Source organism: Gossypium hirsutum, chromosome A11 (assembly GCF_007990345.1).
Source record: "Gossypium hirsutum isolate 1008001.06 chromosome A11, Gossypium_hirsutum_v2.1, whole genome shotgun sequence".
In the NCBI taxonomy this organism is placed as follows: Eukaryota; Viridiplantae; Streptophyta; class Magnoliopsida; order Malvales; family Malvaceae; genus Gossypium; species Gossypium hirsutum.
The window spans coordinates 51333302-51402883 of NC_053434.1; the positions used below are offsets into that span (position 1 = coordinate 51333302).

Sequence of the window (69582 nt, forward strand, 5' to 3'; positions counted from 1 at the left end):
GTTATGGCTCAAACACGGGATCGAGGAAGCTACTTGGGAGACCGAGAGCTCGATGAAAGAACGATACCCAAACCTATTTACCGGTAAGATTTTCGGGGACGAAAATTTCTTAAGTGGGGGAGAGTTGTGACAGCCCAAAGTTGACCCTAGTCGGGAAGTGGTTTCGGGACCGCTAAACCGAGTCACTGAAATGTTTGAATGTGATACTTATTGTCTAGAATATGTAATTATGAATGTGTGAAAATTTCAAGCTTCAATTTGGTTGATTTCATGTGAATTTAGTCAATAGGACTTATGTGAGAAAATTCTAAAATGTGATAGGTCAATGTGTGAGGACCTATTAGTTCATGTGGACAAAGGGGGGACTTGCATGTCAAATTCCCCCCCTACTAGTAGTGGCCGGCCATGACAAGCATGGTAGACCAAGTTTGATGGCCAAGACATGTCATAGACATGTTTGGTTGGTGCATCATGGGTGGAAAAAAATAAAATAATAGGCATGGAAATTAAATAATGAAAAGGAGTATGATGAATACACAAAAAAAAAAGTGTGTAGTTGATTCTTTCCCCCCCCCATTGCCGTGAGCTAAAGAAAAGAGAGGAGAAGATCTTTGTTCATCCTTTTCTCACCTTCATTTAGCCTAAATTAGAAAGAAAAACAAAGAAAAAATTTTCTCATCCTTTGGTTCATCCTTGGCCAAAAATTTTAAGGAGGAAAGAAGAAGAAAGGTGAAGAGATTCGGCCATGCATGTAGCTAGGCTAAGGTATGTTTGATGATGTTCCATGAGATGCATGCATGTTTTAGTTGTTAGCTTGAGTTCTACCTAGCCCATGGTCTAAATCTTGCTATGTGATGGAAATGGCACTTGACCATGGATGCATCATTCTTGGTTGGTGTTTGATGTTGTGGTGATGAGGCATGAGGATGAGTTAAGATTCGGCCTAGGTGGAGGTTGTGTTAATGCCATTGCATGCAAAATATGAAGCTTGTTAATGATGCATGTGATGATGGCTTGATGATTCTTGAACCTCCTTTTTAGCATTTTTGTGTGAGCACATATGTGCATTGGTTGCTAAATGGAGAAGAATCGGCTAGTAAGATGTGTGCTAAGGCCGAATGTAACTTTGCATGTTAATGAGCAATGCATGTGTTAAATTGATGAAAAGGGGGAGGATGCTTTACTAGTGTGTATATGTGTGTATTAAGTGTTGAAATCGACCCCAAAAATAGACATGCATATTCGGCCAAGGGGAAAGAAATTAGCTAATATGTTGTGTTGATGCATGATTTTTGCATGTATGAGACTTTAATGTCTAATGTATAAATATGGGCTAAGTGCCTTGTGTTCATCTTTTTGATGCCTAAATGATGAAATCAATTTATTTGTTTAATTAAGCTCAAGAGCAAAGGGGAAATAAATCCGATAAAGGGAAGGAAATAGTGGTTGAATAGCTAGCAGAATCGTTCGACAACACCCGAGGTAAGTTCTTGAGTAAGAGAGCTTAAATTACGATGTGATTAAATCATGCTCTATGCGTGGCTATTGAGCCGAATGTGCAAGGACGATATGTGCCTTGTGTTTGAGTTTCGCAAATGAAAATGAAATATGAATGTGCCATGAATTATTGTTAGATGTGCATGATTAATTGAATGCTGTCCGGGCTAAGTCCCGAAGGCTTTGTGCTAAGTGAATATATCCGGACTAAGATCCGAAGGCATTTGTGCGAGATACAAATTCCGGGTTAAGCCCCGAAGGCCTTTGTGCGAGATACTAAATCCGGGTTAAGTCCCGAAGGCATTCGTGCGAGTTATTAAATCCGGGTTAAGTCTCGAAGGCATTGTGTGAGTTACTAAAACTGGGCTATGTCCCGAAGGCATTTGAACGAGGAGCTATATCCGGTTAAATCCCGAAGGTACGTGATTTGGTAATGAATGAGCTTGCTGTAAAATTCCAGCGAATACTCGAAAAACATCCCAATATGGGGATATGTTACGTATGTCTTGAATTTAATCGAGCCCTTACAAATAAATGTTCGCTCAGTTGATAAACGAGCTACCGGCCTTCGGCTAAGTTAGTCTATTGTGTATGTACATAAGGGTTGTTAATGTTGTGAAGCAAGTTTGATATCGGTAAATTGCGTATTATGAAATATTCCGTTTAGCTAAATGTGTGTTATTCTTTGTTTATGCTGGAATTCCTTGCTCAAAACTTACTAAGCATAAATTGCTTACTCGTTACACTGCTCCTTTGTTTTATAGATTTTTGGTTCTCCAGCTATCGGACTCGGGATCTTGAAGTCGAAGTCGCCCACACTATCAAAGGCTCTTTTGGGTACTATTTTGGTTGAATTTTGATATGGCATGTATAGGACTACCCATTGTTGTTTTTCGAGTACTTTATGAAATGTATAAGTGTACAGCCATGCGAAAATGGCTTGTAGAAGTGGAGTATGGCATTAGACCATTCGTGTTTATGAATGTATAGATGGTTTCATGATGTAACTATAGTTGGAATGGAAGTGTTGAGCAAATGATCAGCCATTGGAATGGCTAAGTATGATCATATGTGGGCATATGTATGACAAGGCCCTAGTTGGTCCATGAAACCCCGAAAATAGGTAAGGTTTACTTTGAAAACAGAGGCTGACAGCAGCAGTGGTGTGGATTGGAAAAATCACAAGAATTCGTAGGAGTGGAATTAAATAGTGAATAAATTATGTAATCGAACCTTGATGAATCTACTTTCATATGAAAGTAACGAAACAATCATATGAACAGTACAGTAAGAGATATTCAGGTTCTTGTGGAACAGGGCCAGAACAGTTTCTGGATTCCCTATTCTGACTTTGGAAATTCACTATAAATTGACCAGAGATAATTAGGAGTCATACCATATATGTATGTATTCCTCTCTGAGTCTAGTTTCCATAGAAACAAACGGCATCAGTATTGAAGCTCTGTGCAGAGAGATATCCAAGTCGTAATGGGAAAAGGTCAGTGTAGTCGACCCCTGTAACATGGGAGACTTTGACTAATAAACTGTACTAATTGGCCCGACCAAAAATTCTAGAAAAAAATACATAGGTGGGGACATGAGTCTAGTTTCAGGGAAAAATCACAAAACTGATTTTTGAGTTGTGAAACTCAAGATATGATTTTTGAAGCGACTAGTACTCAGACTGGGCAGTGTCTGGAAAAATTTTTCAAAGTTTGTTAACATCTCGTGTCCGACTCCGGTGTCGGTCTCGGGTTCGGGGTGTTACACAACATGTCCTTACATCAAAATTACAAAAAATATGCTATTTTGCTCGAGAATAATCTCCTTACGTATACCGAGAAATCCAAATTGTTCATATCAAATTATGGCAGATCAAGGACCACACAATACACACCATGACAATAACTGACTTAAAACGGCATTGTCATTTTTCCAACTCGCACAACCAAGCAGGTCATTGTACTTCTACCATGTGGCATTGTGAGACAAGGGGTGACCTACTACATAAGCTTGGATGCATAAGGGTACAAGGATCCTCTCTCCTTCCTCTATCATCGCTTCCTTCTGCTTCTTCTACTTCCTCCATACAAAATCTTTACTCCTCATTTTCTCTAGCTTTCTGTCAAGCTTAGGCGAAATGGTACTCCTCTCTACCACAGTCTTCTTTATGTCGATAACTCATATCAATAATTGGTATGATGAGCGTGGAATGAACCACCATGGCTCACTCTTTCACTGTCATTCATGAAATCATAACCAAGAACTTTATCAAACCCAAACATAACCCCAACAACCTCCCCATGTTACTCATCTACCCACCATTCTTGGTTAGCAACTACAACACAACCAAAATACCGCTCACCTTCATTAAGAACATCATCGTGTATTCCGCGAGATGCCCATGCCTACCAACAGGCCTATCCCACATATAATCAGTGCCTACCACCACCATTGTATTATCCTTACCCCACTAAGGAAATACTAATGGTATTGCCCCGTCGGCTGACCAAACCTCTCAGAACTCATAATATGGCTCCTAGAATTTCATTGAGATGCAAGAGAATATGAAAATACTAGAGGCTCAGCTTTCAAAATTATGAACAACAGGAACACCAATGCTTGTTGGATAAAAAAACAAGAGAAATGAGCGGATCATTGAAGAGCTTAGGGTAGGTAGAGATCCTTTGTGATATTCGAGCCCTTTTATTTTTAGACTATTATTTTATAGAAGTTTTTAGCATCCAAGAAAAATCTTAATTAGCAACATCTATATTTAGCAAGTTCAAATTTGTTGAACCATTTTTAAACTATTTTTAGCTAAGTGAAATCCACTTTTTACTTAACTTACCTTTTGTACCTTTAATCAGTTGACTAAAATACCCAAGTTCACTTTCATAATACACACACTTTAAGAAATTTATCCTCTTCTTGCTTGCCCTCTGTATCCTTTTGAGATTTTTGAGTATTTTATGTTGTATTTTATTGTTGATTCTTGCTACCATTTTATAACGACAGGGCTTGTTTAATCTTAAGGGATATACTATACAATTAAATATCTTTAAAGATAATGTTTAACACAACTCATATTTCTAATTCGTCAACTTGGTGCATATTGGCTTACAAAAATAACTAAACTCAGCATGTTATATGAAGTCATAGTTTAATAGACATCATTTAATTTCATATGATGTATATTATTTTAAATTATTTTTCCATAATGCCATATTCATAGGATCTTTAATCCTTAAGTCTGTACTAGTGCGTTGAATATAAACTTATTGTTTCTTTACATGATCTTTTTTAGTAAGATCCTTTATATTGATAAGATTACTTCATTTTCGTTTTTATCATGCTTCAAAAGAATATTGAATAAGAGTTGTCACAATAAATCTTTAAAGACCTTGTTATGGAATAACAACTATTAGATTAAAGATAAATTATCTCAACCTTAAATTTGTGATGTTACTTTATAGCATAATTCATTTAGGTAGCTTATATATGATTAACTAGAAATACTTAAATATTTTCCCAACAAATATTAAGTGGAACTGCACATTATATTCCTAAGGAGAGAACACATGTTTGAACCTTAGAGACAACATGGTTGGGAGTTAGTATAAATATTAAATCGGGTTTGTAAATATTAAATATAAATATTTAAGGAGTTAGTATAAAAAGTTTTTTAAAGTTTTGTCCTTTAATTTTGTTTATTAATTACTTAATTAAGATATAGGGACTAGATTGTAAAATTCTTATCACATAGATTTTTAAATAGAAAAAAGATCAAATTGGTAATTAAACCATTTTGACCATCAAACAGCGGAGAATGATGTTATTTTCCACTAACTTTGGTTAAATATGATTAAGCTTTAATTAGATTACGATTTAATAAATTAAATTTAGTTTAATTAAGTTAATCTAAGTATATAAAGGTGATGCTTGTCATATTTATTTTCTCTTATTCATCATCGAATATTAAAGAAAAACAAATAGGGAAAAGCTTTTTAAGGTTTCAAACATTCGGTCCCTCAAATTGGTAAGCAATTCAAGTTATTTTTTTTATAATTTTTATATTTTTGAGGTCATGGTAGCTTGATTTAGCTAGCTCATGTACCAATTTGAAAAACTGTTAAAGTTTTTTAAAAAATCATTATTAATTTCTTGAAGAAATTGGTGTTAAATTGATAAATTTTAAGCTTAGATGAGAAAAGTACAAGATTGTAAAGTTTAATTATTAGTTTTGTACAAAATGGCTAGATTATATATATAATCAATATATAGAATATTAAATTACTCCTAATATCTTAGTGAAAGACTGGATTTGTTATCTCACGTTTGCTTTTCGTAAAAACAAACCAATTGGAGTGGAGGGTTTCTTCAAACAACAAGGAGCTGGGTCAACTATTCAATCAAATGATATTGAGCATGTTTCCCATCTCTTCTTGGGAGGCAAATGGGCTATTTCTTTGCAAAATTGTGCTTAATTTCATATGTGGCAATTTCGCCAAGATCTCTTCGTTAGTGGAGGGAAGAATCCACACGAAACAGATTTTTTTAAGAACATATCGACAGAGAATTGGATTCAGTTAGACAATATATTGTTGTTATGCTATATACAAAGATTAGCAACACCTTTAACAAAATCAAATAATGGCACAATGTTGTACAACTCTATAAACCAAATGATGGTTATGACTTCGAAAGCTATATGATTCTGTTGCCTCAATAGAACCATTTTACCAATAACCTGATATTCAAGCTTAAAAAAGGGTTTAAAGTGCAAAATGGCACCTAAACTATACTATTTTTTCCAGGTTGACACCTAAGCTTTTTTTTTTAATTATAAGTGGTACCTAATTATACTATTTACCCAAACTACCCTAGTTGTTACAAGAATTTTGTTAGCTAATCATTTTCTAACATGCAGGACTTTTAAATTAAAATTAAATTAAAAGATAGAATAAATTAGATTTTAAAAAATCAAATTTAATTAAATTAAAACTTTGCAATTTTTTACAGTATCTCTTTCCAACAATTCTTTCTTCTCTTTTAATGCACTTTTTTAACTGTTAGGTAACGTATCTTTTCAATCCTCTTACCTTTTTTTTTCTACTCTAACTTCTTTTCAATATTTGGATTTCATATTATATTTTTTTTTGTTATAAAGGTTCACTTAACATTAACTATTTTATGCAAAGTATATCAAAAAAAAACTAGAGAAAATTCTTTTTAAGGAAAATAACATAGAAGTTTTGAATCGGGGTGAGAGACAAAAGGGCATTAAGGTTTAAAAAGCATTTCTTCTAGCTTTACTCTTCTTACAAAACTATCTTGTTCTATTTTACTATTGTAGCTTTTCTTACAACAATGAAAGGAACAATAATTTGAAATAAGAGCAAATAGAAGGCTTATTCAATATACACAAGTTTATGTCATTCCTATATTGTGAGTGAAAGTAAAATATTTATATAAAAACTTAATTATTAAAAAATTCTCATTGAATGAAATTATAAGTGGAGTGGTAAGGATCTTATCTTAAAATATCGATTCAATCTTTGGACTATTGGTTATTTTAGTAGTTTTTTTTAAAGAAATTATTTGTATAAAAATATCAAAAGATAAAAATATCATTGAATAATATTTATTAATTTTTAGATAATTTTTTAATTGAGTTTGTATCCTAATTAAGTTGGTGTTGGATTAACTTATGAAAAAAAACACAATCAAAAGCATTTTAATAGTATTTGACTAATTAATGTTGAAAATGTTTTGGGATGTGGAAAAAACATATTACTTATCTACAATTTGCTTAGATATAAAATTTTAGTATTTTGATTTTTAATGAAAACTCTAAACAAAACATTGATAATTTTTTTACTTGGTATGTTCTAAGTTCAATATATTTGAGTAAGGATTATGCTAAGGGGAAGTTGTAGTTGTTTTTTTTTATTAGCTTCCTGGTTTGTTTGATTTTGTTCAAAACTTTACCAAAAAGGGAGATTGTTGAGGCAACTTGTGGAACACTACTTTGAGTAGAACTCGGTAATAACCACTACCATTCATCCTTAGGACAATGCAATAAAACTTGCCATTTTTGGTGTTGTCAATTTAATGAAACAAAACCTTTGGGCTATTAACTATGTTGATATTGTGAAGATATGGAAGCTGAACTATGGAAAACCAATCCATTGCCTTGTGAAGATTGGATTGGGTTGAACAATTACAAACTTTTGATTAATGGAGAATCGTTTGGGATTGCATGAGTTTACCTTGAAGACTAAATCTCCATAAAATTATGTTTTTTTGGAGTTTATTAATATATTACTTTTACTATTTTGTGGTTTTTAATTTTAAGTGGTTGCATTGCATTCAATCACTAGTACGTTAGCAAGCCAAAACACTTATATATATTTTCAAGGCTTGTATAAGTTATTGAATAAGAGCATATTGAGAGCACTTTGTTTGTTCATTGAGGAACTTGTTATGTGAGTGCAATTGATGTATAAACCTTTAGTGTTTACAATATAAATTCTCAAGAGGAGCATTTAGAGGTGAGTATTTTAGTCTTTAGATACAAAGGAGAGATATCTATACTTGGGGAGTGACAGAGTGTAGGTCACTTGTATTGTAGGTTAAAGATACTGGAATTACTCACTGAGTTAGGCTCCGTAAATGTAAGGAAACCGAACTGTGTAAACAAACCCTAGTGTTTTTTTTTTTGCTTACATGGATTTTGCAATGTAATAACCTGCCCGACGTAAACCGTATCGATATGTTGTTTGGCATATAATTGATTAAGCTAGGGTAGTGTAACATCCCGAAATTGGGCTTAGTCGGAACAGTGGTTTTGGAACCATAAATTCGAGGTCAATAAATTATTTTAATATTATTTTATGTGTTATAGCATGATTATATAAGTGCATGAAAATTTTGGTGAATTAATTTTGGCGTTTGAGTGCTTAATCGCGAAAAATGACTAAATCGCATAAAGGGCAAAAGTTTTGTTTTAATAGTCAAAGGTGTCAAATTGCTAGAGAACCTTAATTGAGGGTCTTTAAAGTGAAATTAGGCCATTAAATAAGTGATGACCGGCCATGAGAGAGTAAAAGAGTTGAAAAGTCAAAATTTGGTATGGTTGGTATTTGATGACATAAGCAAACACTAATAAAATAAAACAAAAGTAGCCACCCTTCTTCTCCATCTTTCTTCACTGAAAAATACCAGCAAAAATAAGGTTTGGAAGCTTGAAATTTTAGCAAACTCTTCACCCTCACAAATAAGTGATTTAGATGCTTATTTTTTTGGAACCCTTGTAGCTTAATCTAGCTAATGAAGGGACTATTTTGCAAAATGGTTGAAAGTCTCGGGTTTTACCATGACAATATTTATGTTGTTTGCTGCATTTTTACGAAAAAAAATGAATCTTAGTTGTGAAATAAATAATTTTTGTGAAATGTGTTAGCATGAAAACACCTAAAAGTATCATTTTATAAAGTTTGTAAAATAAATAGTAAATGTGTGTAATAAATGAAATCTTGAGTTGCTATAGTTATGAAAATGGTTCGGCTAGGCTTAAAGAGTAAGAAAATTAAATAAAAATCATTTTATGAGCCTAGGGGCAAAAGCATAATTTTGGCAAAGTTTAGGGGAAAAATTGTAAATTTTCCAAAATATGATTTTTGGGTCAATTTGAATAATGTGAGTCCTAAATGGACTATATTTGAAATGATAAATCAAGGAAATCAAGATTCGGGCTTAAATCGAGAAAAATACAAGGTTATGGACTAATGGTAAAATTGTCGTTTTCGTATTCGAGGTAAGTTCGTATGACTAAATAAGCATGTTATCCATGTTATTGTTAATATACTTGAATCTATCTTGCTTTGGTTATATTGAATTATATGTTGATGATATTAAGTATGATGAAAGTGATGCCAAAAGTTAATAACATTCACGTGATGATAGAATACATTAGAAATTCAATGGAATATGATATCCCATAGAAACGAGTAAGTCGTATATAAATAATATAACTACATTGTTATTACACGTATTTGAATAGATATAGCATAAATTGCTTGATTGTGGAAATGATTATGTATGATGAGAATTGACGTAGAGGAACCTCCTAGTTGAACCTTAGGAATAAACGGATATTCATGCCATGACATTTGGGCGATATGTGTATGTGCTAGTGTAAGACATGTTTGGGACATGCATCGGCCACATTATGAAATGCCAGTGTAAGACATGTCTGGGACATGCATCGGCTACGAGATGAGTCAGTATAAGACCATGTCTAGGACATGGCATCGGCACGGATATATGAGAGCTAGTGTAAGACCATGTCTGGGACATGGCGTCAGCCTCAATTTCGATAGTCAGTGTAAGACCATGTTTGGGACATGGCATCGACTTGATGGATGATCCAGTGTAAGACCATGTCTTGGACATGGCATCGGCATTATACCCTATGTTTAAGGCTTAGTGAATATGTAACACCCCGTACCCGAGACCGTTGCCGGAGTCGGACACGAGGGGTTCACAGACTAAATTCGCTTACTATCGCAGTCCATTTTAAAATTTTCCAGGCAGTTGGCTAACTGCGACACTGTCACCTTAAAAATCATATCATGAGTTTCACAACTCGAAAATCAGTTTCGTAATTTTTCCCTGAAACTAGACTCATATTCCCATCTACATATTTTTTTCTAGAATTTTTGGTCAGGCCAATTAGTACAGTTTATTAGTCAAAGTCTCCCATGTTACAGGTATCGACTACACTGACCTTTGCGCATTACGACTTGGATATCTCCCTGCACAGAGCTTCAATACTGATTCCGTTTGTTTCTATAGAAACTAGACTCAGAGAGGAATCTATACATATATGGCATGACTCCTAATTATCTCTGGTTAATTTATAATGAATTTCCAAAGTCAGAATAGGGAATCCAGAAACCGTTCTGGCCCTGTCTCACGAGAACCTGAATATCTCTTAACATACTGTCCATATGATTGTTTCGTTACTTTCCTATGAAAATAGATTCATCAAGGTTCGTTCACATAATTTATTCATTATTTAATTCCAATTCTACTATTTTAGTGATTTTCCAAATCTACATCACTGCTGCTGCCAGCATCTGCCTTTAAGGTAGACTTTACCTATTTCATAGTTTCCATGATTCAACTAGCCCTTTTAGCATAAATAGCACAAATTATGATGGTGATTAACCATTCCATACCAAATGATTATAACATTATGCTCAAACATATATAAGCCATTTTCGCATGGCTACATACATTAACCAAAATATTCTTCCGCCACTAGTCTATTTTATACATGCCATAAGATAATCCAAAACATAGCAGTACCAAACAGTGGATAGTGATAGTGTGGCTAGTTGCTGACGATCCCCGAGCCTGTAGCTTCGCAATGAGATCTATAAAACAGAGGAAACAAAGTAAATGGAGTAAGCATTACAATGCTTAGTAAGTTTTAAGCAGTGTCAACAGATAACAATCAAATTATAACATAGTTGTTCGTATTTTATTTCACTCTTCCTTCGGGCACACCATCCCTTTACCGAATATGCACATCTCATCATATACAATAGGCAGATAAACTTTCACATAAAAGTGAGCTCAGTGACATAGATATATCGTATGATTTCACATCACCTCTCACACTGATCCGATGTCACATAATCATAGGAATAGTCTCATAGATTGCTCTCGTATGCATTACATAACTACCTTATGATTTAGTGCAAATCAAGCTCACATATAACTTGGAGTACATACCTGTTTAACCTTTCGCATTGAATATATTTATAAGCAATTCTTATTACGAAGTCTTACCCGGACATAATCTCCACACGAAGTTATCGGGTCTTACCCGGACAAAATTCCCACACGTAGTCATCGGGTCTTTAGAGCTCGGATATAGTATGAGCACGAAGCTTACGGACATTAATCAGTGATAATATTCTCGCATAAAGCTTGCGGGGTTTTAACCCGGATATAGTACTGACACAAATGCCCTTCGGGACTTATCACATTTATGCACTTTCACATCCATCACGTTGGCCACTCGGCCCTGTCACATATATACACTTTCACATTCATCACATCGGCCATTAGGCCTTATCACATATATACACTTTCACATTCATCACATCGGCCATTAGGCCTTATTACATATATACACTTTCACATTCATCACATCGGCTATTAGGCCTTATCACATATATACACTTTCACATTCATCACATCGGCTATTAGGCCTTATCACATATATACACTTTCACATTCATCACATCGGCAATTAGGCCTTATCACACATATACACTTTCACATTCGTCACATCGGCCATTAGGCCTTATCACACATATACACTTTCACATTCGTCACATCGGCGATTAGGCCTTATCACACATATACACTTTCACATTCGTCACATCGGCTATTAGGCCTTATCACACATATACACTTTCACATTCATCACATCGGCCATTAGGCCTTATCACACATATACACTTTCACATTCGTCACATCGGCGATTAGGCCTTATCACACATATACACTTTCACATTCATCACATCGGCTATTAGGCCTTATCACACATATACACTTTCACATTCATCACATCGGCTATTAGGCCTTATCACACATATACACTTTCACATTCATCACATCGGCCATTAGGCCTTATCACACATATACACTTTCACATTCATCACATCGGCCATTAGGCCTTATCACATATATACACTTTCACATTCATCACATCGGCTATTAGGCCTTATCACATATATACACTTTCACATTCATCACATCGGCCATTAGGCCTTATCACATATATACACTGTCTTGGCTGAATCTACATCTATCATTTTCCAATATCACAATTTAGAATTCACGCATGGGTTTAATCAATAGCTTATGAGCAACTAGAACAAGTTTATCAAGGTTTACAACACAATCTCAAATTCAGCACAAGCTGTTTTTCCTGAGCAATAGTCACTAAATCATTTATAACTGGAGCTACAAAACTCCAAATCACTTTCCGTTAATTTTTCCTGAATATAGACTAGTATATCTTCCATCCATAAAATTTCCAGAATTTTAGGTTTGGCCAATCAATACCAGATTTTTCTTAAAGTTTCCCCTGTTTCACTGTTTGACTAATCTGACCACTCTTCACTACGAATCAGATTTCTCATTTTACAGAATTCAAAATGTGTTGTATTTGATTTCATTTGAAACTAGACTCATTAAGGAGTCTAAGCATATAAATTTTATCTTATAACCATTTTTGTACAATTTATAATGATTTTCTAAAAACAGAACAGGGGATTTCGGAGTCATTCTGACACCGTCTCACACAACTTTAAATATCTCATTATCGGAAATTCCTTTGCTTACACGATTTCTTTTATAAGAAACTAGACTCATTAAGCTTTAATTTCATGTCTCATTCAGCCTCTAATTCAAGGCCATAAATTTATGGTGATTTTCTAAAGTCACGTTACTGCTGCTGTCCGAAGCAGACTATTTCAAATTACCCTTAAATTCCCAAGCTCAAACACTTAAGAACTTACCATTTGAGCTTAGAACATATCATGGCCACATCATATCTTATTAAATCAACTTATCATGTCCTATTATAATTGAATTTACTCAACGTTTAAACACTTAAAACTTACAAAGGAATCAAACTCAAATACTTAAGAACTTACCTTGAATTTGATCGACTTAGTACAAATCGGCTATTCAACTACTTTCTCTTTTCCCCTATCCGAAGTTGGTGTCCTTTGTTCTTGAGCTAGATTTAAACAAATTCAAATCATTACTAATCCATAATTCATGCACCTTATTTTGGGTATATCAAAAATCATTCAACCAAGTATTCAAATATAGCTTAACACCAAATTCACATTCGGCACTCTATTAACGCAACATAACCATTTTCACCTTGTTAACACATAATCGGCAAGGTTAAATCCCATATACACAACTTAAGTCCATCCTTTAACAATCATAATTCACTATAAGGCCGAAAGCTACCTAAACATCACTCTCAAGTCTCTTTTTACCATTTAACAACCTTAAAGCTTACTTAATAGTCAATTTAAAATTAAAAAAAACAACATCCAAAATTTAACACAATGCCACATAGCCGAATACCACTTTTAGTAATGAAATTCATCTTTAACACAAAATTACTAAGCCTCACTTAATAATTAACTATTTAGAACTCTCAAACATCAAATACTTCAAATTTTATGCAATCCACACCATAGCCGAAATGCTTAATATAAGAAATTGAGTTAAATTTGAGCTAAATTTAAGCTCCCAATCATAAACTAAACTTATAACTTTACACACTCAATAATTTTAACATTATCAAGTCCATCCAACACTTATCCAGCAACTTTTAACTTTAAAAACAAATCCCTAGCTCAAAAACACATGAACCGAACTTAATACGCCACTTAGACCAAAATTAGCAAATGGGTTTCGGCTAGATAAAGAAGTGAAGCTCGTATTCATCAAAATTTAACAAAATTACAATGAAATTACCTTAGAAATTGGCCTCCAAAAGACCGAACATTCCCAAAACACTTTCCCCTTTTTCTTTCTTTAGTTTCGGCTAGAACCCAAAAACAATGAAGTCTCCCCTCCTTCCCTAGCTCACGGCACTTCAAGAAAAGAAAGAAGATGAAGACTTTCTCTTGCTTTCTTATTTTATTCCCCCTTTCTTTTAATTATTCTTTCTTCCATAATATAAAGCCATTAACTATTATCATGCTAAAATAAAATGCATATAATATCTATCAACTATCATTATGGCCGGCCACTAATTAAAAGTGGTCCATTTGACATGCAAGTCCCTCATGTCAATAACTCATGCATTATTTGGCCACTTTAAATTTCACCTATCACATTTTCAAGTCTTATCACATGGGTCCTTTCTTATAAATTAACACCGCCTTGATAAAAATCAAGGCACGAAATATTCGCACATACAAATTCCACATTCAATAAGCACAGAATATAACATCTGATTATTTTTGTGACTCGGTTTTGGGGTTCCAAAACCACTTTCGACTAGGGTCAAATTAGGGGTGTCACAGAATATCCGACAGCTTTCCCAATGGTTCAACGGTGAGAGTTACGGTTTAAGCTAAATGAGAAAGGTTATGACCATATTGTGAGTGGTATAGGTACTTACATGAAATTGATGAGATGTGAATTCAATTCATGTTAGATGATTAGTAAGGAATGAATATAAGCATGTTGAGTAACACAGGTATGTATGCCAAGCTCATGAGAAATGATTTCAATTTATGATGCACATTTAGTAAAGATGTAAATAGGTAATTCATGCTTATGAGAATGATTTTGTGATTACCTTGTGATTATAGGTCTATACTTATGATATATGAATATGTAACCTTACCAATGTGGTGAAAATGAATTAATATGGTGTGATAAACGTAGTATCGTTAATTTACACTAAAACAGTTTTGGACAACAGCCATATTCCGACTTTAAAAATCCATAAAAAATTTTGGAAATTGAGTTAGGTGCTGAATAAAATATGAAATTAAAGCCCAATGACTCTAGTTTCACATAGAAGAAATGTTGTGAGCAAAAGAGTTTCATATTATGAAATATTTTAATTGTTGTGAGACAAAGTCAGAATGACTTTGAAATCCCCTATTCTAATTTGAGAAAATCATTGAATATTGTAAAAAAATATTTATGAGTTATAGGAACATCATCCAGGACTCATACTATGAGATAATTAATTTTTAGTGAAGAGGGGTCAAAACTATCAGACAGCAAAACATGGTAACTTTAAGGAATAAACTGTACTAATTGGCTGTACCAAAAATTCTGAAAATTTTATGGTAAGAAGATATATGAGTCTAGTTTCAGGGAAAAATTAGCAGAACTTAATTTGGAGTTCTGTAGCCCCAGATATAAATTATTTAGTGACTGTGACTTGAGAAAATAGCTTGACTGGAACATGAGTGAAAATGCAAATAGGGTTGTATTACCATGAGAAGCGAGTTGATAAATTGCTTATTATTTTCATACGGTCTTACTAAGCTATAAAGCTTACTCCCTTCCTTTCCTTTCCTTTAGTTTTTTCAGGTTAGCTCGGGGTTGGAGATCATCGGAGGCAGCATCACACTATCAAGTCGCTATCTTTGGAATAATGAAGCATGTATTAGAAATTTCAAGTGAGTGGCATGTATAGGGATCTAGTTGATTGACATGTATTATTTTGCTTTGGCCAAATGTGTTGGCTTATATTGAGTTATATGTATATGGCCATGAGATGTGGCTCATATTGATTATGACTTGTAAGCCTAGCTATTCGTGTCATGTCTAATGTTTATAATGTGATTATGTTTGTTTTCCATGCATGGTTAGTAATATGACATGTGTGTTGGACGTATGCTCTATGACCAACTGAGGTGGTCTTAGCCATATAGTAATTGCACGTTATAAACACAACGTGATAATGATTGAACATGAGTGCTTGATGAATAAGTTGGTAACCATAGTATAATGATAAAAGTGGTAATCAAAATGACAAGTCTTATGAATGTGAAATAAGGAGTCAAGACTTGGTATTGCATGAGTAGATGCATTACTTGTAAGAGGACATGTTAATGTTAAGGATGTGTCTTAATAAAGAGTGTTTAATCACTAAAATGATGCCATGATTTGTGATTTTGATGTGCATAAGGTTGTAAAAGATTATAGGTAACATGAAGGCTTGGAAAATAGTCTAAGTGTTAGTCTAAGTGTTGGCCACACGAGCTGAGACACGGCCGTGTGTCTCAACCTTGCAAGGGACACGGCCTGGAGACACGGGTGTGTGGCTCGGCCGTGTAGTTCGATGTACATGCTGAAGTCATAAACAGAGAGTTACACGGCCTAAGGACACGAGCATGCCAAAAGCACACGGACGTGTCCCTATGTCCACACGGGCGTGTGACCCTATTTCATGGGAAAATTTTTTAAGTTTTCCTAAAACTTCTTAAAGCTCTCAGTTTAGTCCTAAATCGATTCCGATGAATGTTTTGGGCTTCGTAGACACAAATAAGGGACCACATGCATGTGTTTGAAAGGTTTTGAATTAAAAGAGATTTTATGGCCCGATTTTTGCATGAATGTGTATGTTTACGTTCGGTAATGCCTCGTACCCTGTTCTGGCGTCGAACATGGGTAAGGGGTGTTACAGGTAGAGAAAGGTTGAGATTGGAGAATCATCCATTAAGTGTCTAGGTGGCATATTGCGTGGATTCGATAGTACACCCTTTTTGCAGAACACCTTGCTAATTTTCCATTTGGCGAACTCTAGAGTTTGGCGGACTATTTTGTGAGACAACTCACCAACCCTAAATATTCTAAGCAAACTTGTTAGTTCATAAAGTGATAGAATTGTTTCCTTATTTTAGCAAGAAAATGATGACTTGGTAGAGTTTATTTGGGACCTAGTTCTAATTGAACTAGAATACTATTGATGATAGCTTGATCTGTTTAGCTAACTGAATGACTTGTTTAGTTGACTTATTTTAGTGTACAAGTAACGTTTTACTACTCACTAAACTGATTAGTGGTAATAGTTATGTTTGGTAGATGATTAGGCAAGTATATTCTCGGCATATAAGGCTATAGTGGGATTTTTTTACTCTCCCCCTAAGATTTGTCCTTACTGTCTCTACTATATAAGGATGTCGATAACCGACATGTTTCACCTTTATTTTTCTCTGAGTTCTTGTAACACCCCCTAACCCTTATCCATCCCCAGAATAGGGTTACAGGGCATTATCAGTCAATACAGTTCAAATACAGACATTATTTAATATAATTCTTCACACTTATCCTAAATTTAATGTATCGTCCCTTTAACGAGCGCTCGAAGTCCAATATGAATAGTAAAATCAATTCGGGACTAATTTAAAATCACTAAGAATTTTTCTCAAAATTTCAAATTTTTATTATCAAACAGTACCCACACGCCTGTGTGGTCTAGAGGACATGCCTATGTCCTTTACCCATATAACTCTCTGACTTATTACTTATGAACAAATTAGTTTTACAAGGCCAAGACACACGCCCGTGTGCCAGGCCGTGTAGACTCAAAATGAATCTTACAATTCAAGTTTACCAACCTTGCAAATCATAAACCACAAACAACATAATTTCTAATCTTTTAACTTACCCAAATTACGATCAAACACATCTAAAACATATTAAATCGACCATCTTAAGTGTCTAGCCAATGTACCTTCATTGGTACCACAATTTTTATCAACAAAACTTAGCGATAATTTACTAATCAAACCTATTTATAATTATTCCCAAATTTGCATCTTTATACCAAACTTAATTAAGTTGTGTACTCAACCATTATCATTTATAACAACATTTACAATAACTTTCCAAAATAACCACTTTTGACATCCTAGGTACATGCCATTACCAATAATGAACATACTTCTCCACTTACAGTTTGTGATTGGCCTGGGATGCTGATTCAACGATCTGACTTTAACTTATCTTGCGCACAGAAACAAATCGTACGCTGAGTATGAACTCAGTGGTATTTCTATAATCTGAACACTTAATAACATAACATACACTTAAAATCATATAATGATCATAAATATTCAATTACTCATTTCATGGATAAATTCTTTATAACTCATTCAATCTTTATCATCTATTAACCCAATTAGCTTTTCAAAATAAATTCACAAATCATTTAAAAACAATAATATTTTCCATTCATATGTCTCACTTACACTTCTGTTCACTATTCAATTTCAGTAAATAATATTCAACTATTACATTTTATTCAGTAACCCGTATAATCCAAGCTCAATATCAGTCCATATTTTTCAGTGTCACTCAATTTATCAGTTTCATTTAGTAACATTCAATTATTCAGTAGCAATTAGTTATTTAGTAACAATCATTTGTTCAGTAGCAATCAGTCATTCAGTAACGATCAATTATTCAGTAACAGCCAGTCATTCAGTACTTTTATTTACCCCTTATTAACATGACTCGGACACTAACGGATACACGAATCCAACCATCACACCAATACAGTACTGCACATAGTGCCTCATCGGCCAAGTCGAAGTAAACAGTAGCAGTAATAGTACGGTACAGAGTATCTCATCGAAATAATCCGAAGTAACAGTAATAGTACGACACACAATGTGCCTCATCAACTTAAAGTCGAAGTAACAGTACGATACTTATAGTGCCTCATCGACTCAAGGTCGAAGCATCCCTGAACACTTCCAATCCTATGGCATGCCAACTATATCCGACTTAGCTCGAATACTGTTAATAGGGTTTTCAATTTAACTTTCAATTTTTTTTCAACCAATACACATTTCAATTAATCACATATATTCTCAAATCAATACAATTCACTTTACTTTTCAATAACAAATATTTAAATTTCACAATAATCACATATTCATAATTAATTTCATCACATTCCCAATCAATATATTTTTCAAGTATAACATACATCCAATATTCAATTTTCATATCAACAACATATATCCATATAAATTCAATTCAATAACAATTACTAATACTTACCTTAATTTCTTACAATAACATATAAACCAGAATATAACAGCTAATAATTAAAATTCAGATTAATTACCAACTCAATTTAAATTCAATACCAATTCTCAAATATCATATAAATTATAATTTCACAAATACTCAATTCAATATCAAATATACTAAGCTTACCTTAATTTTCTTACCATAAACATTTAAATTAAAAAATAACAATTAATAATTAAATTCGGATTATAGAAATACAAACCGTAATTTCTCAAATTATTCGTCGTCCACCTTTTCTTTTCCTTTCTTTGTAGATTCTTCGGGTGCGATGTTAGCTACGAAAAGTTAAGATAATTTTCATAATCATTAATACAATACTAATTTACATTTAATATTTAAATTTGTTACTCAATTTCTATTCAATTTCTACTTTAATTTCAATTTTAATCTTAACTAAATTCACTTACTTTTTCTATCTCAATTCATACTTTGTTTCTACTCAATTTTCAATCAAACTTAGACATAACTATCTAAATTTCATCATAAAACCCTAATTTCAAAATTCTTTCAATTTAGTCCCTACTTTGTAAAACTAATATCTTCTTTTACAATTTAATCCTTCAATCAATTCTAACTAAAAATTCTATCAATTTAATCCCTAATTCAATCATTTATTCAACATGAACTTTACTCAAAAACCTAAGAACTTTCAAAATCTCAACTTAATTTCTACAAAACTTTGTTCTAAAACTTCTAAAACATCAAAATTAAAAGAAAATGACTTAATTGACTTACCTATTAAAGCTTAAAATAACAAATCCCCAATTTTCCCTTTTTTTTTCTTTCTTTTCTTTCTTTCCTTCTTTCCTTCTCTATCTCGTTTCATGCTATTCTACTTCTTTCCTTATTTTCATTTCTTTTTCTTTTATTTCATTTACTTTATATATATTATAATGATATAATTTAATAATATACTTATATAATAAGTAAACATACATGTATTTCACAATTGTATGTATATTAGTATTACGCATGTCATTATATGCACCATACATTTGTCAACTTTTAATTAATTAATTAATTAATTTACTTTATTTAATTAATATAAAATAATATTAATACAATAATATTTACTTAAATAATAAGTAAATACATACGTGTATTACAAATGTATGTATAATATTTATTACACATGTATTTTATTTTTACCATACACTTGGTACTCATTTTGGCTTATTTGCTTATTTAGTCCCTTCAATTTTCTTTATTCTATAATTAAACTTTCACACTTTATTCAATTTAATCCTTTTATATAATTATCCTTAATTTAAGCTAATTCACTTCATTAAACTCCAATTAACTACCCACTTAACTTCGTAAATATTTTAAATAAATATTTACAAATCCATTTTTAGAAACTGAGACCCGAAAATACACTTTTTCGATAACCATAAAATTCGGGTCGTTACATTTCTTCCCTAATTCTCTAGAAATTCTTTAGTTATCTTCACTAGAGAAGACGAGAAGGTTTTCAATAGCCAGTAAAATGCCATTGATAAGTACAAGTTTACTGGTAATTCTTAGAAAACCCTTAGGATGATGTCAATGGAATTTTCGTTTTCGCATTAGTACATGCATGATTAAATTCTAGTAGGAAAATAGTCTAATGATTATATTTTTTTTCTTATTTAGCTCAAGAAGCTACTAAAGGTTTGAGTAATCGAGGCAAAGGACCAGTAGAGTAGATTATGTTTTGAAGTTTGCTGGTGAGTTCCTTCTTACTTCCTTTGAGTTATGAAAATTGTATAATATGTAAGTTGTGTATGGTAAGTTATCTCTTCTGTAAATGGGTTGATGCGTTGTGTCTGGTTGTGTGTGTAGTCAACCAGTGTGTATGAGTAAGTATGGCCATTTTTTACATAAATTACCCTCCTTGTTACACGAGCCCAGTACTAGTCAACTTGTGATGTATGAAAACATAGAAAGAAAATTTGTTTGTGATGCCTCTAGTAGGGCAGCTATATTGTAAACCGGACAGGCAAATCACAACTTAACCTTACAGGAGAACACATGTTCAATTTAACAAGGAAATTATGGTGAATACGAATATGAAAATGATGGATATTGAAGATGACGAATCACTCTTTGCAGAATTGATTGTTCAACCTATTTTTCTCACTCAAATTTTTGAAGAACATTTAAAATATGCGAAGTGTGATAAGTACAATAATCAGATGGTGACTAACGATACTACAAACTTCAACTTGGAAAAAAATGGCGAACTTTGTTTTATGGGTTGAATGTATGTGCCAGCAGGAAATGATTTGAGGCAAGTATTGTTAAAAGAGGCTCACAATGACCCTTTTTGCTTTATCCAAGAAGCATTAAGATGTATCGTGATTTAAGAAGTTTGTATTGGTGGCCTGGAATAAAAAAAGGAGATATCAGAATATGTCTCGAGTTGTTTGACATGCTAGCAAGTGAAGGCAGGACATCAAGTACCCTTATGAAAGTTGTATCCTCTAGAAATTCCTAATTGGAAGTGGGGTAAGATTACCATGGATTTCTCAGGTTTTCCTTTCATTCCTACTGAAAAGAATGCTATTTGGGTAATTGTAGATGATATTACTAAGTCAACCCATTTCTTGCTTATACACACAAACTATTCGTTATAAAAATTGGTGAAACTCTACTTATTTGAAATTTTTCGCCTCTATGATATACCAATGTCCATAGTGTCAAATCGAGATCCAAGGTTCACTTCGAGGTTTTGGAAATAGTTACAATAATCCATAAGAACCAAGCTATGATTCAATACTGCCTTCTATCCCAGATTGATGAGCAATCAAAAAGGGTAATTCAAGTTTTTAAAGACTTACTTAGAAGTTGTGTAATAGATTTTGGAATAAATTAGGAAAAACAAAGATTTTTGAAAGAGTTTGGATACAACAACAATTATCATACCAGCCTAAGAATGTCATCTTTTGAAACACTATATGAAAAAGGTGCAGATCACCTACATGTTGGTTGGAGCTCAGTGAGAGAAGGATAATTGGACCTGACTTAGTGTGGGAAACGTAAAAGAAAGTTTCGATCATTCAAACTCATTTAAAAGTTACTCAAGATCGACATAAGGCTTATGTTGATAAGAAAAGGAAGGATATTTCGGTTAAAGTATGAGACAAGGTATTTTTAAAGGATTTTCCCTGAAAAAAAGTTATAAGATTTGGACAAAAAGGGAAGTTAAACATGCGTTTCATAAGACCATATGAAGTATTGGAGTGAGTTGGTCCTGTGGCGTATAGACTGCACTATCACTGAAATCGTCAAAGATTCATAATATGTTCCACGTATTCATTTGAGGAGATATCAATTGAATCCAGACCATATAGTACAAGTAGAAAACTCTAGAGGTGGAGCCCAACTTATCTTATGAAGAAGAGCCTATTCTTATTTTGGAAAAAGAAGTGAAAGAATTGAGAAATAAAAGAATTTCACTAGTAAAAGTGTTGTGGAGGAACCACAGTACGGAGAAAGCCACTTGGGAGAGGGAGAGCTTAATGAAAGAGCAATATCCTTATCATTCACAAGTAAGAATTCTAAGAACAAAATTTTCTAAGTGGGGGAGGGGGAGAGTTGTAACAGCCCGCTTGGTGTAAGCCATATTGATATGTTGTTTGGTGTATAATTGATTAAGTTAAAGTAGAGAAAGGATAAGATTAGTGAATCATCCGTTAACTGTCTGAGTGGCGTATTGCATGGATTCGACCATATGCTCTTTTTGCAGAATGCCTCACTGGAATTCGCCATTTGGCAAATTCTAGGGTGTGACAGACTTTTTAATGAAACAACCCACCAACCCCAAATACTTTGAGCGAACTTGTTTGTTCGTGGAGAAATAGAAATATTTTTCATATTTTAGCAAGAAAATGACAGCTCGGTAAAATTTAGTTGAGATCTAGTTGAAACTGAACTAGAATACTATTGATGACAACTTGATGTGTTTAGGTAACTAAGTGACTTGTTTAGTTGACTTGTTTTAGGGCTACTTTACCAAAATGACCCAAAAAATTAAATATTTACAAAAATGACTAGGTTCAAAAACATTGATAGAAATAACCTGAAAGGAACAGTGCATGAGGGTGCTGGCAACCCCATGGCCAGCACCCATGTCAGAAATTTCCCATTGATTACCTAATGATTGGAACTGGGATATAAAAAAATATTTTTTAGTTCCGACAGTGCAATAGTCGACACCCTTGTGTATTTTTTCTCTCGTATTTTGTACAATACATCTTGTATCGAGTTTTGAAAAAAAATACCTTTTTAGGTTGTTGTGTAGCAGGTGGCCAGATCCATTTTCATTTTTTTAATTTTTTTGTGTGCCAGCACTAAGGTGGTTAGCACCCTTTTTTAGTAAAAAAAATATTTTTTTCTTGATATCGTGAACCCATTATCGGTATTCCATGATTAATAAATAAAAAGAAAAATATTATTTTAATAGGTTTCAGTGTTGAAGTGGCCGATGCCTATTCAAAATTAAAAAAGATATAGATTGAGGAGGAAAAGAACTACACTCTGGTGCTGTCAGTTGGCCCAAGGGACGTCAACAATGTCTAACTTCATAGTAGAGTGAAGGCGAGGGTTGGGAAAATGGAGAAGAAAGAAGAAGAGTAAAGAGACTAGGGCAAATAGAGAAGAAAGACGAGGAGTAAAGAGTGAAAAATAAAAAAAAATAAAAATGGTATACCTACTTGAAATTAGAAAAATGAGAAAAAATAAAAACAAGAAAAAAAAAGTTGAAAGGAAGGGGAGGGTTGGATTTGGAAGGAGCGGTAAATGGAAAAAATTAAGATCATGAGAAACTTGGGTTTCCTTTTAGAAAGATTTAATTCTAAATTGATTAAAGGTGTTACATAGAAAATGACAAATTTATTAACATATGGACCCTAATAATTGTTTTGCTTTATATTTGAATGAAAATCAAAAACAACAACTAACCCTGCAATTTCTCATTGTATAATGCGTGAAGTGATTTTAATTTTACTGTAACACCCCCTACCCGTATCCGTCGCCGGAATAGAGTATGAGGCATTACCGAGGAGTACAAAAACACTTACAGATAATTTAAATATATTTTCATAACATCTTGTCTCGATTTCATACTATTTCATATTTAAGCTTTACTCACCAAAGTATTTGAAATATCATCTTTATGCAAATAGCACACATGAGGTACATAATTCCATAATTAAGAATGAACACATTTATCAAACATATTCCACATTCATATATCAATGTCTCACATTTCCATATATCAATAACCGTCATTTTTCTTGTTTTTCAGATAATTATGTGTAACCATTGATAAGCATGCAATTCACTGTTTCTTCATGTCAATCACAATTTCAAATGACAAATTCGTGTGAATGAGCTCAACCTCATTAGGTGTTTAAATTCTGTCACTTTGATTCACATACTCATAATTTACTAACATATCCTGTCAAACACAATCTCTGAATGACAAAATCACATAACTGAGCTCAATAATAATAATGATAACATTACTTACATTTCTTTTTCCACATGTTACATTTACGACTTACCAACTTGTCCATTCAAGGAACAGCTTACGGATTTGAGTACATCGTGATCTGAAGCCCGAAGTCTAACTAAAGCACATAAGTGCTAAACGGAAGCCCGAAGGCTAACTGAAGCACATAAGTGATAAACGGAAGCCCGAAGGCTAACTGAAGCTCACCAGAGCTGAACTGAAACCCCAAAAGGGTTAACTGAAACTCATATGAGTTAACGGAAGCTCGTAAGAGCTAAACAGAAAGCAAACACGAGAATTCGCAGCAAATGCTGAATCTCGGTTTACTTGGGTAATTTACCGTCAATTCATCTTTTTCACTGAAAGATTGTACTTATTTCCTGCGTTCTGTTCCTCCGAAATTCTCAGTTCAATTTCATAACTTTTGTACATAATTTATTTATTTTAAACAATTAACATACATAAATATTAATCACCATTCATAAAATAATATTGAAATTTAATAATATTAACAAATGGTCACTAAATTTAGTTATATAAACTCACAAGTTCGATTTTTGTATTATAGCGATAATCATAATTTCATAATAAATATTCCAAATAAAACATTATATCGTTTCTAATTCAACACTTATCGATTATAATCGGGCATGTGATCAATTTATACACGAGTCATTCATATATTTTTGTATATTTTCCTCCTCCTCCTCTCCATCCACATCCTTAGTATAAACAACACAATTGTAGGTAACATTATCCATAATTTTCACTATCTACTTACGTGAATATTCAAGCTATCCATCTATGTCAAAATCACTAAATTATTTTTATCTTGAGCTAAAGAACTCCAAATTAAGATCCATAAATTTTCCCAGAAACTATGCTCATATGTCTTCTGACCATAAAAATTTCATAATTTTTAGTTGGGCCAATTAATACAGTTTATTCATTGAAGTCTCCCCTGTTCTGTTGTCTGACAGTTCTGACCCTTCTTCACTAAAAATTAATTATCTCCTCGTACAGGATTCGAATGATGTTCTCGTTTATTTCTCTTGAAAATAGACTCATTCATAATCCTAAACATATAAATTTAAGCCCCAAATTATTTTTATCCAATTTTTTATGATTTTACAAAGTCAAAACAGAGGAACCCGAAATCATTCTGACCTTGTCTCACAAAATTTATCATATCTCATGATTTACAATTCCATTGCTTACATTGTTTCTTCTATAGAAACTAGACTCAATAAGATTTAATTTCATATTTTATTCATCCTCTAATTCCATTTCTACAATTTTTGGTGATTTTTCAAAGTTAGACTACTGTTGCTGTCCAAAACAGTTTTAGTGCAAAATGTTGATTTCCATTTTGCCCCAAATTTCACAATTCATACAATATAGTCCTTGCTCAATTAACCCCTCAATTAATATAATTTTCTCAATTAATACTTTTCATAAACATCATAAGTTATTTCATAACTATTGAAATTCAGAATTTCCACATAAAACTCTAACTTCAAACTCTTTTACAATTAGGTCCCAAACATTCACTTTCTATTCAATTCTTAGAATAAAATCAACATATAAACAATTTAAAACTTTAATTACATGCCAAATCATCATATAATTCTAGCACATATGTATAGAAACTTTCAATTTCTTTCATAGAATCAAAAACTAATGAATTCAACAAGTGGACCTAGTTGTAAAAGTCACAAAAACACAAAAATTTCAAGAAATAATCAAAAATTGAACTTACTTGGAGTAAAAATATGAAAAACCAGCTTAATAGAACTCCTCCATGGCGTTTTTCTGATGAGAATGCAGAAAAATAAAGAGAAATCTAGATAATTCCACTTTAGTCCTAGCTTTATTAAGTAAATTTTGCAATTTTGCAATTTTTCCTTTAATTCTCCTTATTTTCTTTCTGATTTCATACCCTTGCCGTCCAGCCAAAATAGACCTTGGGTCTATTTTCCTTTTAAACCCTCTTTCTTTTATCAATTAAGCTATTTAATCATTTTCCACAATTTTGCATTTGATACAATTTAGTCCTTTTTGTTCAATTAACTATCAGAACTTTAAAATTTCTTGACGAAACTTTAATACTAACATATTAACACTCCATAAATATTTATAAAAATATTTATGGCTCAATTTAAAATTCCCGAGGTCTCGATACCTCATTTTCGATTCTAATTATTTTAATATTTATTTTTAGTACACTATTCACTATTTCAAAATTTATCCTAACTTCACATTTAATTTATACTCACTAAATTAATAATATTTCCTACTCATTTGTCGGATTTAGTGATCTCGAATCACTATTCTGACGCCACTGAAAATTAGGTTGTTACATTTACAACTGTATATTTAGTCTAATCAACAAAAAAGTAAATAAATAACTAAATAAATAAAACTAAAAGCAAAAAGAAAAAAGAAAAAAATGAGTTGTATCCTTCATTGAAAACTCAACCGTTGCTAGCATTTCATTACTCATGAGCATTCTAGAACATCTATTTCCAAGGCCTTCACTTTCATTTTCCATATCCCAATTTATTTCTTTTCTCCTCCTCCCTTTTTCTTAAATCTTTTTCATTTTCTCAAATGTTTTTGGCTTTTCATTTTCTGAAAGAGGTAAACCATCATAAGTCTTTTTTTTTTCTTTGTTATTTTTTTTAGTTTCTGAAATAAGAGATGATGAAAAGGAAGGAAGGAGTTTGGGAAGAAATAGTGAAGGAGAACCAGTTGCGGAAGATGAGTTTGCAAATAAGATGAAGGCTTACAACATCGTACCTTGATCTCATTCAATCTATTGTTTCAAATTGTTTCCTTGGTTTTTCAAATGAGATGGAATTTTCATTGCTGTACTTCTAAAATAAGCACATAGGATAACCTATTAATTGGCATGGAACTGTAACATGGCAGAAACAATTGCTTACCTTCAAAGATAAGCTTTTATTGTATTTGCGAAAATGTTGGGTGGTTTTCTTTTCCTTTTATCTATTCATGATGCATTGTTTTTTTCCCAAAATTTTGAAAAATGGTGCCGATACTAAGCCAACCACCTCAGTACCAGCACTAAATAAATTAAAAAATTTTGAATATAGGTGTCGGCCATCTGCTACATAGCACCCTAAAAAAATATATTTTAAAAACCCAGTACAATATGTGTTGTAAAAAATACGGGTGAAAAAAATACACATGGGTGTCAGCCATTACACTGTTCGCAGCAATTTTCTTTTTAATCCCAATTTCAATCATCAAGTAATCAATGGGAAATTTCTGACATGGGTGCCAACCATGGGGTTGCCGACACCCCCATGCACTGTTTCCTTTCAAGTAATTTTTGTTAATGTTTTTGAACTTAAGTCATTATTGTAAATATTTAAGTTTTTTGGGTTATTTTGGAAAAAAATAACCTTTGTTTTAGTGTACAAGTAATGTTTTACTACTCACTAAATTGATTAGTGGTAGTAGTTATGTTTGGTAGATGATTAGGCAAGCCTATTCTCAGGTTACAGGGCTATAGTGGGATTTTCTGATCCTCCCACCAAGCTTTGTCTCTGCTGTCTGTGCTATATAAGGATGTCGATAACCAACATTTTTCACCTTTATTTTTCTTTGAGTTCTTCCAAAAGTCTCTAGAAATTCTTAAGTTATCTTCACTAGAGAAGACAAGAAAAGTTTCTAGTAGCTACTAAAACGCCATTGATAAGTACCAGTTTACTGGTAATTCTTGGAAAACCCTTAGGATGACGTCAAGGAATTTACATTTTTGCATTAGTTCATGCATGATTAAATTCTAGTAGGAAAATAGTTTAATGATTATAATTGATTCTTATTTAGCTTAAGAAGCTAGTGAAGGTCCAAGTAATCGAGGCAAAGGACCAGTAGAGTAGATTTTGTTCTGAAATTTGCTAGTGAGCTCCTTCTTACTTCCTTTGAGTTATGAAAATTGTATAATATGTGGGTTGTGTACGGTAAGTTGTCTCTTCTGTAAATGGGTTGATGCATTGTGTCTGGTTGTGTGTGTAGCCAACCAGTGTGTATGAGTAAGTATAGCCATTGTTAATGTAAAGTACCCGCCTTGTTGCACGAGCTCAGTACCAGTCAACTTGTGATATGTGAAAACATAGAAAGAAAATCTATTTGTAATGCCTCCGATAGAACAGCTACATTGCAAATCGAATTGGCAAATCATGACCTAACCTTACAAGAGAAAGCGTGCTCATTATAATAAGGACATTATGGTGAATACGAATATAAAAACAATAGATATGTAATTCTGATTCTAAAATGTGGGTCCGAGGCTGGCACAAGGATGGGTCACAGGTAAACCAACATGATTGTGAGAGGTAAGATTAAGTGGCGGTATGTGTCGCCTGGGTACTATAGATGTTATGTTGGTGAAGTGTTACCGTCAGAGACTGTGGTTGATGAATCAACGTATTGTGTCTCTATGACTGAGTCTGTTGAAAATATGACAGCCCGATTTAGGGCCTAAATGGAATAGTGATTTTGAAACCACAAATTTGAGATATAACTATTTATTTTATAATTATTTTGAGGTCTATGATGTGGTTGCATGATTGTGTGAAAATTTCGTAAACAAATTTTATGCCTAAAGTGTCCAATTCGAAATTAGGGACTAAATTGAATAAGTTGCAAAACTTGCATTCTAGAAGCATTTAGCATGAAATTGCTTTAGAGTATTAATTATAAGTCCTTAAATAGAAATTCAACCAATTTCTATGATTTTGGACAAAAATGAGCTTACATGGATAAAAATTGAAAGTTTAGTAAAAAAGGCATTTTGGTCATTTAGTTAATAAATGAATTAAAAAGGGAAAAATCAAGCAAAAATTTGGTCATCTTCTTCATTAGGCTGAAATTTCAAGGGTTCTCCATAGCTAGGGTTTGTTTCAAGCTTCCAAGCTCCATAATCAAGAAAGACGTGGAATCGACCTTGATCAGGGAAAAGAAAAGATTTTGGACTAAATTGCAACATTTCTATATTTTGCACCGAGGTAAGTTTGTACGTAAATAATTTATCGATTCTTTTTATTTTATTATATTTTGTTATCATATGAAATGTGGCTGCCTATAGAATGATTATTTGTTGTAAATTGCAAATTGAAAAAGGACTATGAATAAATTGTAACATGTTGGAAAGTGAGGAATTTCCCGGTTAAGCCTTCGAAATAGAAACGATACGAATGATCTATTATGAGGTCACATGTGTAGTACTAAATGCAGGCTACTATGTGTACCGGATTATTGGTCGCATGTGTAGTACTAAGTGCAGGCTACTATGCGTACCCGATAACTTCGATCACGTGTGTAGTACTAAGTGCAGGCTACTACGTGTATTAGATGGTTAGGTCACGTGTGTAGTACTAAGTGCAGGCTACTACGTGTACTAGATAATTGGTCGCATGTGTAGTACTAAGTGCAGGCTGCTATGTGTACCAGATAGCTTTGGCTACAAGTGTGAAAATATGTGCAGGCAACTGAGTATCAGTTACTATTCCGAAGAGTTCAACGGGAAAATCGATTAAGTAAAAATACATGTGAACATGATTATATGATGAATAAGTGTAGGTATATGTTTAATAAAATTTTGAGCAATATGCTCGATATTTGAGTGAACTTCGATAAGACAAAATGGATTAAGTGAAATTCTGTAAGAGTGAATTTTAGTAGTAAAACAGTGTTAGACAGCAGTAGTTGTGTGACTTTGAAATTTCACCAAAAATTGTGTAAGTTGAATTAAATTTTAAATAAATTATGGAATTCAAGCTTAATGGGTCTATTTTCATATAAAAGAAACAGGGAGAGAAAAAGAGTTCTATATTATGTGATATTCTAATTTTTGTGAGACAGTGTCAGAATGAATTCGAGATCCCCTGTTCTTACTTGGAAAAATTTACAAAATTTTAGAAAAATAATTATGGGTTATAATTTATATTCCTAGAATCGTTGATGAGTCTAATTTTAATAGAAACAAACAAGAACATTATCTGAGTTTTTTACTATAAGATATTTAATTTTTAGTAAGAAGATGTTGAAACTGTCAGACAGTGAAACAGGGGAAATTTTAATGAATAAACTGTACTAATTGGCTAAACCAAAAATTATAAAATTTTTATGGTAAGAAATTATATGAGTCTAGTTTTTGGAAAAATTAACAGATTTAAATTCGGAGTTCCGTAACTCTAAATATAAATAATTTAGTGACAGTGACTCAAGAAAATAGTTTGACCTGAACATGAGATTATGTACTATTATGATTGTTTTATTTTGAGAAATATGTTGATAAATTGTATATCACTTATGTACTTACTTACTAAGCTTTACGCTTACTCTCTTTTCTTTCTCTTGTCTTATAATGTCACTAGGCCAGCTTCGGATTCAGAGATCGTCGGAGATCTATCCTCACTATCAATACTTATTGATATTTTGTAAATATTATTTTGGAGTTATGGCATGTATAGGTGACTTGGTTATTTTTATTATATGTCATAATTAAATTGGCCTAAAATGTTGGTCTTCAAAATTTAAGAGTTCATTTTGTATATGCCCGTTGAAGTTAACTAATATTGTTCAGGTTATAGGACATGAAAATGTATGTTTTTTTAAAAAAAAATTCTATGTCATGATTTCGTACGTTCGCATGTATTATGTTCCGGTAATATCTCGTACCCTGTTCCGACTTAGAACACGGGTAAGGGGTGTGACAGCCCAAAGTTGACCCTAGTCGGGAAGTGGTTTCGGGACCGCTAAACCGAGTCACCGAAATGTTTGAATGTGATACTTATTGTCTAGAATATGTAATTATGAATGTGTGAAAATTTCAAGCTTCAATTTGGTTGATTTCATGTGAATTTAGTCAATAGGACTTATGTGAGAAAATTCTAAAATGTGATAGGTCAATGTGTGAGGACCTATTAGTGCATGTGGACAAAGGGGGGACTTGCATGTCAAATTCCCCCCCTACTAGTAGTGGCCGGCCATGACAAGCATGGTAGACCAAGTTTGATGGCCAAGACATGTCATAGACATGTTTTGTTGGTGCATCATGGGTGGAAAAAAAATAAAATAATAGGCATGGAAATTAAATAATGAAAAGGAGTATGATGAATACACAAAAAAAAAAGTGTGTAGTTGATTCTTTCCCCCCCCCATTGCCGTGAGCTAAAGAAAAGAGAGGAGAAGATCTTTGTTCATCCTTTTCTCACCTTCATTTAGCCTAAATTAGAAAGAAAAACAAAGAAAAAAATTTCTCATCCTTTGGTTCATCCTTGGCCAAAAATTTTAAGGAGGAAAGAAGAAGAAAGGTGAAGAGATTCGGCCATGCATGCAGCTAGGCTAAGGTATGTTTGATGATGTTCCATGAGATGCATGCATGTTTTAGTTGTTAGCTTGAGTTCTACCTAGCCCATGGTCTAAATCTTGCTATGTGATGGAAATGGCACTTGACCATGGATGCATCATTCTTGGTTGATGTTTGATGTTGTGGTGATGAGGCATGAGGATGAGTTAAGATTCGGCCTAGGTGGAGGTTGTGTTAATGCCATTGCATGCAAAATATGAAGCTTGTTAATGATGCATGTGATGATGGCTTGATGATTCTTGAACCTCCTTTTTAGCATTTTTGTGTGAGCACATATGTGCATTGGTTGCTAAATGGAGAAGAATCGGCTAGCAAGATGTGTGCTAAGGCCGAATGTAACTTTGCATGTTAATGAGCAATGCATGTGTTAAATTGATGAAAAGGGGGAGGATGCTTTACTAGTGTGTATATGTGTGTATTAAGTGTTGAAATCGACCCCAAAAATAGACATGCATATTCGGCCAAGGGGAAAGAAATTAGCTAATATGTTGTGTTGATGCATGATTTTTGCATGTATGAGACTTTAATGTCTAATGTATAAATATGGGCTAAGTGCCTTGTGTTCATCTTTTTGATGCCTAAATGATGAAATCAATTTATTTGTTTAATTAAGCTCAAGAGCAAAGGGGAAATAAATCCGATAAAGGGAAGGAAAAAGTGGTTGAATAGCTAGCGGAATCGTTCAACAACACCCGAGGTAAGTTCTTGAGTAAGAGAGCTTAAATTACGATGTGATTAAATCATGCTCTATGTGTGGCTATTGAGCCGAATGTGCAAGGATGATAAGTGCCTTGTGTTTGAGTTTCGCAAATGAAAATGAAATATGAATGTGCCATGAATTATTGTTAGATGTGCATGATTAATTGAATGCTGTCCGGGCTAAGTCCCGAAGGCTTTGTGCTAAGTGAATATATCCGGACTAAGATCCGAAGGCATTTGTGCGAGATACAAATTCCGGGTTAAGCCCCGAAGGCCTTTGTGCGAGATACTAAATCCGGGTTAAGTCCCGAAGGCATTCGTGCGAGTTATTAAATCCGGGTTAAGTCCCGAAGGCATTGTGTGAGTTACTAAAACCGGGCTATGTCCCGAAGGCATTTAAACGAGGAGCTGTATCCGGTTAAATCCCGAAGGTACGTGATTTGGTAATGAATGAGCTTGCTGTAAAATTCCAGCGAATACTCGAAAAACATCCCAATATGGGGATATGTTACGTATGTGTTGAATTTAATCGAGCCCTTACAAATAAATGTTCGCTCAGTTGATAAACGAGCTACCGGCCTTCGGCTAAGTTAGTCTATTGTGTATGTACATAAGGGTTGTTAATGTTGTGAAGCAAGTTTGATATCGGTAAATTGCGTATTATGAAATATTCCGTTTAGCTAAATGTGTGTTATTCTTTGTTTATGCTGGAATTCCTTGCTCAAAACTTACTAAGCATAAATTGCTTACTCGTTACACTGCTCCTCAGTTTTATAGATTTTTGGTTCTCCAGCTATCGGACTCGGGATCTTGAAGTCGAAGTCGCCCACACTATCAAAGGCTCTTTTGGGTACTATTTTGGTTGAATTTTGATATGGCATGTATAGGACTACCCATTGTTGTTTTTCGAGTACTTTATGAAATGTATAAGTGTACAGCCATGCGAAAATGGCTTGTAGAAGTGGAGTATGGCATTAGACCATTCGTGTTTATGAATGTATAGATGGTTTCATGATGTAACTATAGTTGGAATGGAAGTGTTGAGCAAATGATCAGCCATTGGAATGGCTAAGTATGATCATATGTGGGCATATGTATGACAAGGCCCTAGTTGGTCCATGAAACCCCGAAAATAGGTAAGGTTTACTTTGAAAACAGAGGCTGACAGCAGCAGTGGTGTGGATTGGAAAAATCACAAGAATTCGTAGGAGTGGAATTAAATAGTGAATAAATTATGTAATCGAACCTTGATGAATATACTTTCATATGAAAGTAACGAAACAATCATATGAACAGTACAGTAAGAGATATTCAGGTTCCTGTGGAACAGGGCCAGAACAGTTTCTGGATTCCCTGTTCCGACTTTGGAAATTCACTATAAATTGACCAGAGATAATTAGGAGTCATACCATATATGTATGGATTCCTCTCTGAGTCTAGTTTCCATAGAAACAAACGGCATCAGTATTGAAGCTCTGTGCAGAGAGATATCCAAGTCGTAATGGGAAAAGGTCAGTGTAGTCGACCCCTGTAACATGGGAGACTTTGACTAATAAACTGTACTAATTGGCCCGACCAAAAATTCTAGAAAAAAATACATAGGTGGGGACATGAGTCTAGTTTCAGGGAAAAATCACAAAACTGATTTTCGAGTTGTGAAACTCAAGATATTATTTTTGAAGCGACTAGTACTCAGACTGGGCAGTGTCTGGAAAAATTTTTCAAAGTTTGTTAACATCTCGTGTCCGACTCCGGTGTCGGTCTCGGGTTCGGGGTGTTACAAGGGGTGTTACAGAAAATGTCTGTATTTCTTATGAGTATTGTGCTTGTGGGTTATCGGTGTTCTTGTACTCATTTTGTGTCTATTTGGAACTCACTAAGTTGAAATGAACTTACTTTGTTACTTTTTTTTCTAAAGTGTTTTGTTGTAGAAGAAGATCAGTAGAAGGGGACTACGCCAAAGCTATGTTTGAGAGTGAGCCATTTGTCTATTTTTGTATCATGCATGGCAATTTTGGCGGGTGGCGTAATCCGTTTTGTAATCAACTTTTGTAACTATCTTCTTTTTCTATATTGTTTTTGTTTCAAAAGAATTGCCCGTTTACTCTGATAATAGATGCTTAACTTCTAAGAATGATTGATTATGAATTTTACCAGTTATATGTATATGTCATAGCGGTGCTACGGTGGATAATAGAGTTTTCTTTTATAATCCTTAATGATTTTACTAAAAATACATCATGGAATGAAAGAAGATTAATGGAATTCAATAAAGAAGGGTAATCAATAAAACTGTTTTCTAAAGATTAAGTTGAGTCAAAAATTTTAAACTTGCAGATAACGCCCTAGTCTTCTAGGCAATCTATTTGGCTAAGCTTTATACGCCACTTTTCCTGATGGGCTAAGGGGTGTTACATGCAATGCCAAGCCGTAGTGGCCATTGTAGTTGGGCACTTCCATTCAACTTAAATATTCAAGCAATTAATGGTTTTAGGTCCTAACATATTAGATAACGTTTCTTTGCAACCCTCTTACCTTTTTTTTTCTACTTAACTTCTTCCCGGTATTTGGATTTCATGTTTTATCTTTTTTTTTGTTTACTATAGAGGTCCACCCAACATTAATTATTTTATGCAATATGTATACAAAATAAAAAAAAAAGTCCATTTTAAGAAAAAAATTCAAGTTTTGAATCGAGGTGAAAAAGGAATTAAAATTGAAATTTAAAAATAGAAAAGAAGCTCGCTAGAATTTGAGTTTTGTCACCAACAACAACGTTTGGATGAGTTTTTTAATGAGTTCTTGAATTTTTCGTCACCAGAGTTCTTAGGTAGAGAACAAAAGAGATGAATATGTTTTTAATTTTAAAAAAAAGTTTAAGGAAATACTATTTAAATTTTTTTTATTTTTTAATTAAAATTGTCACGTGCCACAAAATAATTGGATAAAAAAATTTTAATGACTAGATTAATTTAGGTAACGAACTATAATTTAAAAAATAATATAATTTAAGTATCATTTTATTATTTAAGCCCTTCTAGTAGGAAAAAGAATTTATGGTTGTATAAAAAAAAAGTGAGAGGGTGCTAACGTCCTCTCATTTAAATACAAGTTATTTGGGTTTATGAGCAATAAATGATCAAAAACCCATGGGCCTATTTGGTATGATTATTTGGGTGGTTGGGAGCCTATATAATGCCAGTAAGACTTAAAAATTCATGACCCTCAATCCATTTACGTGTACTTCTCCGTACATGATACAAAATCTCTGGTTTAGAGATAACCTCGAAAACACACATTTCTGAAATTAACCAGAAAATATCCTTATTTTATAAAAAAAGAAATTTAAAATATAACAAGTAAATAAAAGATCTCATATAAAGACACACGAGTGACACAAAAAAAAAAGGAACAGAAGCAAGAAATGGAGAGTGGTGAAAGGTGGAAGACAAATGGGGAGACATTTAATTCCTGACGAGAAAGAAAAGTGTACGTATGTCTAAAGTTTGTTTTGAAGGGCATGCTAGGTTCCATTACATTAAACAGTTCATATTTTAATGAATGTAACTAATTATGTGTATATATATATAGGATTCATTAATGTTCTATCACTCTTTTCTTTTTTAGGATAGATAGATAGATTTAACCTCAAATTCCATTGCACTATTTACAGACGCGTCGGCCTCGTCCATTTCTTTTGCTAAACGACGCAACGAAAGCAACATAACAGCTCATGCAACACCATCTTAAGCCCCCACCCCGACATTTCTACATAGTTCTTAACATCAATGGTAATGAATAGTTTCATTCATGGATTAGGATATTTTAATTAGTATTTATAACAAGAATACGTACTTTTGGTATTGGTTGTTTAAGTTCATTTTACTTTTGCAGAAAATAGATTAGAATTTGAATAGTAATTATTCAAATTCACCTTACTTTTACAAATAAATTTGAATTCGAACATTTGAATCCATTATTTGTATTATATTTTAAAAAATATAAAATATTTGGACTTGCCAAATTATGATATTTAACTATTGGGAGGTCGGATTCTCTCTTGAGAGAAATCTTTAAAGTGTCATCTGCTTGGTAGTTAATAAATTCCCCAACAAAAGATATTGCCATCGTGTTAGGATTTTGTCCTTAGCCTCCACAGAGAGCTGTTGTATAGTTCTTGGAGAGGGTGCCTCAATAGGTGGAGATAAGTACCTCCAAGCTAACAGGAAAGGTTTTAGTATTGTACAAAATATTAATTATGGAGAATGAACGCGTAGAGAGTCAAACTACCAACTAAGGCATGTGTAGCCTTTACGTTGCAATAATGGTACCACTTGGACTAGTAGGTACCTATCTCCACCAACTAAAGTGCCCCTTCTTCTGTAAACTGTATATTAGCTCTTCGCGAAGGTTAGGGACAAAACTTTTTATTGAGGAATTTGTCGGCTTTCAAGTGAATGACACTTTAAAGATTTTTCTGAAGAGAGAGTCTAACTTCCCTCAACATTAACAGATTCAAATATTCAACAATAATTTAATTAATTTGGATTTATATTTTAAAGTGGATAATACATAACCAGATTTGCGTGTTCAAATTACAATTTTATTGCCCATCCACTTTAATCGCTACAACAAAATTGAGAATGGATTGTAATCTCAAGTTGTCGGATTTTCTAACACTGAAAAATGCCAATATTAATCAAATCATATATTCTTTTGGAATATTACTGTTTCTTTTATTCAATGATGTACATCATCATATATTCTTCTCAAACAGATTTTAAGCGCAGCTGTCCAATTTTAATTTTTTCAATTGGAGGGGGAAAAAAACAAAAAGCATATGCTAAACAATTAAACAAATAATGATGATGTTGAGGATGATGTTTATATGCGTTTTGATGTGTTGGAAGTGTGAACTGTTTAAATTCTCATGATCCGCAAATCAGCATCTTTAATGAATTTATTTGTTTCATACTCAAAACACTCCTGCATGGAACACGTTGCTCTGTCATAATATTTATAATTCAATTAAGCCTTGAGAAAGTTATCCAGGCAAGGTTATTATTTTTATGGGACATACTTCATTATTGTTTTCCCAAATTTGCATAGTGAGATGGAGATTTTACATGGCATTGTCGAGTGGTCGGGTCATTTGGGCATCGGCCATAATGGGGACAGCCTTGTCCACAGGGTAACTGGTAATAACATCATGGTTCTGAAATTAAATGCGCTTTCGCTGTTTTGAATCTTTGATGTCAACACCATGTACACGATTCCAATCTCATCATCCAAACTATTGAATCCTTATGCTAAAACATTATACCAAATTAGTTATTTCGTAGTAATGCAAAAAGAAATAACAGAGCTTCATAGTCCCCTAAAAACATAGAGATTGTTTATCAAATACAAAGGGTTGTAAAGCCACGCTAATGAACATAGCTCAAAAAACTATAGGGGCCAAGCTAAAAACTGGTCTAAAGGTCACCTTGAGCGGTAAAAGAAAATGCTAAGCTCTTGACCAATGTTTCCGTCGGGATCAATCAAATGGAAAGACTCAGAATCTGGTGAAGTACGAAGGTTTTCAAAGTTAGCCCTCAGGTACATTAGTTCATCGTCATGATGATCAAGCTCCTTTCCACTGATCAATCCAGTGCCAACAACAACTGAATTCATTAGCCTTAAAGCATCCATATCAGCTTTCGATGGCTTCCGCTTAACTGCATACCCAACTTTCTTTCCATTACAGTACATAGTCCACAATGGCATCGACAGAACCGAGTCTGGATTTCCACTACTATTCCCTTTGCTGGTGCAGTCCAGAGCAATTCGGAGGATACCACCTTGCATTTCCCTTGCCAAAACTGCTGTAGGTACCGCAAATTCTAAGAGGAGAATTGGATTGTTGGACTTGATGTTTGGCTGGATACAAAAGCTGGCTTTTCCCCTGCGGTAACCAAAGATGGTACCTGTAATAACACCAGAAGAGGTAGAGACAGGTGGTTGATAATATCTGTGAAGGTAATTTTGGTGTTTGATTTCATGGTGTTTGTCGATGAAGGCGCAGTAGCAACTTGGGATGAGGAGTTCCATAAGGGAACGAAGAAGCCGCCATGACCTAACTTGTTTCTGGCAGTCAACAGAGGTAACCCCATTTGTTATGTGGGTGGTGGCGCCAACAGTTGGGCAGGACATGTTAAGTTGCCCTTGTTTGGAATATGGGAATGCTTGGCTTGTGGGTTGTTGCAGATGGTTGTGCTCTTTTTATAAGAGATGTCTGGCGTGATTATTATTTTTATTATTAATTTTTTTTTCCTTAAGTACTTACTTTTGGTTTATAGCATCCTCAAATTACATTGATTTTAAAGTACTCCCAACAGATGCGGGTTTTGGTTTGGGGGCACCACTAATTAGACCATTTCTTTTTGTTTTCTATTTTTTTAAAAAGAGAATTTAGGTATAACTACGATTCATTTCCATGAATTATCAGAAGTAGAATTTTGGTAGAGAAAGGATACGTAACCATTTATAAAAACAGGTAGTTAATTTTAATTTTTAAAACACTTGAAATTCTTAATTTTATTTTATTAGTATAATTTTAATTTTTTGATTAGTCTAACTAGTGTTACTTTATTAATAATACCAATTCAATTAAAGGTTTTTTTGATAAGAGAATCGGGAAGGGTTGTATGGTATTGAGTATTGTATTTATGGATGTATCGTTTTTATTAGAATTGATATGTATTGGTATCAATATGTTTTGATGTAATGTTTTCGATTTATTGATATTAAAAATAATAATATTTGGTATAGTACCAGTAAAGTTTTTAAATTTCACAAATAAGTTTAGGGAGTTGACAAATAGTAAAATATTAAAAAAATAAATATTTAAAAAAACACATGACAATTTTTTAAAATTTTTTGTGAAATAAAAAAACACTACTAATATATCAAATATTAACCTTTAATATATATAACATACATGAAACACATTAAAAATAACAAATAAATGAGATTAAATAAATTTCAAAGATAAAATATCATCGGTTCACGTCATTCAACAAATCCAGACGAGAGAAGAAAAAAAATCATTCCATATAATAAATAATTCTCATAAATTATTTTGATAATTCAATTTACTAATTAAAAATAACAAGATATTAGTTTTCAATATTAATATTTATATATTATAATTAATTTTTTGGTACTTTTCATATAAGTTTTACGGTTCATGTTTACGGTTTGTGGTTGTCCTTAAAACAATGTTGTTTCCAATATTTAAACTCCGTTTTCTCCTTAAGAGTGCAATATGCTTTCCCACTGCATCCAACACTTATTAGTATATTATAATTAAAGGTAAACAATAGAATTAGTCACCCAACTATTAGTGTGTTTCTGTTCTGGTCGCTCATCTGTGAAAATTTTCAATTTAGTCACTGATGTTTTAGATAATTTCTATTTTTGTCACTCACATTTTAAATTGTATCTATTTCGCCACTCTCCGTTAAATAGTAAATGGAAGTGATGTTGTGGCGTTAGTCTAACTAGTACAAGTACACATTTAGTCTTCAATACTTACAAATTCTATATATTTGATCCAAATTCTTAATAATTCAATAAATTTAACCATCCACGTTTACAAATTCTATCAATTTGATCCTTAAACACATTAATTAAATCTTGATAAACTTATATGTAAATCTGTGATTTTGATAAACTCAAAAACGCAAAACCCCTAAAACTCAATAAAATTGTGATTTTTATAAACTTCATTCATAATCGTATTAATAGCATTCTCAATAGAGGAACCAAAGTTTCATATGAAACCTATCAAATAATTAAAAAAATAAAAATAAAAACGAAAAAGCTTCCTATAAGCTTTTTTCAAATCATCTTCTTTTGCGATCTTTATTGACTTGAAGAATCATGTAATAATTAGGATCCATTAGACCTATTCATGGGCTCGGCCCGAAGGCTTGAAAAGTGAGAGGGTTTGGGTAAAAATATAAGTCCGAAAAATGGGCTCGGGCAAAAAAATAAGGCCTATTTAGAATACAGGTCAGGCCTCGGGTAAAGTTTTTTTGGCACGAGCCCGCCCCTAATATGCAAAAAAAGCTATTTTTTTTACTCTTTTCTTGCTATTTTTTACTGGTTTGTCGTTATATTCTTGTTGTGTTTTCACTATTTTGCTACCATTTCACTGTTATGTTGCTACTATTTTTTTTATTGTTTGGATGTTATATAACTCTTGTTTTATTGTAAATTTTGTTACTATTTTAGAGGCATTTGCTTGTTAAGTTATACTTATCTTAGTGTTATTTAAGTTACATATTTTTTAAAATTTATTTTCAATTTGTTGGGAAACATTTATTTTAATGTTTTCAGTATTTTTGATGTATTATATTTTAATATATATATAATTTAATATGGCGGGTCAGACTTAAATTTTAGCATTTTTATTCAAGCCGAGCCTAGGCAAAATTTTAGGCCTATTTTTCAGGTCAAGCCCTAGCAAATAGGCATAAAATTTTGGTTGGGCCCAATCTAGCCCATTGACACCTCTAGGACCCATTTTTAAGCATAAATTTATTGTAAAATTTATCTTCATCCAATTTGTTTACAATTTATTTAGAAAAATATGTAATTTTTTGGGGACTTTATTTTTCTAACTTCAATTTTAGATTTTTTTAATAATATTTTTTATTTTTTAGATACATATATTTTTAAAATTTATAATTTTTTTATATATTAAAAAATTATATAATTTATATCTTCTTTAAAAATTTCAAAAAAATTATAAAAAATAGATTATGGCATCATCAATGTCACATGTCATAACCCAAGAGTGCCATATGTCTTATATTTAACATTGTTACAAAAAAGTACCAACACCCTTGATGAAATACAAATTTGGGTACCAACTTGGGACAAAAATAATAATAATAAGTACCAACTTGGGAGAATGTGTCAAGTTCGAGGGACTAAATGCATATTTGAGCCTTATAATTATAATTAAATATGAACACAAAACGTTTTTATAATTATTATATTTGTACATTTTCATAATATATAATTTATATTTAATTATATGTGTTTAAGGATCAAATTGATAGAATTTCTAAATTTGGAGGGTTAAAATTTTTTGAATTATTTATAATTAGGATCAAATTGATAAAATGTGTAAGTATTGAGGACTAGATGTGTTATTATACCAGTTAGAAAATGGCCACATCATCACTTTCGTTAACCATTTAATGACCAAAATAGAAACGATTTAAAACATGAGTGACCAAAATAAAAATGATCTAAAATAATAGTGATTAAATTAAAAGCTTTCATAGTTGGGTGACCAAAACAAAAACACGCTAATAGTTGGGTGACTAATTCTACAATTTACTCTATGATTAAATTTAGGCATAATCACTTTTTTGGCTATCCAACTTTACAAAAAAAGTCATTTTAGCCATCCATTTAAATTTTTTCCTTTTTAGCCCTTAAACTTGTATTTTTGGTCAAATCACTCCAAAATATATGAAATTTTAATATTTTTTTAATTTTACTAATGTGACATACACGTGGACTGCCACGTACATGACACATAATCATTTAATTAATTTTTTAAAATATTTTTAAATTTTTAAAAAATAATTTTAATGAATTTTAATTTTAAAATAGTTTTATAATTTCTCTTTAAATTTTTAAAGTTTAAAAGCTTAATTAAATGTTGATTTATCATGTGGCAATTCAAGTAATAAAAAAATTAAATGAATTTTTTTTTATAAAATTGGAACACAAAAAAAATCATTATACCTTAAATTTAAATTTTTTTTAACCAAAACTGATGCATTAAAATTAAAGAAATCAAATAGCCTCAATCCTATCACCTAACTAGAGGTGAGTATGGACTGGGCCGGATCGGGTTCAGCTAAATATTCAGGCCCGTTTGCTAGACTCGGACCTAGACCCGGACCCGAAAAATGGGTCTAAAATTTTGCCCAAGCCTGACTAGGATAAAAATGCCAAAATTCAGGCCCGACCCTGCTCGGCCCACCCATATTAATTTTTATATTATTTTTTATATAATTTTAAAAAATATATAATACATCAAAAATACTAAAAACATCAAAATAAATATTTCCCAGCAAATTGAAAATAAATTTAAAAAATATATATACTTAAATAACACTAAAATAGATGCAACTTAAATAGCAAATGTCTCTAAAATAATAATAAAATTAACAAATGTCTTTAAAATAATAACAAAATTAACAATAAAATAAGTTTTATACAATATCTAAACAATAACAACAAAATAGTAACAACATAATAATAAAATAGTAGCAAAATGGGAGCAAACAACAAGAAAATAATTTTTTTTTAAAAATAAATTTTTTGTCCTTTAGTGGATTCAGGTCGAGCCGGACTCGGACCAAAAATGCCTTACCCGAAATTCGACTCTTTTTTTAAATGGGCGTTATTTTTTTTGTCTACACCCATTTTTTAAAAAGAGGCATTCGATCAATTTCCTTTAACCTATGAGCCCCTAAACTGCATCAGCACTAGAGGTAAAAGCTTCCAAACCATATCCGGTGAAAAAAGAAAAAACATTAAAAGCTCTTTAGAAGCCCTCTGAAATGTCTGAGTTCTTTAAAACTAGCTTAATATATTTCTAGTCTCAGCCCTTACTCTCTAATCCCCCAGTCTTGTTCCCTGTTCATTCTCTTTCAACCAACTCCACCACAAAAGCCAGGGCTTCCTCTATCCAGTATTCCGATTGTTCGTGGTGCCATCCTGCTTTGGCCAGAGTATGCACAGCGCTATTAACCAGACTAGGTACAAATCAAAACTTTATGTATGTGAAATTATTGATTTTGTTTTGGACTGCCTTAAGGACATTACTGATATGAGATCTGCCATCTTTTGCATTGTTAATCCCTTTGATTACTATCAGGGAGTCTCCTTCCATAAAGATATCTCGAAAGCCCAGATCTTCCCCAAATTTGACAGCATGCAAACACGCCCAGGAATACATGATGCCATTACAAGTCCCTCTTTATTTCTAGCAATAATACCTGCTCTTGAAATGTTTGGTTCCTGATGAAAAGATGCATCAAATTTGATCTTAATCATGTCTTCATTGGGTGGTTCCCAGTTAACATTTTTTAGTACTGTTTTTGGCACCAGAACACTTTTCATTGACTCATTTTCCATCATGTAAGCTTTAATAAAAGAGACCACCTCACACATTCGATTTTAAACCCTTATGATACACACTATTCTTGTTGTACAATATCGCCCAGCAAGCAATTGCTATAGTTTTGCATTTTAGTAAATCATAACTCAAGAACTTTTCCACTAACCAACTATGCCAACTCTGACTTTTATTAATGGTGGAGTTTGCCTCTCCTAGTCCTTGCAGGACCTTAATTGTGAAGTTACAGTCTCGAAACAAATGGACCATTGACTCCACATCTGACTTACATAATGGGCACTGGTCGTCTTTTACCAGCCCTCTCTCCAAATTGTGGAGCGTAAGCATGAATTCTTTAGATAGCTTCCACATACCTATTTTTATTTTGTTAGACAACTTTAGTTTCCACAATTGTGTATAATAGGTCTTCAATTTTTCTTGGTATATTGTAAGATTGGCTTCCGTATTAATTATGTCAGTTGTAATAAGCCATTTGTATCTGTTTTTAACTGTATACTCACCTAAATCATCACCTCTCCACAATAATACTTCTGGTTGGCTCCGATCAACAAGAGGAATCTTCAAAATTTGCTTGATTTGTTTTTTTGTTAAACAGCAACTTGAGAACATCAACATTCCAAGTAAATGATTCCTGTAACACTCTTAACTCGTATCCATCGTCGGAATAGGGTTACGGAGTATTACCAAAATTTATAGAACTATTACAGATGATTAATGTCCGAAACTAATCATATTGTCCCGTAAATGGACCCTCGAGGTCCAATTTAAACATTAGAAACTAATCAGAACTAAATCAGGATCTCAAAAATTTTTTCGTAAAATTTTAAAATTTTTCTTAAATGCAAGGCACACAAGCCTATGTGGTCAAGGCACACGCCCGTGTGACCATAGGACACGTCCGTGCTACAGGTCGTGTCTGATCCCGTGTAACTCTCTAACTTATGTCACATGGCCAACCACACACCCGTGTGTTAGGCCATGTGATGATTTTAATTTTCCAAAATTAGGTGCAGGTTTCACATGCCCAAGATGCGCTGTAACATCCCAAAATAGGGCCTAGTCAGAATAGTGGTTTCGGGACCAAAATCCGACATCAAAATATTTATTTTATGGTTATTATGAGGCCTAAATTATGATTATATGCATGTGTTAAAGTTTCATGATGAAATTCAAAGTATAAGATGTCCAATTGGAAATTAGGGACTAAATTGAATAAATTGCAAAACTTGGTTTCTAGAAGCAATTTGTATGAAATTGCTTTAGATTATAAATTTTAAGGTCTTGGAGAGCAATTTTCCCAAATTCTAAATTTTTGGACAAAAATGGGCTTGCATGGATGAAATTTTAAAGAAAGGGCATAAGGGCATTTTGGTCATTAAGCATTTTAATGTAATAAAAAGGAAAAAAATTGGAGCAAAAATATGCTCATCTTCTTCCCATAGCTGCCGAAATTTGGAGGACACCATAGCTAGGGTTTCTTCAATTTTCAAGCTCAAAAGTAAGTGCTCCCAAGCCCCGTTTTTCATGTTCTTTGCATTTTTGAAATCCCGGTAGCTTGATCTCTACATTTACCATATTTCATGCTAGGGTTCATGTTTAAAAATTTTCCCATGTATGAGTTAATTGTGTTTTGATGAATTATGGAGGAATATGAAAGATTAATGTGTGTTAAACATCTTTTTCTAGTTGGTTTTCATGAAAAACCCTTATAGGGACCATTTTGCAAAAGATGTAAATGTGTTGTAGAAATGAGAAATTAATGGATAATGTGGGCTACCATAAGAAGGAAAAGTGTTTGGCTAGACTTGGGTAAGATAGAAAGTGCATGTGTTTCATTATACGAGCCTAGGGACTAAATCGTAAAAATGTCAAAAGTTAGGAGCAAAACAGTCATCTAGACTGGGGTGAGAATTAGACTTGAAATGTATAATTTAGTGTATTAATGAGTTAATTTTGTTGATATAGACCCTGAGGAACAAATTCCGGAGGTCAATCGAGGTAAACGCAAAGTTTCGAAATAACCGAAACACAATCCCGAAAAGAATACCAGGTAAGTTCGGATAACTTAAAGTAAACCCCTAATATACATAATTGTATGATTTATGAATGCATGATATTTGCATTTATTTATGGTATGAAAATGCATGAAATGCACCTTTGGAAATGACTTGTTGATAACTGTCTCGGTTAAGGTCAAAAAGGGAATTCGATGGATAAACCATGTTTTACATGTGAATTGAGATCCTGCATGTGTTGCAGTAAGGATTTAGCCTGGACGGGTAATCCGTGATCTCAAATATGGAAAGGAATCTAGCCCGGACGGGTGTTCCTTAAATGATCGAGCCTCCCGAAGAATATATGTGCACTGGATTTAGCCCGGATGGGTAATCTGAATCGGGTCTGAATTTAGCCTGGACTGGTAATTCAGATCCGAACTCATTAAGGGTATTTGTAATGACCTGAAATTCATGGGCACCGGAAAAGTGAGTTATAGGGCCTCCGTCTTAGTGAAATAAGTTCGAAAATAATTATTAAAAATATTTATGAGCCTAGTGGTGTGTCTAATTAGGATCTAATTAAGTGAATTTAGCTTAATTTAGAGTAAGTAATAAAAAGGATTAAATTGAATAAAGGGTAAAAGTTTAATTATAAAGCAATAGAAAATAAAAAGGATTAAAATGGCAATTAAGCCATTGACTACAAATGAGGTGGCATATTGGTGAAATAAAATCAAAGATTTTTTTTAGGTTTTATATATTATAATGATTATTATTATGATTTTATATTAAATTGTTATGATTATTTAATTGATAATATATTATAAATAAATTAAATAGAAGATAATTGTATGGTAATAAAATATACATGTGTAAGAATTGTATGGGTACATTTGTAATTTAAATATTTAATTACTTATAATTTAAGTATAAAGATATTTGTTAATTAAATTGTAACACCCCGAACCCGAAACCGACACCGGAGTCGAACACGAGGTGTTAACTGGCTTTAACCCCTTACAAAATTTATTTTCCAGACACTGCCCAATCTGTGTACTAGTCGTTTTAAAAATCATATCTTGAGTTTCGTAACTCGAAAATTAGTTTCGTAATTTTTCCCAGAAACTAGACTCATGTGCCCATCTATGTTATTTTTTCTAGAATTTTTGGTTGGGCCAATTAGTACAGTTTATTAGTCAAAGTCCCCCAAGTTGCAGGGGTCGACTACACTGACCTTTGCCCATTACGACTGGGATATCTCCCTGCACGGGGCTTCAATACTGTTGCCGTTTGTTTCTATGAAAACTAGACTCAGAGAGGAATCTGTACATATATGGTACGACCCCTAATTATCTCTGGTTAATTTATAATGAATTTCCAAAGTCGGAGCAGAGAATCCAGAAACCGTTCTGGCCCTGTCCCACTAAAATCTGATTATCTCTTAATATACTGCCCATATGATCTTTTAGTTACTTCCTCATGAAAGCAGACTCATCGAGCTTCGATTACATAATTTATTCATCAATTAATTCCACTCCTACAATTGTTAGTGATTTTTCAATCTCATGACACTGCTGCTGCCAGCATCTGTTACGAAAGTAACTAGGTCCATTTCATGCCTACCCTTGATCCAATTCAATCGAACATTCGTGCCATTTTCGCATGGCTTAAAGTTTACATGCCATAATTCAAACACAACGTACTAGCTTATACATGCCAAAATGATCTTCTAAACACACTAAGAAGAAAGTACCAAAACTTACTATCCGGTGTGATGACTTCAATGACGGCCCGACCCCGCAAAAATAGATGAGTCCAAGCAACCTATAGTGGGTGACAAGGAAACATCGAGTGAGTTTATAACTCAGTAAGTCATAAGCAATGCACTACCATCTATCAACAACATTATCACAAGAGGAAACAAAATGGAACGAGACAATTTACTCCATCCATACCGAACCATACCATAGTTCCTCCAACCTATCAATTCAATTTCATATCAATTCATGCATTCACATTCTATATACTCATCAATAGGACATTGAAGCAATTTCATAAATCGATTTATTTTCGTTACAATCAAACGACTATACGGCCTTTCACCCATCCTACGATAAAACTTATGTACGTGACTTCAAGTATATTTGTCACATAGGTTCGAACTTACCGAGCTCAACACCAAGTATAAGCATAGCACCTATTAGCCACGTACTCAAGACACTTACCCGACCCGCTGTCCGCGATCGACTCAATAGTGTCGCACACATAGTGTCCATAATGATTCACGAATGTATATTGAGCCCGCACACTCAGTGCTATATAATCAACTCGCACACTTAGTGCCACGTAATCAAATCGCACACTTAGTGCTACATAGTCAGACTCGCACACTTAGTGCCGCATGGTCAATTCGCACACTTAGTGCATCATATTCATTTCGCACACTTAGTGCAACATAGTCAAATCGCACCCTTAGTGCTGTACAATTTAATCCCGCGCACTTAGCGCCAATCTCATGGTCATAAATGGTTATCCCGCACGTTTAGTGCCGAGATCAACAACTCAGTACATCTTACCTCTTTTCATTCATTCAACAATTTCATCATCACATACGTACATGCATATATATATGTATATTTATTCATTCCAATCAGCATCAATACATACACATTATGACCATTTGAAATACTACCCACTACATGCTTAATGACTTACTTTATGTTGGGTAAAATAATTCCGAGTCGGCTACTCGATGACCTTCGATTTAGTACTTAACTTTTACCACATATCAAATAACTCATTTCCTTACTCATGTGACCACGTATATTCGGTCATGCATACACACATAAAATCAATTTGGAGACTCTATCAATCCAACATACATTCGGCACCTTCATCCACCATTCTACCAAGCATGTAATATTCAAACACAACCAAACCCACATTCGGCCCTAGCTCATAACAAGGTAGCCGATTTTTTTTTTATAGTTCAAACACTCCTCTATCATCATTCACCTAACTTTAACATGAAACAACAAAACTCACCATTTCTCATCCAAATAACATGAACAACAACCATTCCTTGAACCCTTTCTCATGACCGATTGCTCATGTTATCAACAAGATTCAAGGTTTAAACATGGGCTATTTAAAACATGCATGCATCTCAAAGACAACATCAAACATACCTTAGTCTAGCAACCACCATAGCCGATTTTCTCAAGCCTTTTTCCCCTTCCTTTCTTTCCTCTATTCGGCCAAGGATGTTCAAGAATGAACTCCTTTTTTTTTTCTTTCTTCAATTCACGGCAACAAGGGGGTGAGACCATGTTATTTTTTTTTCCATCACCCTTCCTTTCATTATTTAATCACCATGCTTATTATTTTATTTTTCTTAACATGCATCACTAGCATAACATGTTGGAGACATGTTTCCACCTATAGCATGGCCGGCCACTACATATTAGGGAGGGGAATTTGACATGCAAGTCCCCTTTTTCTTCCACATGCACTAATAGGTCCTCATGCATTGACCTATCACATTTTAAAATTTTCTCATATAAGTCCTATTGACTAAATTCACATGCAATCGACTAAATCGAAGCTTGAAATTTTTACACATTCATGATTACATATTCTAGACAATAAACATCACATTCAAACCTTTCGGTGACTCGGTTTAGCGGTCCCGAAACCACTTCCCGGCTAGGGTCAATTTTGGGCTGTCACAACTCTCCCTCACTTAAGAAATTTTCGTCCTCGAAAATCTTACCAGTAAATAGGTTTGGATATCGTTCTTTCATCGAGCTCTCGGGTTCCCAGGTTGCTTCCTCGATCCCGTGTTTGAGCCACAACACCTTAACCAACGGAACCCTTTTGTTTCGCAACTCTTTCACCTCACGAGCTAGGATACGTATCGGTTCTTCTTCATAACTCATATCGGCTTGAATTTCAACCTCTGATGGGCTAATTATATGCGACGGATCAGATCGATAGCGTCGAAGCATCGAAACATGAAAGACATCGTGAATCTTTTCAAGCTCAGGGGGCAAAATCAATCTATACGCAACTGGCCCCACTCGTTCGGAGATTTCGTACGGCCCAATGAATCTCGGGCTCAACTTGCCCTTACGGCCAAACCTAAGTACCTTTTTCCAAGGCGAAACTTTAAGGAACACTTTATCTCCCACCTGATATTCAATGTCCTTCCGTTTCAGATCCGCATACGATTTCTGACGATCTGTGGCTGCCTTCAAACTTTCACGGATTACTTTTACTTTCTGTTCGGCATCTTTAATCAAATCAACTCCGAAAATTTTACTTTCACCGAGCTCGGTCCAAAACAATGGTGTACGGCATTTACGACCGTACAAAGCCTCGTAAGGTGCCATCTTAATACTTGATTGAAAACTATTGTTGTAAGCGAATTCAATCAAAGGTACATACCGTTCCCATGAACCACTAAACTCAAGGATGCAGCATCTCAGCATATCCTCGAGTATCTGAATTATCCGCTCGGATTGACCATCGGTTTGGGGATGAAAAGCGGTGCTAAAATGCAGCTTGGTACCCAGAGCTTCTTGCAATTTCTTCCAAAATCGTGAGGTGAATCTCGGATCTCTATCCGACACGATAGAAATAGGTACTCCATGTAATCTCACAATCTGAGTAACATACAATTCGGCTAGTTTATCCAATGAAAAATCCGTACGCACGGGGATAAAGTGAGCCGACTTAGTCAGCCTATCAACAACAACCCAAATCGCATCCTTCTTACTTGCGGACAATGGCAGTCCGGACACAAAGTCCATTGTGACTCGGTCCCATTTCCACTCGGGTATCATGATCGGCTGAAGTAACCCTGAAGGCACTTGATGTTCCGCTTTCACTTGTTGACATATTAAACATCTCGAAACAAAGTCGGAGATGTCTCGCTTCATACCATGCCACCAAAACCGACGTTTCAAGTCGTTGTACATTTTCGTGCTCCCCGGGTGAATTAACATTCGGCTACAATGGGCTTCGTTCAGGATCATCGGAATGAGTTCCGAATTCCTTGGAACGCACAAACGACTTCTAAACCTCAAACAACCATCATCATCAATCTGAAACTCCGATTCCTTGTTCGGAACACACTCAGCTCGTTTTGCAACCAATTCATCATCGACTTTCTGAGCTTCACGAATTTGATGAGTCAATAATGGTTTGGCTTTTAATTCAGCTACTAACACATTGTCAGGTAGAACAGACAAGTGTACATTCATCGCTCGCAAAGCAAACAGTGATTTCCGGCTTAAGGCGTCCGCAACCACATTAGCCTTTCCCGGGTGGTAATCAATGACAAGCTCGTAATCTTTCAACAATTCAAGCCAACGTCTTTGTCGCAGATTCAAGTCCCGTTGAGTCATCAAATATTTGAGACTTTTGTGATCCGAAAACACATGGCACTTCTCACCAAACAAATAATGTCGCCATATTTTCAATGCAAACACAATGGCGGCTAGTTCGAGATCATGGGTCGGATAATTTCTCTCGTGTGGCTTCAATTGTCTCGACGCATAGGCCACAACTCGACCTTCTTGCATCAATACGCAACCCAACCCGAGTAGGGATGCGTCACTATAAACGACAAACTCTTTACCCGATTCGGGTTGTACCAAAATTGGAGCTTCAGTCAGATGAGTTTTCAGTTGATCGAAGCTTTTCTGACATTTCTCCGTCCATTCGAACTTAACATCCTTCTGAAGTAGCTTCGTCATTGGTGTGGCTATCATCGAGAAACCTTTGACAAATCGTCGGTAATAACCGGCGAGCCCTAGAAAGCTCTGGACTTCGGTAACATTTCTCGGAGGCTTCCAGTTAAGTATGGCTGAAATTTTGCTCGGGTCAACCCGAATACCCGATGCGGATACCACATGACCCAAGAAGCTAACCTCTCTTAGCCATAACTCACACTTACTGAACTTAGCATATAACTGCTTATCCCGCAAAATTTGCAACACTAGCCTCAGATGCTCAGCATGTTCGGCCTCATCTCTTGAATAGATCAAGATGTCATCAATAAACACAACTACGAACCGATCCGAATACGGCCTAAAGATCCGATTCATCAAATCCATAAACACCGCAGGGGCATTAGTGAGCCCAAACGGCATCACTAAGAACTCATAGTGACCGTACCTCGTTCTGAAAGCAGTTTTGGGTACGTCCGAATCTCGAATCCGCAACTGATAATAACCCGATCTCAAATCTATCTTTGAAAACACCGATGCCCCCTTTAATTGATCGAACAGATCATCAATACGCGGCAACGGATATTTATTCTTTATCGTCACTTTATTCAGTTGACGATAATCAATGCATAACCTCATGGTTCCGTCCTTCTTTTTCACGAACAATACTGGTGCACCCCAAGGTGAGAAACTCGGTCGAGCGAAACCTCTGTCCGTCAATTCTTGCAACTGAGCTTTCAACTCTTTTAACTCGGTTAGTGCCATACGATACGGAGCGATCGAAATAGGCGTAGTTCCAGGTACAAGCTCAATACCAAACTCTACCTCTCGAACAGGTGGCAAACCCGGTAACTCTTCAGGAAAAACATCCGGGTATTCACAGACCACCGGCACCGATTCGGGTTTCTTTTCTAACTCCTTGTCATCAAGTACATACGCGAGGTATGCTTCGCACCCTTTCCTTACATATTTCTGGGCCAACATTGCTGATATTACAACTGGCAACCCCCTTAAGTCCGCAGACTCAACTCGGATTATTTCGTTATTTGCGCACCTCAAATCGATAGTCTTGCTTTTGCAATTCACAACCGCATCATGCGCGGTTAACCAATCCAAACCAAGAATAACATCAAACTCGTCGAACGGCAAAAGCATCAAATCAGCCGGAAAACAGGATTCTCGGATTATTAGAGGGCATCTCTTACACACTTTATCAACAAGTACGCATTGACCCAAAGGGTTTGATACTCGAATTACGAGCTCAGTAGACTCAACAGGTAGAGTCTTACTGGTTGCTAAGGTTTCGCATACATATGAATGAGTAGGACCAGGGTCAATCAATGCAATCACATTAGTATCAAAGAGAGTGAAGGTACCAGTGATGACGTCGGGGGAGGATGCCTCCTCTCGTGCGCGAATGGCATATGCTCTAGCAGGAGTACGGTTCTCGGCGCGATCGGCCGTATCAGAGGCCCCCCTCTGACTACCACCCCTGCCTCCTAAAATTCTCGGTGGTCTACCTCTAGATGTCACTCCACTAGGTCTTGCACCTTGAATCTTATTCTTCTCATCCAGCTCCGTGCAATCTCTAATGAAGTGGTCCTTCGAACCGCATCCGTAACAGGCCCTGTTAGTAGACTTGCCCCAACATTCACCTAGGTGTCGTCTTCCACATTGGGGACATTCAGGTTTCTCGTGACGATTATTGCCCACACTAGCTACCGAAGTAGCTCGGGAGCCCATCGATGGTCTTGCCCTGATGGAAATTCCCGCAGTCGCCCTCGACTTATTAATGTCCTCCCTGAACTTCTTCACAGCTGAGAACGGAGCTTTACCCGTCGATCTTTTACGATAATCTCTAGCTTCAAATTCAGCCTTCCTCTTCTCCTTTCCAAGTTCCTCCGCCTTGCAGGCTCGTTCGACTAGTGTTACGAATTCCTTTATTTCCAAAATACCCATTAGTAGCTTTAAATCTTCATTCAATCCTTCCTCGAATCTTTTGCACATAGCAACCTCATCAGCTACACACTCCCGGGCATACCTACTAAGTCTTACGAATTCATGTTCGTATTCAGATACAGTCATACGGCCTTGCTTGAGTTCCAAGAACTCCTTACGCTTCTGGTCAATGAACCGTTGGCTAATAAATTTCTTCCGGAATTCCGTTTGAAAGAAGTCCCAAGTTACTCGCTCGTTCGGGACTATGGAAATCAAGGTCCTCCACCAATAGTAGGCTGAGTCTCGCAACAAAGATACAGCACAGTTTAGACATTCATCGGGTGTGCATGACAATTCATCGAACACCCGAATGGTGTTATCAAGCCAGAACTCGGCCCTTTCGGCATCATCAGTTACTATGGCCTTGAACTCCTCGGCCCCACGCTTCCTAATCAAGTCTACAGGTGGCTTACTCAGCCTCACAGGATCAGCGACTGATGGCCTTACAGGCTCTTGGGGTGGATTATTCAAATTTGGGAATTGTTGGACAGCCGGGTTGGCTCGGGCATATTGCGCGACCCACTCATTCATCATGGTAAAGAAGGCTTGTTTAGCCCCCTCACCTTGATTATTCGCAGATGACTGAGGTTCAACAGGCGGCGTCCCTTGTGCAGGAGCAGCCGCTACGCTCTCAACGTCATCCGCTAGGGTTCTTTCTTCACCGGGATCCATTTACTAATCAAGACAAAAACATTTCAACCGTCAGAAGTCATCACCCTTTTAAACATTAACATTATGGCATGTATAGCTAGACTCATACGTGCTATGGTAGTCCTAGAACCGACTAAACCATAGCTCTGATACCAATAAAATGTAACACCCCGAACCCGAAACCGACACCGGAGTCGAACACGAGGTGTTAACTGGCTTTAACCCCTTACAAAATTTATTTTCCAGACACTGCCCAATCTGTGTACTAGTCATTTTAAAAATCATATCTTGAGTTTCGTAACTCGAAAATCAGTTTTGTAATTTTTCCCAGAAACTAGACTCATGTTCCAATCTATGTTATTTTTTCTAGAATTTTTGGTTAGGCCAATTAGTACAGTTTATTAGTCAAAGTCCCCCAAGTTGCAGGGGTCGACTACACTGACCTTTGCCCATTACGACTGGGATATCTCCCTGCACGGGGCTTCAATACTGTTGCCGTTTGTTTCTATGAAAACTAGACTCAGAGAGGAATCTGTACATATATGATACGACTCCTAATTATCTCTGGTTAATTTATAATGAATTTCCAAAGTCGGAGCAGGGAATCCAGAAACCGTTCTGGCCCTGTCCCACTAAAATCTGATTATCTCTTAATATACTGCCCATATGATCTTTTCGTTACTTCCTCATGAAAGCAGACTCATCGAGCTTCGATTACATAATTTATTCATCAATTAATTCCACTCCTACTATTTTTAGTGATTTTTCAATCTCATGACACTGCTGCTGCCAGCATCTGTTACGAAAGTAACTAGGTCCATTTCATGCCTACCCTTGATCCAATTCAATCGAACATTCGTGCCATTTTCGCATGGCTTAAAGTTTACATGCCATAATTCAAACACAACGTACTAGCTTATACATGCCAAAATGATCTTCTAAACACACTAAGAAGAAAGTACCAAAACTTGCTATCCGGTGTGATGACTTCAATGACGGCCCGACCCCGCAAAAATAGATGAGTCCAAGCAACCTATAGTGGGTGACAAGGAAACATCGAGTGAGTTTATAACTCAGTAAGTCATAAGCAATGCACTACCATCTATCAACAACATTATCACAAGAGGAAACAAAATGGAACGAGACAATTTACTCCATCCATACCGAACCATACCATAGTTCCTCCAACCTATCAATTCAATTTCATATCAATTCATGCATTCACATTCTATATACTCATCAATAGGACATTGAAGCAATTTCATAAATCGATTTATTTTCGTTACAATCAAACGACTATACGGCCTTTCACCCATCCTACGATAAAACTTATGTACGTGACTTCAAGTATATTTGTCACATAGGTTCGAACTTACCGAGCTCAACACCAAGTATAAGCATAGCACCTATTAGCCACGTACTCAAGACACTTACCCGACCCGCTGTCCGCGATCGACTCAATAGTGTCGCACACATAGTGTCCATAATGATTCACGAATGTATATTGAGCCCGCACACTCAGTGCTATATAATCAACTCGCACACTTAGTGCCACGTAATCAAATCGCACACTTAGTGCTACATAGTCAGACTCGCACACTTAGTGCCGCATGGTCAATTCGCACACTTAGTGCATCATATTCATTTCGCACACTTAGTGCAACATAGTCAAATCGCACCCTTAGTGCTGTACAATTTAATCCCGCGCACTTAGCGCCAATCTCATGGTCATAAATGGTTATCCCGCACGTTTAGTGCCGAGATCAACAACTCAGTACATCTTACCTCTTTTCATTCATTCAACAATTTCATCATCACATACGTACATGCATATATATATGTATATTTATTCATTCCAATCAGCATCAATACATACACATTATGACCATTTGAAATACTACCCACTACATGCTTAATGACTTACTTTATGTTGGGTAAAATAATTCCGAGTCGGCTACTCGATGACCTTCGATTTAGTACTTAACTTTTACCACATATCAAATAACTCATTTCCTTACTCATGTGACCACGTATATTCGGTCATGCATACACACATAAAATCAATTTGGAGACTCTATCAATCCAACATACATTCGGCACCTTCATCCACCATTCTACCAAGCATGTAATATTCAAACACAACCAAACCCACATTCGGCCCTAGCTCATAACAAGGTAGCCGATTTTTTTTTTTATAGTTCAAACACTCCTCTATCATCATTCACCTAACTTTAACATGAAACAACAAAACTCACCATTTCTCATCCAAATAACATGAACAACAACCATTCCTTGAACCCTTTCTCATGACCGATTGCTCATGTTATCAACAAGATTCAAGGTTTAAACATGGGCTATTTAAAACATGCATGCATCTCAAAGACAACATCAAACATACCTTAGTCTAGCAACCACCATAGCCGATTTTCTCAAGCCTTTTTCCCCTTCCTTTCTTTCCTCTATTCGGCCAAGGATGTTCAAGAATGAACTCCTTTTTTTTTTCTTTCTTCAATTCACGGCAACAAGGGGGTGAGACCATGTTATTTTTTTTTCCATCACCCTTCCTTTCATTATTTAATCACCATGCTTATTATTTTATTTTTCTTAACATGCATCACTAGCATAACATGTTGGAGACATGTTTCCACCTATAGCATGGCCGGCCACTACATATTAGGGAGGGGGAATTTGACATGCAAGTCCCCTTTTTCTTCCACATGCACTAATAGGTCCTCATGCATTGACCTATCACATTTTAAAATTTTCTCATATAAGTCCTATTGACTAAATTCACATGCAATCGACTAAATCGAAGCTTGAAATTTTTACACATTCATGATTACATATTCTAGACAATAAACATCACATTCAAACCTTTCGGTGACTCGGTTTAGCGGTCCCGAAACCACTTCCCGGCTAGGGTCAATTTTGGGCTGTCACATAAATAATTAAATTATAAGATTTTTGGTATGAAAAACAAATTAAATAATGACATTTGTAATAATATGAATATATTCATTTGTATTATAATTATGTATTTACTTAAATTTTAAGTTAAAGATATTTATTAATTAAATATTAATATTATAAGATTTTTATTTGTTAAATAAATAAAAGAAAGGCAAATGGATGGTAATAATAGTGTACAAATGTACAAAGATACATGTATACAAATGTGTTAATTATATTGTTATTAAATTAATAATAATATATATTAGTTAAATGATAAAATAAATAAGTAAAATAAATGAAATAATAAAAGAATAAAAAGAAAGACAAAAGAAACAAAGAAGAAACAGAACAGAAGCATTTCGAAACAGGGAAAGAAAAAGAAAGAAAGAAAAGGGAAAGGAAAAACTAGGGTTTTAAGGTTTGAAGCTTTAAAAGGTAAGGCAATTAAGTCATTTTCTCTTAATTTTGATGTTTTAGGAGCTTTGAAACAAGGTTTTGATGAAATTAAGTTGATAGTTCAAAAGTTCATATGTTTCCAAGTAGGGTTCATGTTGGAAAAATTATGGAATTAGGGATTTAATTGAATGAATTCTAAGTTAGAATTGATTAAGGGATTAAATTGTAAACTAGGCTATAAGTTTTATGTTGTAGGGACTAAATTGAAGAAATTTTGAAATTATGGAAATATGCTGGAAATTTTATAGTTAAATATAAGTTTAGACAAAATTTGAATAGAAAAAGAGAGTGAATTGGATTAAGAAAATAATTAAGTTTTGTTAGGATTAAATTGGGAATAAGGTAGGAGTTGTTTAGAAATTTAATTATTTATTATAATTAGTGCTGTAAATAATAATGTAAATTACTATTATTTTCATAGCCAACAAAGAACCTGAAGCATCAGCATCGAAAGGAAAGGAGAAAGTCATCGAGGACTAAAACGGGAGAATTACGGTGTGTATTACTATAATTCAAATTTTAATTATTATTGATTGCTGAAATTTTAATTGTTATGTATGGTAAGTAAGACTTGAGGTAAGTATGTGATTATTTGAAAAGTGTATTCATTGAAAAATAAATAAATGGTGACAATTGTATGGTGTTGATGGTATACACTTGTGTGAAAATTAATTTGTATATGAATTAAGATAATAGATATTTGAATTGAATGAGTATTGAAAATTTTTGTGTAAATTAAATTGAAATTAGAAAAAGTAAAATAATACCCTATTAACTTGTCGGACTAGATTCGATACAAATGGCATGCCATTGGATTTGTGATGTGATGAAGAGATTGTAGTTCGGCCGAGAAGATGTTTCTGTTATTATATACTTCGGTTTATCCGAATAGGCATTTAATGCCTTATTGGTGTGTTTGGGAGGATATATTATATCGGTGTGTTATGGAGGATTTACAATATTCCGAGTGTGTTTGGGTTGGATATTCTGGTGTGTTTGGGTGGAAATTTGCGTATCTGTCATAGTCCGAGCTTTGTTAATAGGGTAAATAATTGAAATGAAATTTTGAAAATGAGATTATTTGTATTATACTATTGAAAGGTACGAGAAAGAATGTATGAACTAAATTATGAATTGAGTTAGTATGAGAAAAATGAATTATGAATTTAAGATTTATGAAGTAAAATAATTATATATAAAAGTAGTTTAAATAATTATAGAATTTATGGTTGATGTTTGTAATTTATTAATGTTAAATAGTCTTGATTTATAGTAATACCACTGAGTATATCCATACTCAGCGTACGGTTATTTCCGTGCGCAGGTTAGTAGAAGTCAAGTGTCCCGGCTCAGCATCCAGAACAATCCCGACTCCAACACAAACTTGGTGATGTATATTTTTCTTTTGGGTAAAGGTGGCATGTACATAGGTGTTGTTTAGTCACCTGAATATGTATATTGTTTTGAGTAGTGAAGGATGAATTATAAGATTTAGATGGTTAAATGAAATGGTAAGAAAAGTACATGATATTTTGATATATGAACATTAAGTTGTTAAATGAATGAAGTTTTTCATCAATTTTTGAATGATGCTATGATAGTTATTAAGTTAAAATTTATGTTAATGATATAAATATTAGTTATATGAATGTGAAACATTGGTGTTGGTGGTTTTGGTTTGAATTTGCAGGAGGTTTACGTAAAAATAAGCAAAAATGCTGCCGAAATTTTTATAACAAAAATAAAAAATAAAAAAAATTTGGAATACGCGAACAAGCTCTGTTCTTCTTTTAATACGTGTTGAACTTCGAGAGTCCAAGATAGTGATTTAATTATTATATTATACTATGAAAGTTATATTAATTGTAAATTATTCGTAAGTTGTCTGATATGTCTGGTAATGCCTCATAACCTCGTTCCGGCGACGGTTTGGGGTTAGGGGGTGTTACAATTGTTGATATCAGAGCTATTAGGTTTAGCCGACTCTCGGGCTAAATTGGGCTCGGAAGTGAGTTTAGAAGTACATGCCACTGTCGAGTTGAAATTGACTCGGGATTTTTGGATGCTAATATATTTATATGATTTTGTTTTATAGATAAAATGTCAGATGAAAGAATGGATAATGTTGAACAGGAAATGTATACTGGAAGTCGAGAATTAGAAGAAACTGAATCTGTTACACCTGGTGTGAATCCGTTAAATAATCAATCTCCAAACGTAGGGAGAGAAAGAAATGCCTCACAAGTGTTAAGAGATATAGCTGATGCATTACAGCATATAGTGAGAGCTATACCTGCTACTACATCTGTACCTACTGTCAGACAGGCCCCAATTAAAGAGCTACGAAAATACGATGCCACGGAATTTCAGGGATTAAAAGGAGCTGATCCATCTGTTGCTGAAAATTGGATAGAAACAACAAAAAGAGTTTTGCAACAATTAGACTGCACCCCCGAGAGAGTCTGATATGTGCTGTATCACTGTTACAAGCGTATCTCTGGTGGGAATCTGTGGTTAGACATTTGCCGGATGATCAGGTAACTTGGGACTTGTTTCAAAAAGAATTTCAGAAGAAGTATATTAGGGAATTGTACATCGAAGAGAAAAAGCAAGAGTTTTTAGTGTTGAAACAGGGGAATATGTCAGTACTGGATTATGAGCAAGAGTTCTCTAGATTGAGCAGGTATGCTTTAGAATATGTTCCAACCGAGGCACCAGTTTTGACATTGCCAGAATCGGGTAAAGATTTTGTACTGTATAGTGATGCTCTTTTTAGTGGTTTGGGTTGTGTATTGATGCAGGATGGGAAGGTAATAGCCTATGCATCTCGTCAATTGAAACCACATGAAAGGAATTATCCCACTCATGATCTTGAGTTAGCAGCTGTGATTTTTGCATTGAAGATTTGGAGACATTATCTTTATGGTGAAAAATGCTACATCTATACTGATCATAAGAGTTTGAAGTATCTTCTTTCTCAGAAGGAATTGAATTTGAGACAAAGGCGTTGGATCGAGCTTCTGAAAGATTATGATTGTGTTATAGACTATCATCCAGGAAGAGCTAATGTTGTAGCTGATGCATTAAGCAGAAAAGCTGTAATTGAATTAAGAGCAATGTTTGCACGGCTTAGTATCACTGATGATGGGAGTCTTTTGGCCGAATTAAGAGTAAAACCGGTAATGTTTGACCAGATTAGATCAGCTCAGTTGGAAGATGACAAATTATTGAAGAAAAGAGAGATGGTACAGAATGGCACAGCAGAAAATTTTAGTATTGATGATTGTGGATGCTTGAGGTTTCGAAATCGGATTTGTATTCCAAATACTTCTGAGCTCAAAGAGTTAATTCTACGTGAAGCTCATGATAGTTTGTTTGCTATGTACCCTGGAGGCACGAAAATGTATCGAGATTTAAGAGAATTATACTGGTGGCCAGGGATGAAAAGAGACATAGTAGAATTTGTAAGTAAATCTGACTTGCCAACGGGTAAAGGCAGAACATCAGGTTCCTACTGGATTGCTTCAGCCTATTAATATTCCTGAATGGAAATGGGATCGCATCACGATGGATTTTATTACGGGATTACCGTTGTCAGCAAGCAAACAGAATGCTATTTGGGTGATAGTTGATAGACTTATCAAGTCAGCACATTTTATAGCAGTCAGGATTGATTGGTCGTTGCAGAAGCTTGCAGACGTGTATATTCGAGAAATTGTTAGACTACATGGCATTTCGATATCAACAATTTCAGATCAAGATCCTCGGTTCACATCGAGATTTTGGAGACAGTTACATGAGTCGTTGGGTACTAGACTTAGTTTCAGTACAGCTTTTCATCCCCAAACTGACGGATAGTGTAACACCCCGAACCCGAGACCGACACCGGAGTCGAACACGAGGTGTTAACAGACTTTAAACCCCTTATAAAAAATATTTCCCAGACACTGCCAATCTGCGTACTAGTCGCTTTAAAAATCATATCTTGAGTTTCACAACTCGAAAATCAGTTTCATGATTTTTCCCTAAAACTAGACTCATATGCCCATCTACATATTTTTTTCTAGAATTTTTGGTTGGGCCAATTAGTACAGTTTATTAGTCAAAGTCTCCCATGTTACAGGGATCGACTACCCTGACCTTTGCGCATTACGACTTGGATATCTCCTTTTACAGGGCTCCAATACTGATGCCGTTTGTTTCTATAGAAACTAGACTCAGAGAGGAATCTATACATATATGGTATGACTCCTAATTATCTCTGGTTAATTTATAATGAATTTCCAAAGTCGGAACAGGGAATCCAGAAACCGTTCTGGCCCTGTCTCACGAGAACCTGAATATCTCTTAACATACTGTCCGTATGATTGTTTCGTTACTTTCCTATGAAAGTAGATTCATCAAGGTTTGTTTACATAATTTATTCACTATTTAATTCCATTCCTACTATTTTTAGTGATTTTCCAAATCTACATCACTGCTGCTGTCAGCATCTGCCTTTAAGGTAGACTTTACCGATTTCATGGTTTCCATGATTCAACTAGCCCTTTTTGCATAAATAGCACAATTTATGAAAGTGATTAACCATCCCCGTGGCCAATCCTTGTCAAGCATATCCACACCAAATGATTATAACATTATACTCAAACACATATAAGCCATTTTCGCATGGCTATCCAAAATTTATACAAGTCCAAAGGGTCCACGACCCACAACAAACGGGTAGTCCTATACATGCCATTTCGAAGTTCAACCAAAATTGTACCAAAAGGGGGGCTTTGATAGTGTGGGCGACTTTGACTTCAAGATCCCGAGTCCGATAGCTGGAGAACCAAATCTATAAAACAGAGGAGCAATGAAACGGAGTAAGCAATTTATGCTTAGTAAGTTTTGAGCAAGGAATTCCAGCACAACAAAAGTATAGCATTCATATAGCTAAACGGATAATTTCATATGCACAAATTTACGATATCGTACTTGCTTCACATTATCAACCCTTATGTACATACACAAAAGATCAACTCAGCCAAAGGCCGGTAGCTCGTTTATCAACTGAGCGAATACTTATTTGTAAGGGCTCAACTAAATTCAAGCACATACGAAACATACCTCAATGTTGGGATGTTTCGAGAGTATTAACTGGAATTTTACAGCAAGTTCATTCATTCCCAAATCACGTACCTTCGGAATTTAACCAGATATAGCTCCTCGTTCAAATGCCTTCGGGACATAGCCCGGTTATAGTAATTCGCACAAATGCCTTCGGGACTTAACCCGGATTTAGTAACTCGCACAAATGCCTTCGGGCTTAGCCCGGAATTAGTATCTCGTACAAATGCCTTCGGCTTAGCCCGGAATTAGTATCTCGCACAAATGCCTTCGGGCTTAGCCCGGAATTAGTATCTCGCACAAATGCCTTCGGATCTTAGTCCGGATATTGTCACTTAGCACAAGCCTTCGGGACTTAGCCCGGACATCATTCAAATAACCATGCACATTTAACAATAAATCATGACCCATTCGTATTTCATTTTCATTAGCAAAACTCAAACACAAGACATTTATCATTCTTGCAAATTCGGCTCAATAGCCACACAAAGAGCATGATTTTAATTTGCTTAAAACATGATCTAATCACATCATAATTTAAGCTCCCTTACTCAAGAACTTACCTCGGGTGTTGTCGAACGATTCCGATAGCTATTCGACCACTTTTTCCTTCCCTTTATCGGATTTAGTTCCCCTTTGCTCTTGAGCTTAATTAAACAAATAAATTGATTTAATCATTTGAGCATCGAAAAGAGGAACACAAGGCACTTAGCCCATATTTATACATTAGACATTAAAGTCACATATGTACGGAATCATGAATCAAACTCAACATTTTAGCTAATTTTTCCCCTTGGCCGAATATGCATGTCTATTTTGGGGCCGATTTCAACACTTAATACATTCTACAAGTATGGTCACTTGTATTGACTAAACACCCTTTTGTTTCAAGTTCAAAACTTGGCTAATACACACATATACACACTAGTAAAGCATCCTCTCCCTTTCCATCAATTTAACACATGCATTGCTCATTAACATGCAAAAGTTATATTCGGCCTTAGCACACAACTTGCTAGACGATTCTTCTCCATTTAGCAACCAATGCACATATGTACTCACTCAAAAATGCTAAAAAGGAGGTTCAAGAATCATCAAGCCACCATCACATGCATCATTAACAAGCTTCATATTTAGCATGCAATGGCATTAACACAAACTCCACCTAGGCCGAATCTTAACTCATCCTCATGCCTCATCACCACAACATCAAACATCAACCAAGAATGATGCATCCATGGCCGAGTGTCATTTCCATCACATAGCAAGATTTAGACCATGGGCTAGGTAGAACTCAAGCTAACAACTAAAACATGCATGCATCTCATGGAACATCATCAAACATACCTTAGCCTAGCTACATGCATGGCCGAACCTCTTCAACCTTTCTTCTTCCTTCCTCCTTAAAATTTTTGGCCAAGGATGAACCAAAGGATGAGCATTTTTTTTCTTTGTTTTTTTCTTTCTAGTTTCGGCTAAATGAAGATGAGAAAGGATGAACAAAAATTTTCTCCTTTCTTTTCTTTAGCTCACGGCAATGGGGGGGGGAAACAACTACACACATTTTTTTTTTGTATTCATCATACTCCTTTTCATTATTTTATGCCCATGCCCCTTATTTTATTTTTTTCCTACATACCTCACTAGGCCAACATGTTCCCAACATGTTTCCACCCATAGCATGGCCAACCACTAGCTCAAATTTTGGGTAATTTGACATGCAAACCCATCATTTTCACAACATGCATTAATAGACCATTTTAAATTAGCCTATCATATTTTCACCATGTCTCATATCAATCCCTATTTAATAATTTCTCATGCAATTGGCAAAATTGGAGAATGAAACTTCCACATACTCATGTACACACATAATAAGCATAGAATATGAAAATCAATTATTTTTATGACTCGGTTTTGTGGTCCCGAAACCACTTTCCGACTAGGGTCAATTTTGGGCTGTCACAACTCTCTCCCACTTAAGAAATTTTCGTCCCCGAAAATCTTACCGGTAAATAGGTTTGGGTATCGTTCTTTCATCGACCTCTCGGTTTCCCAAGTAGCTTCCTCGATCCCGTGTTTGAGCCATAACACCTTCACTAACGGAACCCTTTTGTTTCGCAACTCCTTCACTTCACGAGCTAGGATATGCATCGGCTCTTCTTCATAACTCATATCGGCTTGAATTTCAACCTCTGATGGGCTAATTATGTGCGATGGATCAGATCGATAGCGTCGAAGCATCGAAACATGAAAGACGTCGTGAATCTTTTCAAGCTTAGGGGGCAAAATCAATCTATACGCAACCGGACCAACTCGTTCGGAGATTTCGTACGGCCCAATGAATCTCGGGCTCAACTTGCCCTTACGGCCAAACCTGAGTACCTTTTTCCAAGGCGAAACTTTAAGGAACATTTTATCTCCCACCAGATATTCAATGTCCTTTCGTTTCAAATCCGCATACGATTTTTGACGATCTGTGGCTGCTTTCAGACTTTCACGGATTACCTTTACTTTCTGTTCAGTATCCTTAATCAAATCAACTCCGAAAATTTTACTTTCACCGAGCTCGGTCCAAAACAACGGTGTACGGCATTTACGACCGTACAAAGCCTCGTAAGGTGCCATCTTAATACTTGATTGAAAACTATTATTGTAAGCGAATTCAATCAAAGGTAAATACCGTTCCCATGAGCCACTGAACTCGAGGATGCAACATCTCAACATATCCTCAAGTATCTGAATTATCCGCTCAGATTGACCATCGGTTTGGGGATGAAAAGCAGTGCTAAAATGCAGCTTGGTACCCAAAGCTTCTTGCAATTTCCTCCAAAATCGCGAGGTGAATCTCGGATCTCTATCCGACACGATAGAAATAGGTACCCCGTGTAATCTCACAATCTGAGAAACGTACAATTCAACTAGTCTATCCAATGAAAAATCCATACACACGGGGATAAAGTGAGCCGACTTAGTCAGTCTATCAACAACAACCCAAATCGCATCCTTCTTACTTGTTGACAATGGCAGTCCGGACACAAAGTCCATTGTGACTCGATCCCATTTCCACTCGGGTATCATGATCGGCTGAAGTAATCCTGAAGGCACTTGATGTTCCGCTTTCACTTGTTGACATATTAAACATCTCGAAACAAAGTCGGAGATGTCTCGTTTCATACCATGCCACCAAAACCAACGTTTCAAATCGTTGTACATTTTCGTACTCCCCGGGTGACTTGACATTCGGCTACAATGGGCTTCGTTCAGAATCATCGAAATGAGTTCCGAACTCCTTGGAATACACAAACGACTTCTGAACCTCAAACAATCATCATCATCAATTTGAAACTCCGATTCCTTGTTCGGAGCACACTCAGCCCGTTTTGCAACCAATTCATCATCAACTTTCTGGGCTTCACGAATTTGATGAATCAATAATGGTTTGGCTTTTAATTCAGCTATTAACACATTGTCGGGTAGAACAGACAAGTGCACATTCATCGCTCGTAAAGCAAACAATGATTTCTGGCTTAAGGCGTTCGCAACCATATTAGCCTTTCCCGGGTGGTAATCAATGACAAGCTCGTAATCTTTCAACAACTCAAGCCAACGTCTTTGTCGCAGATTTAAGTCTCTTTGAGTCATCAAATTTTTGAGACTTTTGTGATTCGAAAATACATGGCACTTCTCACCAAATAAGTAATGTGCCATATTTTTAAAGCAAATACGATGGCAGCTAGTTCAAGATCATGGGTCGGATAATTTTTCTCATGTGGCTTTAATTGTCTCGACGCATAGGCCACCACTCGAACTTCTTGCATCAATACGCAACCCAACCCAAGTAGGGATGCGTCACTATAAATGACAATCTCTTTGCTTGATTCGGGTTGCACTAAAATTGGAGCTTCAGTCAAATAAGTTTTTAGTTGATCAAAACTTTTCTGACATTTCTCCGTCCATTCGAACTTAACATCCTTTTGAAGTAGCTTCGTCATTGGTGTGGCTATCATCGAGAAACCTTTGACAAATGTCGGTAATAACCGATGAGTCCCAGGAAGCTCCGAACTTCGGTAATATTTCTTGGAGGCTTCCAGTTAAGTATGGCTGAAATTTTACTCGGTCAGCTCGAATACCCGATGCGGATACCACATGACCCAAGAGGCTAACCTCTCTTAACCAGAACTCACACTTACTGAACTTAGCATATAACTGCTTATCCCGCAAATTTGCAACACTAGCCTCAGATGCTCAGCATGTTCGGTCTCATCTCTTGAATAGACCAAGATGTCATCAATGAACACAACTACGAACCGATCCAAATATGGTCTGAAGATCCGATTCATCAAATCCATAAATACCGCAGGGCATTTGTGAGCCCAAACGGCATCACTAAGAACTCGTAGTGACCATATCCCGTTCTGAAAGCAGTTTGGGGTATGTCTGATCTCGAATTCGCAACTGATAATAGCCCGATCTCAAATCTATTTTGAGAACATTGAGGCTCCCTTCAGTTGGTCGAACAAATCATCGATACGCGGTAACGGATATTTGTTCTTTATCGTCACTTTATTCAGTTGACGATAGTCAATGCACAACCTCATGGTTCCGTCATTCTTTTTCACGAACAATACTGGTGCACCCCAAGGTGAGAAACTTGGTCGAGCAAACCTCTATCCGTCAATTCTTGCAACTGAGCTTTCAACTCTTTTAACTCAGTTGTGCCATACGATACGGAGCTATCGAAATCGGCGTAGTCCCAAGTACAAGCTCAATACCAAACTCTACCTCCCGAACAGGTGGTAAACCCGGTAATCCTTCAGGAAAAACATCCGGGTATTCACAAACCACCGTCACAGATTCGGGTTTCTTGTCTAATTCTTTGTCATCCAGTACATACGCAAGGTATGCTTCGCACCCTTTTCTTACATATTTCTGGGCCAACATTGCTGATATTACAGCTGGCATCCCCTCCAAGTCCGTAGACTCAACTCGGATTACTTCGTTATTTGCGCACCTCAAATCAATAGTCTTGCTTTTGCAATTCACAACCGCATCATGCGCGGTCAACCAATCCAAACCAAGAATAACATCAAATTCATCAAACGGCAAAAGCATCAAGTCCGCCGGAAAACAGGAACCTCGAATTTCTAGGGACATTTCTTACACACTTTGTCGACAAGCACGTAACGACCCAAGGGATTTGACACCCGAATTACGAACTCAGTAGACTCAATAGTAAAGTCTTACTGGATGCTAAGGTTTCACATATGTAAGAATGAGCAGAACCGGGGTCAATCAAAGCAATTACATTAGTATCAAAGAGAGTAAAAGTACCGGTAATAACATCAGGCGAAGAAGCATCCTCGCGGGCACGTATAGCATAAGCTCTAGCAGGCGCACGAGCCTCGATCTGGTCGTAGCACCTCTAGATCCTCTCTGACCACCACTAGCATTGCCCGTATTTCCAGATGGTCTACCTCGAGCAGTGGTAGCACCCGGTTTCCCACTCTGATTTTCATTCTGTTCAAACAACCTCGGGCAATCTTTAATGAAGTGGTCAACTGATCCGCACTTGTAACAGGAGCGGTCAGGGAATCTACAACTCCCCGAATGCCATTTACCGCAATATCGACATTTCGTTCTATCTCGATGTTCATTCCCAACACTGGCGACCGAAGTGCCTCGTGTACCCACAGGGGGTCGATCACGATCTCGTCTAAAAAGGACCGAAGTGCCTCTAAACTGGCCCGCATCATCTCGAAATTTCTTCGATGCCTGTTGAAGAGACTTTCCCGAAGATCTTTTACGAAACTCTCCAGTTCCCACATCAACTTTTGTTTTTCTTTTCTAAGCTCTTCGGCTTTACAAGCTCGCTCGACCAGTACTATGAACTCTCATATTTCAAGAACACCAACGAACATTTTTATATCTTCATTCAGCCCATCCTCGAAGCGTTTACACATGATAGCCTCGGACGAAACACATTCCCGAGCGTATCTACTAAGTCTAACAAATTTTCGCTCGTAATCAGTAACTGACATGGAACCTTGCTTAAGCTCAAGAAATTCCTTCCGTTTTTGATCAACAAATCTCTGACTGATATACTTTTTCCGAAACTCAGTTTGGAAAAACTCCCAAGTTACTTGCTCTCGGGGCACAACAGAAGTCAGAGTACTCCACCAATAATAGGCAGAATCACGTAGCAAGGAGATAGTACACTTTAGGCATTCATCGGGTGTACAAGATAGCTCATCGAGTACCGGATAGTGTTGTCCAACCAAAATTCAGCTTGCTCGGCATCATCGTATCCGTAGCTTTACATTCAGTAGCCCATGTTTTCGGATTCTGTCAACTAGGGGCTTATTTGACCTTATTTGGTCAGTTACCGGAGGTATTGTAGGTGCGGGGTGGTATTAGTTGGAATGGAGTTGTGGACAGCCGTATTAGTTCGAATGTATTGGTGAACCAATCATTCATCACGCTATAGAAAGCTTGTCTAGCTTCATCATTCGGTTACTAGCATTAGGTGAGAGTCGCCGGCGCTGTCCCTTGTGCGGAGCTGGCGCTACACTCTCAAGATCATCACTACCTCTCGGTTGGGATCGGATCCATTACTATAAATAAACACATTACATTGTCAGAAATCACCACATATCAGTAATCACATAACAGATAGCAGCCAACGCATTACGTAGTTGATCAAATGT

General features: G+C 35.1%; 1 protein-coding gene and 1 long non-coding RNA gene across 2 annotated transcripts; one reads left to right on the top strand and one right to left on the bottom strand.

The window, feature by feature from the left end:
• Positions 1-38075: 38075 nt before the first annotated feature.
• On the bottom strand, positions 38076-39018 carry LOC107897054 (protein MIZU-KUSSEI 1). Its single transcript, XM_016822394.2, has one exon. It carries the CDS (start codon positions 38961-38963, stop codon positions 38253-38255), a length of 711 nt encoding a protein of 236 aa, XP_016677883.1. The 5' UTR covers positions 38964-39018; the 3' UTR covers positions 38076-38252.
• A 4286-nt stretch (positions 39019-43304) lies between these two features.
• LOC107905657 (uncharacterized) lies at positions 43305-44127 on the top strand. The gene is made up of 2 exons (XR_001686574.2): positions 43305-43601; positions 43720-44127. It is a non-coding gene; the product is annotated as an uncharacterized lncRNA (long non-coding RNA).
• The last annotated feature ends 25455 nt before the right edge of the window (positions 44128-69582 follow it).

Coding starts and splice junctions, on each gene's coding strand:
- LOC107897054 (XM_016822394.2), bottom strand. CDS start 38,963: ATGTCCTGCCCAACTGTTGGCGCCACCACCCACATAACAAATGGGGTT.